At 48.4% G+C, this 71,514-nt stretch overlaps 1 long non-coding RNA gene across 2 annotated transcripts; it reads left to right on the top strand.

Moving 5' to 3' along the window:
- The first annotated feature begins 21,885 nt into the window (after positions 1-21,885).
- Positions 21,886-58,915, top strand: LOC129145793 (uncharacterized). Of its 2 annotated transcripts, none has more exons than XR_008551856.1 (3): positions 21,886-22,079; positions 23,221-23,387; positions 58,489-58,915. It is a non-coding gene; the product is annotated as an uncharacterized LOC129145793 (long non-coding RNA). The 2 variants fall into 2 exon arrangements; XR_008551857.1 differs by lacking the exon at positions 58,489-58,915 and adding an exon at positions 30,988-31,052.
- The last annotated feature ends 12,599 nt before the right edge of the window (positions 58,916-71,514 follow it).

The following is a 71,514-nucleotide window of genomic DNA, read 5'->3' as shown; positions in this document are numbered from 1 at the left end:
GGCTATTGGTATAAAGATGAAAAATTAATGTAGTAAAACATTTTCTTTAGAAAGTTTTTTTTCTTTTGACTTTTAAAAGAAACTAAAACATTTTCAAAGCCTTAAAACTATTGTGGGTCCTAGGTTATGTGACTGCGTGCCTGATAGCTAAGTTGGCTCTGTACAAAGGGAAAACCGAGGCACAGGAGGAAGCTGAAATTCAAAGAGGTAAGTCACTAGTTTGGGGACACACAAAGGAACTGAGGAAAAAAACAAACCAAGGTCCTGTGTGTGTGTGTGTGTGTGTTTTGGAGGTGGGGTGGGGTGTTGTCAGATTTCCCCAGAAAAGTGTTGGCAGCTGGGCCTCTGGGGCTTGCCCCTGCCCAAAGTGTCCAGTCTTCACATTCTGCTAGAATGGGCTGCAGGCTGGCTTGTGTCCAGTGTCTGTGTAGACACTTTCTCCCCTTCTCCAAGAACCCACTTCAGAGGCCTCCCATTCTTGGGAACCTCCTGCTGCAGCCTTCACTGTTCATTGGCAGCCTTGGGCCAAAAGCCATGTTCACGACCCACCGGACCATGCCTTGGCCACTGTAGGTGGCACTGGGGCTTCCTGCAGCTGGACCACCTCCCCAGGTTCAGGAAAGATGCTGTCAGCACAGGGTTTTATTATTGCTGTAATTAATTTTTAATGCCTCTATATAGGCTGTTTCCTCTTTTTTAAATAGAAATCACATAAGTTTTAGATGTGGATCATTATCTATCAATATCTGTGTATACTACCTTAAGTGCACCACTAAAAATCCAGTTCTAGCCTTCACCGTACACCTGACCCCCATAAAGATCTTGAAACAGTCCACAGCAGGCAGTGGGAAAGTGGCTCCTTCTCACCAACCTTCTGGTCACACCAGGGTGAAAGTCTCAGTGGGCACTAGTGTGTCTTTAACCCTTCTCTCAGGCTTGCTACCCCCTGGGAGTGGGGAGGGTGGTGGTGATTTTTCTTCCTTTTTATGGTTCCTTTTTATTTGTGGCATCCAAGGTTGATTTCCCATTGAAGATGGAGATAAAAAGCAGAAAAATCCCCCCAAACAAGGCTCCTTAATATTTATTTAAATAAATGAGGGGGGTCAATTTCGAGAAAGATACCAAGTAGAGCATCTCAAGGAGGAAGTGTGGATAGGGCAGAGATCACACTGGAGGCCACAAATACCTCTTTGTTAATTTTATTTAAATGCTCAGAGGGTGCAGTGACTTGCCTGAGCTCACACAGCAACTCTGACAGAAAATGCTCACGCTCAGGTCTTTGTGACTCAAAAACCCATTTTGGGCCTCCCTGGTGGCGCAACGGTTGAGCGCAGGGCTGCAAAGCTGCCCGCAGCCTCTGCAGCGCCGGTTCGATCCCCGGCCATTGGCGAGGGTCCCACAAGGCGCGCAGACCTCTCCTGCAGCACCCACTGCTCCCCTCAGCAGTGTACTTCGGTCCTTCTGGCTGTTCTGCTCCCCGCTCTGGCTCTGGTGAATTCTCTCACCCTCCCGCGCTTTTGACTGTACCCAGTGCTTGTATAAATAAATAAATAAATAAATCTTTAAAAAAAAAAACAAAAAACTAAAACCTACCCATTTAATTCAGGGGTCGTTCACATTTTGGTATGGGATGGGGTAGAGGGCAGGACCCCCTTGGTGGACTGTTTTCCCAAAAAAGCTTGTATGAATATGTGGGTATGGTTTTCCTATAATTTCCAAATTTCTAGGGTTTGTTGAGTTAGAGTCCAAGTCCTATTTGGCATACACTCTAAGCGTCCTGCATCCTCCCCATGTATGATGACAGCTGCCTCTCTTGCCTGGGACTCCATCCCTCTCCGGATTTCATTCATAGAGCCCCATCTAGCAGTAGGCCCTTCTCTTTAAGGACCAACATGGATGCATAGGTTGGGGTTAGGTGGTCGGAGGGACTTGAGACCTGGTCATGGGTCTACAAGGTGCCGGAGGGCAGTGCAGGGAGGCTGGCCCCCCTAAGTGGAAGGAAGTGGGTTCTGCAGCCAGAGCTGTTCCAGCGGGGCTTCCCGGTGAGGGATTGATCTCTCCATCACTGGAAGTATGCAAGCAGTGGCTGGGGACTTGTGGTGAGAATTCTCTTCTTGGGAGTGAGAGTAACTCAAAGCTCCTCCTTCCTTAATAAGCACATTCCCAGATGAATGAACACATCTTGGACACTGGGATCGGGCAGGGGTGGGCTGGGGGCTCACCTCTAGCCTGTTCATCTGCCTCCACGCCTTACCTTGGCAACTCTTATCTCCTCACCTGGCTTGATTTTCCTTGCTAACACTATTTCTATTGTGCTTATTTTTATTTTATTTTTTTTAAAATTTTGATTGAAGTGATATTGGTTTAAAACACACAGGTTTCCGGCGTCCAATCTTATACATCAATACCTGTTCAGTCTATATTATGTTTACCTCCAAAGTCTAGTTTCATTGTCTCTTCTACAATGGGCTCTTCTTACCTGATTTGCTGCTCCCCTGCCCCCCATTTCCTTCCATTAATTTGTTCTTATAGCTGAAGAGTTTGTTTGGTTTTATCTTGTTTGTTCATTAGTTTTGTTTCTTGGTTGGCTACGTATGAGTGAGATCATGTGATGTTTGTCTTTTTGCATCTGACTTATTACTCTCTAGCTTCATCCATGTTGTTACAAATGGAAGGATTTCACTTTTTATTTTCTTTTTATAGCTAAATAGTATTCCATTGCGTTTATACACACCAAATCTTCTTTATCCACTCATCTGCTGATGCCAACTCTTGGCTATCATGTGTAATGCTCCAATGGAATTATTCTGTATGCTGTTCTAGTTGTTTATACCATATAGCAAACTACCCCATAACTTAGTGGCTTAAAACAACAATTACTGACTCATCAGTCTGCCATTTGGGTAGGTTCAGCAGGCACAGTTTCTCTGCTTGGACTGGGGACTGGAAGATTCACTTTCGGGATCACTCACTATCAAGGCCAATGAGTTGGCTGTTGCCTGGAAACTTTTCTCCCTTTCCATATGGGTCTGTCTCTCTGTGCACTGCTTGGGCCTCCTCACAACGTGGAGGCTGGGCCCCAGGAATGAGTCTCCTCAGAGCACACAGTGGGCTTTTATCCTGCCTTGGAAGTGATAGCCACACTTCAACCTAGTCTGTTGGTCAGGCCTTCACAATTTTCTGCCCAGTTTCCAGGAAAAGAGGATATAGTTTCCGCCAGTTGAGCATGGAGGACAGGAGATATTGTGGAGGCCATCTTGGGAAAATATAATCACCTGCACGTTTATTTGCTTCTTTGATTACTGTCTGTCCTGTAAGCATAAGGCCCTTGTCTTCCTGCAGTATCCCTTGCTTCTGGAAAGCTACTGGCAAAGAGTAGGTGCTTAATCTGTGGTTGTTGAATATATCAGTGCTGAGACGAATAAAAAAAAAAAAAAAACAGGCAGAGATAGAGATAGGGAAGCCAGAGGGAAAGAGAGAAAAAAGAGAAAAGAGCCAGACCTGGAGAGGGACACTTGGTGAGACAAGGTCAGGGCCTGGCAGAGGGACAGACACCTGGCATCCAGCTGGCCCAAAGGCGGGGAGCCTTGGGGGTTTCCGGCTAGCCTTGTGGGGAGGTGGGAATGTGACAGATCCAGGGGTCTGCAGCCTCTGAGCTGAAGTGGTACCTACCCAGGAAGGGTCTCAGTTGAGGCAAACAAAGGCTGTGTCCATTTTGGACTGGCAGGACAACGAGGGACCCCGGCCAGCTGGGATGTGATTGGCGGTGGTGGCGGGTGCAGGCAGCCTCCTTCCACAGCAATTTCCCTATGGCCAGAGCCACCGCAGCCAAGAGTAATGAAACAGAGGAATGTCGGTGACATTTTTCTAAAGAGGAAAAATGTGGAGTTTCGAGTCAAACTGAAAGACTTATTGGGTTCGCAGCAAGGCTAGAGCTCACTTTTGAGAACAAACTGCTAGATAAGGGGCACAATTGAGTCCCCGGTAATGTTCACTTCTGCCCGTCGCGACGCCTGCTGACACTGTTTTGACTACATTGTTCGTATTGATTTTCCTCCAATTCCTCAGGAACGGAGACTCGGACATCTCTGGGGATCATCACCGGGAGGCTGAGCAGGTTCTGCTCGCAGTGGGGCCAAGGAAGCCAGGCCACCAGGGGCTGCTGGGCCTCAGCACAGCCCAGCACCCTGGGGGATTATTGATAACAATCCCCAGCAGATTGATCCAGCATTTTCCATTTTCCCACTGAGAAGTTTTTCTCCCCTTTCTTGGGCAGCCATCCCACCTGGCTCAGAGCTAGAGGGGCTTGCTCGAGGGGATTCAATCAGCCATGAGCTGAGGCCCAGGGCAGGCCAGCTCTCCCTTCCCAGGCCACTGTACCTGGAATGAGACCTGGCTAGCGGAGGTCTTAGGTTATGTGAGCACACTCTGACCAGCTTTCAGAATCTGCATTCAATGCCCTGGCGCCCCTCTTCTGCCACACAGGCCCATTCAGTGGACCTTCATTTCACATGTCATTTGGCCAACATGATTGTTGCCTTCTTTGCTTTTATTCTGGGGCATCTGCTGTGTGTTTACCTGTGGGCAGTTGGTGTCTTCCACTTAACACAGTCCTAGCCAAGCTCATCACCACCTCCCCTTCCCTGCTCCCTCACTTCTGGGATCATTTGCCAGATTAACAGCAGGGCCACCTCTGTCTTTCCTGAAGGTGTCTTTGACTCCTCACTCTCCCTCACACTCAGACTCAACCATCCCCAAGGCCTCTCCACCCCGCACTGCCATTACTCCACCTGGGCATCCATCTTTGTTCTCCCAGACCATTCTCATTCCTGTAGCCCGTCTTTCACAAAGCAGCCACTCTACAATATATCACTGCCTGCTTCAAATCCTTCTGCTAGCTTCTCAGGGAAGCCAGCAACCTATAGAGGGTCTTGACACTGCACATCCACCTGCTAGTCCCACCCACCCCACCGACCCCTCCCACCACACCAGCCCCACACACCATCACCAGCCCCCTCCCTTTCTACATCCTTGGTCCCTCACCTGTCCAAGTGCCACCCTCACTAGCAAAGCACTTTCAACTTCCCAAGTATTTTCCTCTTTCTCTCAATTCGCACATGCTGTGTTTTCTGCCTGGAAAGTCACAACTTGTTGAAGTGATTTGCTTTCCTGTCCATCTTCTGCCCCAGGCTCTGAACTCCTTGGAGACAGACCCATTTTTGCATCCTGGGCACCCATCACACACCTGAGCACATCCCCGGGGGCATGATCACTGAAGGAATGGATGACTCCAGCTAGTTGGGCAACCAAGTCCTCAGAGAAGTGTTCTCAAGCACTGGGGACTTGTCCAGGCACATAGTGGGTCCCAGGAGTCTGAGGACCCAGCCTCAGTATCAAGGGATCTGTGCAGAAATTGTTTTAGGGCCTGGGGATAAAGTAGGGCTCAGGATAAAGTGGGGCTCATTACCTGGGATCTGGAAGCATGTGATTGATCAAAGGGAATTCACAGGCAAAGGTGGCTTGAGTCTTGTTTGGGGGACAGGTACAGGAATCTGGCCTGAGAAAGGCACCCCCTGGAAGGTGTAATGGCTTGTGCAAAGTCCGAGAAGCATGGCAAGGAGATGGCCCCATCTGTAGGGAGGGAGCTATATCACCTGCCCTGAGGCTTGTCTGAAGCCAAGACCTAGGCGCTATCAAAAGGTCAGACTCAGAGAGTGAAAGACTTCTAGAAACACCAAATCCAATTTTCCATTTGCTCATGGGGAAACTGAGGCCAGGGGTGGGGGGGTTTGCCCACAGTCATATAGCAGAAATAGGGTTGAAATCCCAGACTCCTGACTTGAGTCCAGATCCTTTCATTCTGGAATGGGCTTGTGATGTGTTCTGAGGGGAAAATGGGAGGTTCTTCATCTACAAAGAAGCATTTGGACCAACAGCAAATGCCAGTTCTTAAACCTGTTCAGATCACTTCCATTTTACTTGCAGGGTGGGGGCCATAGAAGCGTGACTGCAATTTCCTCAGAGGAAATGAGCTGCCATCCATGGGGAGAAATGTCTGGGGCTGACCCCAGAGATTGGACAGGTAGGAAAGGGAAGCAAAGAGAAGCAAACCTAGAAAAGATCACTTCTTCCAGCAGCTGCCCCAGCCCACTGGGCCAGTCAGGCTGTCCATGGCCAGGGATAACTAGAGGACTCCAGCTTGGGAAAGTGCTTGCTTTCTGTTCTCATTCCAGTTCTTTTAAGAAGGACCAGGTATGGCCATTACCTGGCTGGTTCCTCAAATGAGCTTCTGGTGCAGTAATAATAATAATAATAAAAAACACTATCATCACCAAAATCTCCTCTAAGTCTGGCATTGCACATGGTCAGTCCTACTTCACTGAACCCTCAGGAGTAAAGAACCCAAGATTCTTCCCAATTCACAGATGAGGAAATTGAGGTTCAGTTGTCTGGATTCAAACCCAGTTCTGCTGGCTTCAAAGCTCTGGGGTATTAAATGCTGAGTGTCACAGGTAGTCGCAGGGCCAGGCTCACTGTCCTACTAGCAGGCACACATTAGAACTGACCAGTCCCAGTCTGTATTGGCATCTCAGTTCCATGTTGACAAGGAATCTTCCCCTCCAGATGCATGTCTGGTGAGAAGGCAATTCTGTCCTGCGGTGCCCCGTACAGAACATCCCAGGGATGTCTTCCTGGAATCTCCCTACTGTGGGCTAGGATGCTGTGCATCTGCCTTGCAGTTCAGGCCCATGATGGTTTGCAGGGTGTTTGCTTAATGTCTGCACCTCTTGTTAGATTTGAAACTCATGATGACTGCAACTGCATCTCTAGCACTTGCCATTAATGCTTATGTGTATGTGTGTGTGCCATTAACGAGCACATACACACACATATATATACACACATACCCACCAAAGTCAGACAAGATATGTAATAAAAAAGCCAGACTATGTAATAAGTGAATCATATGCAGGAAAATGCTTCGAAGGGGTTATTATTTATTATGTTTTTCCCAAGAAAGTAGTGTTTATTATAGAAATACTAGAAACTCAACACAAGTATTTAAAAAATATCGCTGCTTTCTCAGGAGCAATTATTACTATTTGGTAAATAACTTTTCATAGTTTTAAAACTCTATGTAGGGATGTCTCATTGCTAAACCTCAGGGGGCACCTTTTGAGTTGTAATCTGAATGACTGTAGTTGTGCAGTGCTCAGCCTAAGCAACCGTGTATGGCAACACTGAGCACGTACATGCCCATCGGTGTTAATTCTTTTTTTTTTTTTTTTTTTTTAAAGATTTATTTATTTATTTATACAAGCACTGGGTACAGTCAGAAGCACGGGAGGGTGAGAGGATTCACCAGAGCCAGAGCAGGGAGGAGAACCGGCAGACTGATGAAATACACTGCTGAGGGGAGCAGCGGGCGGCAAGAGAGTCTGTGCGCCATGTGGGACCCTCGCTGGCAGCTGGGGATTGAACTGGCGCTGCAGAGGCTGGGGGCAGCTTCGCAACCCAGTGCTCAACCACTGCGCCACCGGGGAGGCCCTAAACATACCTTTTTAACTTACAGTAATAAAATTTATTAAAATAATCTTATGTTTAGATATGTGCCATGCTAGATACCTTATTACTACAAGTCAGATAATTGATTTAAAAAGTTAGCAAACAGTCAACAAAGGGTGTAAACATCAAATATTTTGTTTTACTGAGATATTTACTAAACTTTTAAAGCAATTTTACAAGACTTCTCTTTGGCTCCCTTATTTTTCTGCTTTAGATTAAAAGTTTCATTTTCTCATCATATGTAGGAAGTTCTAGGGAATTAACTCAGGCTTTTTTTTTTTTATCCATCCTCTTCTAAAAATCTTTCTTAAGGGAAGTGTGACTTGGTTAGAGGTGAATAAATCTTATCACACATTTTATTAATGTGTGAGGTTTTATTTCCTTTATTTTCTTTTTTCTGTATTTGTTCAAGGAAAATGATACAAAGTCTTACCTACTTTAACATTTTTAGGTTATTTTAAATTTATGTTCATGAGCTACTGGTCTCTTAGTTTTTTTTTTTTTTTTTTTTTTAAATATTAAATTTTATTTTTATATTCCCCCATACAATTGCAAACGCCCCATTCTGACCCCAATCCTTCCCCTCCCGCCCCCCACCCCCCAAAAAGTGTCTCTGGTTCATAGTTTTTTGTTGATTTTGATTTTCACTTTCTTATATTCATTTTCCTGGTCCCTTATTTAAGTTTTCTAGATTCCTGCTATGAGTGAGACCATCCGGTATTTTTCTTTTTCTTTTTGGCTTATTTCGCTGAGCATGATCCCTTCCAGTGCCATCCATGTTGCTGCAAATTGCATGTGTTTATCTTTTTTGAATGCTGAGTAATATTCCATGGTATATATGTACCACATCTTCTTGATCCAGTCATCTATTTTTGGGCATTTGGGTTGTTTCCAAAGCTTAGCTATTGTAAACAGTGCTGCTATAAACATAGGAGTGCAGGTGCTCTTTGGAATTGATGTTTCTGTGTCCTTTGGGTAAATACCTAGGAGTGGAATTGCTGGATCATATGGAAGCTCTATGTTTAGTAGGTCCAGAAATCTCCACACAGCTCTCCATAGTGGTTGGACCAGTTTGCACTCCCACCAACAGTGCACAAGAGTTCCTTTTTCTCCACATCCTCGCCAACATTTGTTGTTGCTAGTTTTTTTAATATGTGCCATTCTCACTGGTGTGAGATGGTATCTCATGGTAGTTTTGATTTGCATTTCCCTGATTACAAGTGATGTTGAACATTTTTTCATATGTCTGTTGGCCATTTGCATTTCCTCTTCAGAGAAGTTTCTTTTTAGCTCTTCTGCCCATTTTTTGACTGGATTATTTTCTTTGTTGTTGCTGAGTCTCATCAGCTCTTTGCAGATTTTTGTGATCAGTCCTTTATCATTAGTGTTGGGTGCAAAAATGTTCTCCCAGTTGGTGGGGTTTCTCTTTGTTTTTGTTATTGTCTCTTTTGCTGTGCAGAAGCTCTTTAATTTGATGTAGTCCCAGCTGTTTATCTTTCTCTTCACTATCACTGCTTTGGGTGATGTGTCTGTAAAGATGTCTTTGATGTGCAAATCCCGTAGTGTTTCGCCTATATTTCCTTCTATGTATTTTATGGTTTCAGGTCTTATGTCTAGTTCTTTAATCCATTTTGAGTTGATTTTTGTGTATGGTGTGAGGTAGTGGTCAAGCTTCATTCTTTTGCATGTAGCGACCCAGTTTTCCCAGCACCATTTATTGAACAAACTTTCTTTGCTCCAATGCATAGTCTTTGCTCCTTTGTCAAAGATTAGTTGACCATAAATCTGTGGGTTTATTTCTGGATTTTCTATTCGATTCCATTGGTCTGTATGTCTGTTCTTGTTCCAATACCATGCAGTTTTGATGATTATGGCTTTGTAGTATAGTTTGAAGTCTGGGAGTGTGATGCCTCCATTTCCTTCTTTTTTTTTCAGTAGAGCTTTGGCTATTCGGGGTTTTTGGTGATTCCATATGAATTTCATCAATAATTGTTCTATTTCTTTGAAGAATGCCATTGAGATTTTGATTGGAATAGCATTGAATCTGTATATTGCTTTTGGTAGGATGGCCATTTTAATAATGTTTATTCTTCCAATCCATGAGCAGGGGATGTCTTTCCATTTCTTTGTGTCTTCTTCTATTTCTTTTAACAGTGTTTTATAGTTTTCTTTGTATAGGTCCTTTACCTCTTTTGTTAGATTTATTCCCAAATATTTGATTTTTTTTGTTTCGATAATAAAAGGGGTGGTTTTTTTGATTTCTTCTTCTTCAGATTTATTGTTTGTGTATAGGAAGGCTACTGACTTTTGCGTGTTGATTTTGTATCCTGCCACTTTACTGAACTGATTGATGAGTTGAATTAGTTTTTCTGTGGAGATTTTGGGGTTCTCTATGTATATTATCATATCATCTGCAAATAGTGATAGTTTGACTTCTTCTTTTCCTATTTGGATTCCTTGGATGTCTTTCTCTTGTCTTATTGCTCTGGCTAGGACTTCCAGTATTATATTGAAAAGCAGTGGTGAGAGTGGACATCCTTGTCTTGTTCCAGATCTTAATGGAATTGCTTTCAGCTTTTCACCATTGAGAATGATACTGGCTGTTGGCTTGTCATAGATGGCCTTTATGATGTTGAGGTATGTTCCTTGTATCCCAAGAATTTCAAGGGCTTTTATCATGAATGGGTGTTGCACTTTGTCGAAAGCTTTCTCAGCATCTATTGATATTATCATATGGTTTTTATATTTCTTTTTGTTGATGTGTTGGATAACGTTGATTGATTTTCGGATGTTAAACCATCCTTGTGCCCCTGGAATGAATCCAACTTGGTCGTGGTGAATTATCTTATGGATACATTGTTGGATTCTGATAGCTAAAATTTTATTGAGGATTTTTGCATCAGTGTTCATTAGGGAGATTGGCCTATAGTTTTCCTTTTTTGTGTTGTCCTTATTCGGTTTTGGTATTAGTGTAATGTTGGCTTCATAGAACGTGTTTGGTATTGTCCCTTCCTTCTCAATTTTTTGGAAGAGTTTGTGAAGGATAGGCACTAATTCGTCTCTGAATGTTTGGTAGAATTCATTTGTAAATCCATCAGGTCCTGGGCTTTTGTTTTTGGGGAGGTTTTTAATTACCATTTCAATTTCGCTGCTTGTAATTGGTCTGTTTAGGTGTTCTATTTCTTCTTTATCTAGCTTTGGGTGATTGTAGAGTTGTAGGAATTTGTCCATCTCCTCTAGATTGTTGAACTTGTTTCCATATAACTGTTCATAGTAGTTACTGATTATTCTTTTGATTTCTGCTGTGTCCGTTGTGATTTCTCCTCTTTCATTTATGATTCTGTGTATTTGTGCTTTCTCCCTTTTTTCCTTTGTGAGCCTGGCTAGGGGTTTGTCTATTTTATTTATTTTTTCAAAGAACCAGCTCTTGGTTTCATTGATCTTTTGGATTGTTTTTTTAGTTTCAATTTCATTTATTTCTGCTTTGGTTTTTATTATTTCTTTTCTTCTACTGGTTCTGGGGTTTTTTTGTTGTTCTTTTTCTAGATCTTTGAGCTTCGAGATTAGGTTGTTTCTTTGAGTTCTTTCTTGTTTTTTGATGTGAGCTTCTATTGCTATATATTTTCCTCTTATTACTGCTTTTGCTGCATCCCATACATTTAGGATATTGGTGTCCTCCTTGTCATTCAATTCAAAGAATTTTTTAATTTCTTCTTTGATCTCCTCGTTAGTCCAGTGGTCTTCCAGTAGTGTGGCTTTTAATCTCCATGAGGTAGGATAGTTCCTTGCCTTCTTTTTATGATTTATTTCTAGTTTGATGCCTTCGTGGTCAGAAAAGATGGTTGGTATGATTTCAATCTTGGTGTATCTGTTGATGTTTGTCTTGTGCCCCAGTATGTGATGGATCCTGGAGAATGATCCGTGTGCGCTTGAGAAAAATGTGTACTCCGTTTTTTTGGGTTTAGTGTTCTATAGATGTCTGTTAAGCCCAAATGCTCTAGGTCCTTATTTAGAGCTTTAGTTTTTTTACTTATTTTTTGTCTTGTTGATCTATCCATTGTTGATAGTGGTGTGTTGAAGTCTCCCACTACGTATGTGTTTTCTCTGATGTCTGTTTTCAGAGAGGACAACAGTTGTCTGATATATTTTGGTGCTCTTTCGTTTGGTGAGTATATGTTAATGAGTGTTATTTCTTCTTGAAGTATTGTCCCCTTAATCATAATGTAGTGACCATTGGGGTCTCTTTTTATTTTTTTGAGTTTGAAGTCTGTTTTATCTGATATAAGTATAGCTGTTCCTGCTTTCTTTTTTGGCCCATTTGCTTGTAGGATTGTTTTCCATCCTTTGACTTTGAGCCTATTTTTATCTTTTGTAGCTAAATGTGTTTCCTGGAGACAGCCAAAGGTTGGGTTTTGTTTCTTAATCCAGGCTGCAACTCTGTGTCTTTTTATTGAAGAGTTTAGTCCATTTACATTTAGAGTTAATATTGATATGTTAGCATCTGTATTTGCCATTATGTTTGTCTTTCCTTTGATTTTATTTATTTATTCTTTTAATAACTTTTTTTTTTTTTGGTCTTCTTTCGTTGTTATTCGTCCCTCTGAGGTTCTGGCTTTAGGATTCCTTGTAGTATTTTTTGGAGTGGGGGTTTAGTCGCAATGAAATTCCGGAGTTTCTCTTTGTCTGGGAAGGTCCATATTCTTTCTTCATGGAGGAAAGAGAGCTTTGCGGGATAGAGTATTCTTGGTTGGCATCTGTTTTCTTGGAGTCTGTTGACTATGTCCCTCCACTCTCTCCTTGCCCGTAGTGTTTCTTCAGAGAAGTCTGATGTCAGCCTGATTGGTTTTCCTTTGAATGTTATCTGTTTCTTCCCTCTTGTCAGCTTCATTATTTTTTCCTTGTCCTGGATTCTTGGGAGCTTTACTATTATGTGTCTTGCTGTGTTTTTCCTTTCGTCGTGGAAGTTTGGTGTTCTTCTTGCTTCTTGTATATCAATTTTCAGCTCCTTCTTCTCATTTGGGAAGTTCTCTTCAATTATATCCATGAATATTTTCTCTGTTCCTACATCTCTCTCCTCTCCTTCTGGAATTCCTATAACTCTTATATTTCCTTTCCTCATGGAGTCAGATAGTTCCCGAAGTCTTTCTTCATTCTTTTTCCTTCGTACTTCTCTTTCCTTTTCTGTTTTGGTTCTTTTTATTTCTGTGTCTTCAAGATTACTTATTCGTTCTTCCATTTCATCTATTCTGCTTTCATTGCTTTTCCCAGAGTTCTTTAGTTCCTCCATTAATTCTTTGATCTCCTGCATTTCTCTTACTTCCCTCTTTAGGGACTCAATTTCCTTCTTCTGATCTATCACTTTTTTAATCATGGCAATTTTAAATTCTCTTTCTGGAAGGCTCAGAAGTTCTTCCAAGTTGCTGTCGTTGCAATCTGGGGAGTGGTTTTCTTTTTGTGGTGTGCTTCTTTCCTGAGGAGTTTTTAGGTTGCGTGTGGTTCTTCTACTCCCTACTGTCTGTTTTCTAATTTGTCGTATGCGTTGGGACACTGTGTTGCTCGGACTGACTGACATCTTGGGTGAACTTCTCCACTCCCCTCTGGCTCTTCCAGGAGCCATCTCTGTCTTCTGGGGGAGCTTTCTGCTGGTTTTAGGCAGTTTTTACTGAAGAAATGTCCCTGTTCTCAAATGGCGAAGCGGGATGCAGTCCCTGCGCCTCCGGTTTCAGGCACACTCTTCTGCGCACCCGGTCTGCCCCGGACGTGGGTGCCTGCTCCCTCTGTGGGCTCAGACTGCTGGTCGGTAGGGGCCTGGCGTGGAATAACTTCCCGGCTGGCCACTGGGTCCTCCAGAAACCTTCTGCCCTTTTCAAGCAGTCTTAAGAAATGTCCGGCAGCCCGGGCTGTGTGCGCGTCTCCCGGGGTCTTTGTTCTTCTCTAATGGCGCCCGGAGCCGTTCGCTCACCGCCGCGGCGGATCCTGCAGGGTTCGCCTCAGCTCCCGTTCACGGGGTGTGGTGGCTGCAATAGTTCCTTTCCACTCACAGTCCCGCTTGCTGCGTCGTTTGTTCTTGTGGGCCGTTTTGGTTTGTTGTTTCCTCCTCTCTGCCGGTCGGAGAATGCCGCCTCTGTGGGCGGGGGAGGGGAGCTGGGTTCTGCGCTTCCCTCCCTTCTAGTCCTCTTTTATGGCCACTTTCTTCTTCGGGCAGTTCGCTGGCGTCACCCGTTTATCTTCCGTGTCCCACTTCTCACTGGGACCTGCCGCTTTTCCTCCCTATTCACTTTTTTTAATGGGAGATCTTACTCGCAGCGTCTCCTCGCCGCCATGTTGCTCCGCCCCCCCAAAACTGGTCTCTTAGTTTTAAGATGACCTCTTATGTTCCACTTTGGTGTCAGGATTCTCTCTCTTATGTCCCCACCTCTCTGCTTGGGGCTGTTGGGAGCAATCAGCTGGTACCTGAGCAGTGGGCTGATTCCGGTGTTAATTCTTAATAGAAATGACACAAAGCTACATATATTGTCTGAAAAGTGACATTTCTCACGTAAAGAACACTGATCATCCTTCAGGTTAACATTATCTCATTTTTGAATATTTATGAAATGATTTAAGTTTTTAGGTTGTCTTTAATTTTATTGCATTGAAACAATATCACGATGCACATGCTCTTTGAGCATTTGTTCATTTAAATTCTTGGGATCAAATTCTAGGAATTCCAGGCAAGAGTATATTTGATATTTAAGTCATTTGATGCAAGCTACCAAGTTGTTCTCTAGGAAATTTCCACCAATAGTGCAGGAAAGAAAAGACCTACTGTAAGTTTGATAAAATGGAGGGAGGGAAAAAGAGAGCAGGGGGATGAGGTATTTGATCTGCTAGGGGAACTGTAGAGAAGGCTTTCACTTTAGGAGGTGAAGAGAGGAGCAGTGTGTGGTGAGAGCTTAGTCTCCAAGCCTGTGGTAGTAAAGCCACAGCATCCCAGCTTCTACCTTAAGTGTCTACCCTGATTCCCCATGTTTGACTTTCAGCAAGTTGGTTTCCTCTCTGCTGCCTAGTTTCTGTCCCTGTAATCTGGCAAGATTGGACTAAATTCAGTTGTTAAATGAGATTATCCCATGATTGATTGTTAATGTCTGCCCTATGTTGAGATTGCCAAGTTGTCTGGTTTTGGCATGAAGAGTGCTATGAGCAATTAGTAATGTCTGCCATGGGTATGGGAAGTGGGATGATGGCACTGTTGCCATGTATTTTCTATTCCAGGACTAGACACTCTTAGAAACAATTAAAGCTCTGAAAAGGCAGGAAAGTTTTCCTGATACCTCTTCCTCATGGTTCTCTAGATTTTGAGGAATGTTTCAGGGATTTAACCAAGTGCTCCCATTCTGGTCTGTCTCGTTCTGGGTGTATTGCAGTAGAGCTAAGAGGCAAATGACATCCAATTTCTGTTTCTCGACCTTAATCTGCATCTCATGACATCGTCTTCAGTCTGCAAAGGGAGGATTGGGGATTTCCTGTGATTTCAGTATTCCATTCAGTTTTTATCATTTTAAGGTTCATGCGTTTCTAATTGTTATGAATACCATGGCAAAATTAATAGTTCTATGGTTGGTTTATTACATTTAGTAAAATTATGTGCATGCAGTGTTTGCCAAGTGAAGACGCGGCAGGCTCCTTAATCATGTAAAGATGATAATTTAGTTGTTACACTTGTTGAAATGATGGGATTAATTTTTAAAAAGTTTGCAAACTGGAGGAGAAATGTAAAACATTAATTTAGTTAGACAAGCAAGCCGACAACTGACAAATCCTTTCAGCCAAACCTGGTAATGGAGATGCTACGGACCCAGCAGGGAGGAAATTCATCAAGCAGGCACAGACACTTTCAAAAAATTGGAGTATGATGATGGAGGCTGCTGTGTGACTTTTGGGGAGGTCCTTACCTTCTCTGGGTCTTCATTCTTCTTCTGTAAATGGGACTAGATGTATGGCTTTTGAATCATGCAGAAACCCTGCATTTCAGAAAAATGTCTTGGGTGCTAAATGAGGGCTTGATGGATGAGGTTACAGTGGAGTGGGCATTAGTTTGGGGGAGCCTGTTTAGATTCCTTTCTGGGGGGCTAGCACTCTGATTTTATCTTGGGGAATTCCCCTTTCCTCATTCTCACTAGTTCATGACTCACAGCTGGCCAATCAGAACTGGTGAACTTCATGGAATGAATCTCTCTCTCCTTTGGTGTGACTGAGCCAGGGAGATGGGAGATGAGAACTTCAGGGACCATTCAGATCATGATTTGGAAAAAGCTTGTCTGGAGATGAAATCAATGTAAAGGGAAGTGGAACCCAAATAGAAAACAGATTCCTAGTGGCATCTTTTCAACTCCTGAATCCAGCTTTATCTGATGCCCTGGACTTTCCAGGTATATGAGACTATGATTCCTTTTTTGCTTTAGCAATTTTGAGTTGCATTTCTATAACTTAGCACCCAAAGAATCTCATGGAATGTAGTCTCTTATCCCACTTCAACAGGAGTCAACCTACATTTACATATTTGTACTGCAGAACTTCATTTTAAAATTTTGTTTGCATGAGGAATCTGTTATGAAAAAGTGGGACTAGGACAACATGATTCCTAACGGTCCTTTTAGTTGTGATAGTCTCTGTCTCCATGGGTGATGACATGGGCCTGTGTGTCCACAGTCGTAGGAACCAGATGTGGGCACACTCAGAAGAAAGAGGCAGATTCTAGGTCAATTTCACTGAGAAGATACAACTTGAAGTGGATCTTCAAGGATTAGCAGGAGTTCACCAGAAAAAAGGAGGATGCAGGTGGCATTTCAGTCAGAGGGAACAGCATGTGTAGATAGCCTGGAGGCTAGAGCCTAGAAGACCTTTGGGGAAGACTTGACTGTCTGCTGTGGCTAAAGTAAGGGGTTTACTGGTGGTGGCAGAGTTCTTGAGAAATGAGATGGCAAAGGTGGGACCCACTGCAAAGCACCTCAGCATGAGGAACTGGTCTGTGGCTGGCAGTAGTGCACTGCTATGCTAAGTTTTTGACCAGAAGAGGAGCTAGACCTCTAGAGGGCTGCTTGCTGGGAACAGGACAGACTGTGGAAGGGAGAGCAGTCTCTATGGGCAGCTAGGCCTGAGACGTCTATTCCTTCCTTATGAGACAGGAGTTGAGGAAGACCAAACATTCAGCTCTGGAGGGATCCCCGGTCCCCACAGCCTGCATTCCACAGCTGGCCGGGCCTTGCCATTCCCAGCCCTGGAATCTGAGCACTATTTTGAGGAGGGGGCCCTGGGAGGCTGCTTGGTGGAAATGGGGAGGATGGGGAAGGAATTTTTGACTCTGCTGGCTCCATTTCGCTGGCTGTGATTTACAGGGATGTTGCCCTGGTTCCCAGAGGAAGCCAAGCTTTTCCCACAGCATTGGGGACTTTGTGTGGATCTAAGACTATTATGAAAATTCTTACAAGTTTTGAGGGGGGTCTCAACTTCACCATATGAGTCACATTACATTATACTCCAGAAGCTTTTACCACACTGTTCCATCTTCCTGGGTCACATGCTTTCCAGCTTTTTCTTGCCCAAGAGTAATAGTAACAATAACAGCAGGAGAACCAGCAACCACAATAATAACCACGAACATATATTGCAGGCCTACTACGTGCAGGCACAGAGCTAAGTGCTTTATGTGCACCTTTTCACTCAGTCTTCTCAAAAATATGAATAGGTAGAGATTTTATTATCCTGACTTTGCAGTTAAGAAGGCCCAGAGAGATGAAATAATTTGCCTAAGTTTGGTCACAGGGAAAGGAGGAGGTAGGATTTGAACCCAGGGCGATCTGGGATGGGATGGGCCTTGGATTGGGGGGAGGTTTGGTGGGAAACTGTGGTCAAGAATCTAGGAAGGAGGAAGAGTGAGAGGATGGACAGATAAGAGACATGAGAGGAGAGGAAGAGGAGGAGGAAGAGAGAGAAATGGAATCACATCTTGGCAGCCCTGATTGGGAGAGTTGGTGGGGAAGAAGCAGAATCATTTACAAAATGTTTTTGAGGTTCCAGGTAAAGATAGGGGTAGAAAAGGGAAGACAGGGGGCTTTGTGTTAGGAGAAGTGTGAGCAGGTGACCTACTGCCATGAGAGATGGTGTGCAGGGAGCTGGAACTCCTGTGGACCCAGTGGGGGAGGAGGTGGAGGCTTGATGCTTGACACCCAAACCTCCTCAAGGTCAGTCCCTGGCTGCTCCAGCGTCTGTGCTCTATGATCAGTATTATCAGCCAGAGAGGGGCCGTAGAATTACATGTGCTCAGGTTCGTTTTATATGCTCACCTTGACAGCAGTGAAGCTTTAAATGCTGAGAAGCTGCAAGGCAGAGAAATTGGGTTGTTGGGGGAGGTGGGGGTTACAGCATTTTAAAAAACATTTATTTGCGTGTCACCATGGGCACCGTGGTCTGGGAACCGGGCATAGCCAAACACGTTTTGCCTTCAGCTCTGTTCATTCATCTCCATACTGAGTGTCTGAGCTCACTGGGAGGCACTCTCCAAATATCCAGGTTGGCCTTTGGGATCCTTTGGACTTGAGGGGTGGGGGTATATGTCAAATGATCAACTGACCAACCCTACCTGATAAGCATAGACATTCAGGGTGACTCATGAATAGCCCTGTGACCTAAGCACTAACATTGGCCCCGTTTCATAGATGAGGAAACTGAGGCACAGAGAGGACAGGTTGACTCAGCCTGATCAGAATGTGGGTCAGTCTCTAGAGCTTGTCCATTTTGCTTTCCCAGGGTCCACATTTCCTATGGTGGTAGGTGTTATTGGTTTGGTTCAGAAAGAACCTCTCAGTCCCCTGGCTACCCGTGCCATTTGTGGGTCCTCACTATGGGTGCAATTGAAGTCTGAGAGTTTGAATGTCGCTGCCTCCCAGTAACCTCATTTAGAATTTGCCTGCAGACCCAGCCTCTTGCCCAATGGGAACTACAATCCACTGATAAGATGAGGTGAGAGGGGGAAGCAGAAGGAAGAAGGAAAAAAGGTGGGAAAGACTGGCACTCAATGCAAAGGAAGAGCAAGTGGAATTACATTCATGAAGGACAAATCATCATCATCATCATCATCATCATCAACATCATCATCTATTCTCTGAGCACTGTGCAGGCAGCAGACCTCAGACTGAGCTTCTCATGAAATATTTTACTAAATTCAGACAGCAGCCCTAGGAGGCGGGTGTTGTTATGATTCCCATTTTACAGATGGGGAAACAGAGGTTTAAGCTGCTGAAGAGAAGGGCCTGGGATTGTGGCCCATCTTACACATCACCCTAATCTCCTCCAGGGTATGGGTCAGGAGCCCACAGAGGCAGGGGCGTGGCTGACATGGCCCTTGGGCTGTCCTGTCTGCAGGCCTCTGTGCAATGCTGGGCAATACTGGCCCAGAGCTGAGTGTGTGGGGTACAGCAAATCTCCAGCAGCAAATCTCCCCTTTTCCTGAGGGAACTTGGGTTCCAGGGATGCAGCATAGATTCAAAGTGAGCTGCCCCAGTAGGAGCCATCCCCAAGGAGAGGCATCCCCTCCAGATCTGAGCTAGTTTCTATAGTAGTGAGGACAGTGGCTGCAGGAACAGGGGGCAGGGGCCGTGTTCTCACTCTGTGCCCTGCCAGAGCTGGGCCCTTGCTGCATTCTCTTATCTAATCCATAACATTCCAGTGAGGTGAAGCCAATACCCCATTTTACAGAATGAGACTAAGGCTCAGAGAGTTCAAATGACCTGTCCAAAGTTGCACAGCAGGGGGCAACTGGGTGGAGTAAGACACAGGGGACTCTTCTGCCTCCCTCTTACTGGAGGTTGACTGTTGATCCACCCTCCCCAAGAGCTGCCTCTTAGGGATCTTGTTGCAGGGCTCCTGCCCCAGGTCCGACACGCACAGCGAGAGTGTGACTAGCTCAGGCTGCACTTACATAACATGCCCGCGCCCAGCCAGACCCCAATCAAATGCGGGTGATTTATGCTATAACAAGCCACTGTGTGTGTTTAATCCCGAGGCTGTGATGACCGCAGCTTCAGCCTGATTTATGAGGCTGTTGGATTTTTATATGAAAATCACTACCTGAAAATATCCTGGTCCTCCTAGTTTTGATGGCATCGGGCTATTTGCTAGAGGGGCACTGAGACAAAAGGGCCTCTAGGGGTGGTGAGGGAGATTGCCTGGGATGGCAGGCGATGTACAATGGGGAGGCCCACACCCCTCTGGGGACACATGTATGTATATGCCCTCACAGCACATGTTCACACCACACACACACACACACTACAGGCATGTACACATGTGCATGAGGGAATTCACTGTCATGCATGTGTGCTCATGCTTACACCCAGCTTCAAAACACTCACACATGTATACGCATGTGCACACACACTCATGGTGACCATGGACTACCTAGCCTTAGTGCATATGCACGTTTGAACAAACACACACAAACACACATATATCCAGCAAACTTGAACCCACACACTCACAGGTGCTCATACCTATGCTCACACACACATGCTCCTCTGATACATGTACACAATCACACACATGTAATATTCATGTCACACATACTGACCCTGGCTTTGGTCAGTCAATCATAGCTGTCCTGATTCTTCCTCTTCTTAGCTGTGTGACAGTGGGTAGATGTTTAACTCTCTGAGCTTCCATCTTTCCATCTATTCAAAATGTGACCCGAGGGCCTCCCTGGTGGCCTAGGGGTTAAGTCTCAGTGCTATCACCCCTATGGCCAGTGTTTGATCCCCGGTCAAGGAGCTAACCCATATGGCGCAGCAGACCTCTCCTGTCTTCGCCTGCTGCTTCTCCCCTCAGCAGTGTATTTCAGTAGATCTGCCTGTTCTACTCCCCACTCTGTCTCTGGTGAATCCCCCTCTCTGAACTTCTGGCCTGTACCCCGGTTATTCTACACACACATATGCACAAATAAATCAATCAAAAGGTGATCTTGGAGCTGGCTCTTAGAGTGACTATATAATTAAGGGAGGCAGCATCAATGAAGAGCCTGGGGTCTAATAGGGCTCAGGAAATGGTGACTCTTAGAACCAATGGTCCGATCTCTATGAGCCAGGACTGGATGGTTCCACTGCTTTCTGTTTTGCTGTTCAGGCCTCATCAGGTCCGTCTTCTGTGTCTCCATATATACCTCGCACTCAAGCTATCTTGATTTATTTATAGTTTCCTGAGCCTGGTAGGACTTTCAGGCCACCAGGCTTGCTTAGAGAGCCCTTCCCTTACATCTCTGTGAAAAACTCTTATGCATTCTGTAAAACCCAACCTAGGTGTCATCTCTACAAGGAGGACCTCCATGAACCCTCCACTCCTCTCCATAAATCCCTGCCAGTGCCTGTCTCTCCCTGTCAATCTCCAGTGATTGGTATATGATAATTATCCAGTCACACTCATTCATAAGAGATTAGCAAATGAATCTCTTATCGGGATAACGCTCTTTTAAGTTATATGACCAATGGCAACTGTAATGGTTGATATCAGCTGCCTCGTGATGGGTCCTGTGCTAAATATATTATCTTCACTGTCTCATTAAATACCCCCACCAAGTCCATGAGGTAGGAACTCCGATCATCCTATCTTATGGAGAAGCAAGCGAGGCAAGAAGAGGTGAGGTGGGAGGCCAGCCGGGTCACTGACAGAGGAGCTGAGTCTGATACTTGCTGGACTACAGTGCTCGAGTCTTAGCTACATCCCATGGGGGATGCATAGACGAATGACTGAATGAATAAATGAGTGAGTGACAAGTTGTACCAGTGATGAATCAAGTAAACTGGCAAGTGCAGCAAGCAATGGTTACCTTCCCTTGTCACCCACCCATGAATTGGCCCAGTACAAGCCCTTCAATGCCACCAACCCCAAGACAGAGGCTGCAGCCCCCTCCCTGGCCAGGTGGCCCAAGAATCCCTGGACAGCTTGATTTCCTGACAGCCCCTGACTTTCAGCTCCTTGCATTTGTCTAGGCACAGTGAAGTCCAGGTCATGGGTGTGTGTGGGACTGAACTCTGGAGGCACATTTGTCTGGGTTGCTTGTGAGCGGGGACAAACCTGACGTCACCCCAGTGCCCACCCTTCCTGCAGCTGATGGACAGAAACCTATCTGCAGTGGGTTAAACCCCTTTGGCCCTGGCTGCATCCTCCCCTGACCTGCAGCAAGAGGGAAGTAGGTCAGCGGGAGCCTCCCGCCCTCCACTGTGACATTGGCCTATAATTCATATGGGGGAGGCTCGGGGTTTATTTTGACTACAGAGTTGTAAGCTCCAGGATTCGGGTCTGTGAGTGCTGTCCTGACAGATAAATTGGTTGGAATTCAATTGTCTGTGACAAGAGGGCTAGCTTCCTCGATTGCTGTCTGCCTGGGACTGCGAGGAGCTTGGGAGGCCAGAGCTTGCTTGAGAACTGCTTCTGCTAGTTCCCTGCCATGGAGCCTCCCACCTCCAGCAAGAGATGGGGAGTAGGTGAGGAATGGAGCCTCTTGGGGAGAACGTGATACTTGGTGACTTGGCGGCTATCTTGCTGTGTGACCTTGGGTAAATCTTGTTCCCACCGTGGGCTCAGACTTCCCTATTTTAAAATGTGAGAGCTCATAGTCTCTCCTCTAGCCTTCTTTCCTCCCTCTGTGCCCCTTCCCTGCCTGCCTCCCTCCTTTCTCCTGTCCTTATAGACCTTTGTGAAATTCCTCTGTACACTGTACTGGGTGCTAAGAGTACGGTAAGACTTGCAGGGCCTAGTCCTCAAGGTAAGCACTCATTCATTCATTGATTCCACAAATATTTATTCAGCACCAGCTTTGTGCCTGGAGCTGGAAACAGCAGGGAACTGGGAAGATAGGGCCCTTGCCCTCCTGGAGCTCCTGGTTCAGGGGAGACATTAATCAAATCGACCCATCAATGCATTCACGATTCCACATCATGCTGGGTGGTTAGAAAGTAAAATCTTAAAGAGAAAGGACTGGGATAAAAGAAAAGCAGGGAGGCCCATCCAGAGGGGGTGATCTGGGAAGCTTGCACAGGAGGAAGTATTTGGGTTGAGTGGCCATGGGTGAGTTTGGGCTGAGGAGCTTCTCAGTGGAGGGGACGGCTTGCACCCAGGCTGGGACTATCTCTCCATGAGGGTGTCCTGGCTGTTCCAGAAGGAGTTTGCCTCCTCGGCCACCCCAGTCTGTCTCCTGCTTAGTCCATCTGAGAAGACTATACACTTTGGCTTGGTAGAAAGAGTCAACCATTCTTTTCAGCTTCCTCCTTGAGCTCACTATCCCCCTGTCATATTACAGAATAAGACAAATATTTGAAGAAGCAAGACAGATATCACAGGAAGTAAAAAGTAGGCTTAGGGTGTGGTGAGATGGTCTGGGGAAGGCCTCTGCAGGACTGCTCGGCAGGGGATGAAGAGGCCGGGGCCTGCCTGAATGGGGTGATACGCCCACCAGGGCCTGGTTTCTGCATCTGTAGAACGGGGAGCACTGCTGATTGGGTGCCCTTTCACCTGCAATCACCTGCTTGCTGAGTAGGGCGAAAGGTTCCTGGCATAGGTGACTTCTAGAAACAATGAGGGAGGATTTTCAGCTGTGCTTCACACAAGCTTTTATTTGAACCCCAGATGTGACTCTCTCAGGCTGGTTGACCGAGCTGCTCTAAGGCCCTGTTTATCTCCAAGCCCCAGATTACCTCACCCATGAAATGCCAACCATGAAGGGGCATGGTCAAGATGAAGCAAAAGGACACAGCATTTGCCAAAGGATTGTTTGCATTTCTGCAGTGAGTGAGGTAGGAGATGAGCAAAGTTTCTGTTTTTCATATATGTGTTATTTTGGTCCATATCAGACACAAATCTAATGGGTGCCTCCGACCAGTGGTTTCATGCATGCTATTGCTTCAAATGAGACTGAGGTTGAAATAAATGAATCAATGAGGAAAACAGACGAGTAGTAGAAAGGGGATTTTGGAGGGGCAGAAATGGAGAGAGGACAAAATTATAAAGTACCTCGCATCCTCCAGGGGCCTCCAGGATGGGCTCTGGCTGTGAAGGGATGATGATGTGATGTGATGATGGTGATAGTGATGGTGACAATGATGACGGCTTTAGTTGCTGACATGACCCTCTCAGGTGTTACTGCTGGTTCCTTTGACTAATTTGTTGTGTGACCATAGGCAAGGCCCTTATCCTCTCTGGATTAGGACTCACCCACTTGGTGATCTCAGTGGACAATGATGCCCTGCAAAGGCCTACAGTCCCTGGGCCTGTGCATTTTACCAAGGTTCGAGTGACAAGGCCTTGTTGAGGCCACCTCTATCTCTAAGCTCTTGGGAACCTTCTAGTATAAACAGGCAGGCAGAGTCTAACAACAGAATTAAAACTTGGCAGGGCCTGGCCCCTGCCTCACACCCAGAGGTGACACAGGCACAGTAGTGCTCCTGTCAAAACTGGGTGATTTTTGTACCTGCCCCAAAGGCCATGTTTGTTCTTTTTTCGCTTTGGGAAGCAGGGAGGTCAGGAGGATACTGGGAAGAGGGTGTTTGCTGAGGCAAGTAAATATCAGGTGAGTGGTGGTAAAGGCCACCGGCTGGGGCTGGATGGAGGGCACCCTCCAGCTGGGCCAAAGGTGGCTGCTTCAACTCTTGGGCCTCTACTCCAGAAAGTATGTTTAAGCAGAGAAACAGTTAAGATAGGAGAGGCAACCATTAAACTGCTCTGCCCAAACCAAAGTCATGTCTTACCGCCCTTTTCAAGAAGCAGGGATAGAGAGGAAGCAGGTCAGATTTAAGGGTCAGAGTCTTGGATTCAAATCCTATCTCAGTAGCTATGTGATTGTGGGGTACAGTATCCTGCCACGCTGAACCTCAGTTTCCTCTTCTGTAAACTGGAGTGAACCAAACGCAGCTGAGAGACTAGAAGGGGAGCCAGCCTTGGGTGGCGGTGCTAAGAGCAATGCCCAGGGCTTGTGAGTCAACTCGTGAAGCCCATCCCTTGCTTGGGTAAACAGTAGGCACTTACTAGTGTCAGCTCGTGCCTTGTCTTGAAGCTTGAGATCTCTCTCTCTCTCAGGGATCTTCAAAAAGAGGCCATGATGTCATATAGCTGCAGGAAAGGGTAGCCCATGCAGAAGGAAGGGTATGTGCGAAGGTCTTTTGGTTCAGTTCCTTTATACACTACCCATGTAGGTAATTTCATTATACCTGCATCAACGTCATGTCACCGACGTGTTTCTTTAGTGCTGACAGTTTTATTTCCTTTATTTCTTTTTCCTTGACTTCCTCCACCCCTCCCCCTCACCTCAGACCACCCTCCCAACCAGGTCACCCAAGTTAGCAACCTAATCTTAATTCTCTTCTAATTGCCACATGTGCATGTCATAATCAGACATGCACAAATCCATATGATTGATACTCCTTTTATAGCACCTGGTTCATATTGCAAACACTTTTCTCCACCTTGCTTTTCCCTCAAATGCTCCCTGGGAAGCTCTTGAGCTGGTTGGTACAGTTCTTCTCCTCTCTCCTGGACTGTGTAATATGCTGTGGCATGGAAGCAGCCCTGTGCATTTTGTGACTGCGGGCATTAGTCTGATTTTGTCTTTTTCATCTTTTTGCCACTAGAAATAATGCTGCAGGAAAACATTCTTGAGTCCACGGTCTTAAGTGCTAGGCGTTTGTTTCTGTGGGAGAAATTCCCAGGAGGGGGATTTGCCGGGCCCAGAGGTAGAGTTTACATTTTCAGGGATGTAGCACGATTGCTTTTCTAAAAGACTGTAGCACTTTACATCTCCAGCAGTGATGACGGAGAAGGTGTTTTTTCCCCAGTTTAGTGGGGGTCACTGCTTCTAGCATCTGGGGGTCCAGGATTTAGGTTCTCCAGAGCCCTCTCTGCCTTCAGAAGCGGGAATGGGTTAGAGAGATGTGAAATGCATGATTTTTTTTTTATTGGTATCTGCTGGATTGTGAACTCCATAAAGGTAGAGTTTGGTCTATCTTGTTCATCTTTGGATGCACATCATTGGTTGCCTGACAGTGGGGTGGGTGGATGGTGAAATAGGGGAGGATTGGTGGATGAGCGGATGGATAGATGGATGGACGAATGAATGGATGGACATATGGAAGGAAGGAAGGATGGATGGATGGATAGATGAATGGATGGATAAATTTTGATAACAAGTCATGAGATTTGGGGTTCCCACAACCAGTTCTGAATATGAGCAATGTAAAAATTCAGTAAGTTATCAATTCCTCCCTTCACATTGAGAAATTTGCAGGGAGGCAGGAAATGTGTGTCTGAGAGGCGAATGTGTGAGCAGTTGTGGACACATGGACAGAACATTTGGTTCACCCAGTCCCGCCAATGCTGACTTGAGGGTCTTGGATAGAACACCGAGCAGCTGCACTCCCAATACCTCCACTGCCTGGAGCCCACATTCCATGGGGGAGGGAGGTCTGCGGAAGGCTAGAGCTGAGGTTCCCTGTGGCGGGCCTGGCTATGTGAGGAGCTGCTGGAAAGATGTTTCTTCTTAAGATCTGAGAAATAACCAATATTTACTTACTGAGCCCCAGAAACCATGCCTTATACCTCATCATGCCCACAACAACCCCATGGGCAGCTACTGCTGTTTCACAATGTATACAGGGGCTCAGAGAGGTTGGTTTGCGGTCACACATTGAGGAAGTGAGGAGCTGATCAAACCTCAGCCATTGCTTTTGTCCACTGCTCTTTGCTGTTTTTCTGAAGTCCCTCAATGGTCTCCCACATTCCCAGGAGTAATTTAAACTCCTCCATTCCATTTGGGCCTTAACCTACCTACTGGGCAGCCCCAGGTGACCTCCTTCAGAGGGCCAGGCTGCTGTGACCTCTCACAGGAACCAGGAAGGGGGCCTGTGGTTGTGGAATGAGAAGAGCCATGGTCTTGCTCTGGCTCCGCTACTTCCCAGCCTTAAGGGCCCCCCTGCAGGCTGGGTTTATGTCTGTCCTGGCACGGAGGCTGTGAGGAGCCTCCAGGTTGCTGCATTCTTGCAAGGGCTATAATTATTCCTGACTTGATTCAGAGAGGGCCTCTCGCCCTGCAGGAGTTAGAACCTGGCTCTGTGAAGCTTTCAGGTCACCTTTCCGATGGCCCCATTGGGCAGAGCAGTGAGACCACAGTCCCCCCCAGTTCTCTCCCAGGCTTTCTCCTGGACCATGCACTCACCCCTCCTTGCTTCTTCCTGCTCCTTATCTTGGGTAAGACTACACCGAGATCCGCCCCCAATCCTGACTGCCTTTGGCTTTGGCTGACTCTTGCAGTTGAGGACCTTCAGCTTAAACACCAAAGCAGGAATGTGCTTTCCGTGTTCATCCTACACTCATTCACTCAGTCTATCATTTTATAAGTGCTCATTAATGATATACTCTGGGCCAAGTACTACGCTAGGAACTAGGATCATGGCAATAAAAAATCCTCAGATAATTCTGATGGAACTTATATTGTCAACAAAAATGAAAACGTTATAAACAGAACCTGGGCATTTTTCAACGTTTATTCAGTGTGGTCCAAAGCCTGAATGAATGTGTAGGGGCCGATTCAGCTCGATAGTGAACAGATTTGTGCGTACACGCGATGGGGAATGAGCTCCCTGTCACCGGAGGTTGCAAACAGATCCTGGACAACCCGAGGACGTGGCTCCTGGCATCTGGGAAGGGGCTGGGCCCCTCCCGGCCGCGGGGATCCGTGACTGCAGCCTGGACCCTGGCCAGGATCCCCTCCCATGGAATCGCCCCAAGCCTGGTGGCCCTGTGCCCGTTTGTGCTCAGGCTTCCCCGCTCCCAGCGTCACACTGGTTTCTGGCTCCTCAAACTTGTCAGGTTCTGCCAGGCACCCCTCATCCTCAGGGTAGGAGGGGCCCCTCCCTGCGTGCCTCCTCCTGGGCCCGTCCTGTTTATGAGGCTGTTGTGCGGGGTTGCTGGGACGACGCTGGATCTGCGCCCCACTCCAAGCCCACCGACTTTTTCCCTCTCCACACTGTTTGGACCCAGCAGCTGCTCCTGTCTCCTGTCTGGGCGGGTCCCTTGGGTGGAACCCCATCGATGTGAGTGTTTGCAAGCACCTCGAGCCCAGAAGAGCTCTGGGATTTTCCTTTCAGCTCTTGCCGAGGACCTTCTTCCTGGCTGTGCAGTATGGAGTAAAACCCAGGTTCTGCAGCCCAGATGTCTGGGTTCGAATCTTGTCCCCATCCGCTGCCATCTTCATTGTCCCCCTGGAGAAGCTTGGCATGGGGCCCCTGGGGCCTCTCTGCGGCTATCTGAACTATGACAAAGCCTTTGCCTCTCTGAGGGATTCTCCATGGGCTTGGGCCATGAGGAAGTCCTCCCTGGATGAGGGAACAGAGCCTAGGGTGCCTCGCCCACATTTCCACCCTCGTGGGTGATTCCTGGGGGAAGGAGGTGCATCCACAGTGACTTGTGGGCTCCTTGATTCCCTAAGATGCTCTCGACATCCCTGCCGTCCCCTTCTTGTCATCTAGTCCTACTCCTGACGTGGGGCTGGTGTCCAGGACGCCTTGTCCTCCAAAGACCCTCTCTCTCCTGGCCCCTGGGGGACCAGTGTCCCCTCGCCCTGCCTTCAACAGGACTGGAGATTTACAAAGAGCCCTGAAATGGGAGGTGGGGTACCATTTGGCTTTCACTGGGTCACATCCCTTCGCCCCTTCTCTGAGCCTTTGTTTCCTGCCCAAGGTTTAGATTAGGTAAAATCTATGCTTTTAGAGAATTCTTTTTCTTTTATTTGCATCGACATTCTTCCTCTGAATGAAATCTTAGACGGAACAGCATAGTCAAAAGTGGGGGCAGACCAGGACACGGGTGGGGATCTAGAAAATTCCTCCGAAGAGACAAAAGCAGGGTAAAGGGATGGCAAGGAAAGAAAGGAACCAACAAGATTTTGGGTCACCTCCCTAGACCCCTTGTCCTATCAAAACCCGCCTTGCCCTCACCCCTTTCCCTCAGGTTCCTGTTCCTTGTTTACAGCAGCCTGCGTGGCTGGCTTTACCAAGGCAGATGGCTTTGTGTTGGACCAGGGGCTTCCCAGAGACTTTGAGGGGAGAGTACAAGGGTGAGCCCACGAAGAGCTGGGGCCCGGCAGCTCTGAGGGGTGGGTGGGTCTGTGGCGGAGACACGAGCAGTTCCTTCCCAGCACCGCGCAGCACGTTTTGTTTATATCAGGAGGTTTTCTGACTTCACAATGAGAGTATTTTGGGAAAAACTGTCTCCTCTACATCTGGATTGGGGTAGGGACCAGCTGTTGCTCTTGTCTCTGCATTGACGTTGTTGTCACGCGTGGGGACGGGCGGCCAAGTGCTGGGGCGGGGGCCGGAGTGTTTGGCATTCTCTCTCCAGCTGCTCCCCTGCGTCCTCTGGTCTCCTTGGAAGACTCTGGCCTAGGCATCAGGCCCCAGTGGCTCAGGCCCAAGGGTTTGGATCCTGGCTCCCATTCATTCACTGTGGGGTGTTCGGTGAGTGATACATCCTAGTGAACCCCAGATTCTCATCTATAAGATGGGGGCAGGTGTATGAGATTGTGCTGCAAGACATTTGGGGCTCAACGGCAGGGTGGGCACTTTGTCTCCTCTGTCCTTTGGGTTTCTGCTCACAGTGCACATGGCCACACATGCACACTTCCCCTAAACACACACACACACACACACACACACACACACACATGCACTCAATCCGATTCAGCCCAATGAGTGTAGTTTGAGCAGGTCTTGCTAGGCAACTGTTCCAACTCTGAGAAAGGAAGACTTCTTGGAGGAGGTGTCTTTGAGCCATACTGCTTAGTCCTGTGCTGCTAGAATGGAACCCCCAGCTGAGCTGTCCTCCAGGGAGCCTGCCTCAGGGAGCAAACAGGACACTGGCTGCGTGCTCGCGATGTGCTCACATCATGTGCTGCTGGCTGTGATGTGTACACGTGTGCTCTCTCTCACACACAGGATTCCACAAGGTTGATAGGATTATCCTTACTGTACAGAGGAGAAGAACTGAAGCTCAGCTCTCATGGCCAAAATCAAAGAGCTGGGGTGGGGGCCTCCTGGGTGGCATAGGGGTTATATCTCAGTGGTATCACGCTCTCACAACTGTGGCCTGAGTTTGATCCCTGGCCAGGGAGCTGATCCAACTGGTGCAGCAGACCTCTCCTGCCTTGCCTGCTACTCCCCTCAGCAGTGCATTTCAGTAGATCTGTCTGTTCTGCTCCCCACTCTGTCTCTGGTGAATCCTCTCACTACCCCCATGCCTCTGGCTTATACCCCAGTTCTACTATGCATAAATAAATAAGTAAATTTAAAAAATCAAAGAACTGGGGAGCTAGAGTTGCATTCGGAGTGCCAAGTTCATGGTCTGATTTGCGGGAACCCTCAAAGTGTGAAGGTGTTAAGTAAGTGCTCAATAAACAGTTGTGGAAAGTATGAAGCTTTTGTAAGTGTTCAATAAGATAAAACATTTAAATGGGCTATTGCACAATAGCTGCTTAATAATTGATCATATCACTTGATGTGCTCGTAACAGTGTCCAGAAAATAATACACTTAATAGTCATATGGAATATTACTATAAGCTATTTATGCTGATTTAAGATCTGCAATAACAAACATTATGCTGGGCATCTGTTACATGCCAGATGCCATGTCTGGTGCTTTATAGGTCTCATTCTCATTAAATCTCCCCTCACAACCCAAGGAGGGAGCACTCCATCACCCCATTTCACCGAGGACAAAACTAAGGTTCACAAATGCCAAGACATGTTCTCAATTTTGCAGCTAAGAAAGGGGGAAGATTTGAACCGCGTTCCTCTGTAGAATATCCAGGGGCTGTATTTCCAACCTTGGTCCCTCCTGGGTCATCTGGATGGTTTTGCCTCCTCCAAATAAAGTTTACGTTAATTTGCTTAACAAAGATCTCACCTTCAGCCTCAACAACAACATCCATGACTTCTTAGGTTGGAAGCAGTGATATTTTTAATACTTATTAAAATAAATATTTGGGAATTACCCCAAAAAAGTTGTTTTTCCCCCATCCCCATCTCTTAGCCACTGGAGTGTTAAACTGCATTTATTAAACTCTATGTGGGACTTAATAATTCAGTTCAAGGATCTTATTTCATAAGGAGCCACAGAGAAGTTCAGTGATTTGCACAAGACCAACAGCAAGCACAATTTGGGTCTTCTAAATCACAGGCTGGGGGCACCACCTGCCCCTCAAACAACTGTGCATATCAGAAGGGGCAAAGTTCCCTTGGGCACCTGGTGACACTGTAATGTGACCAGGCCTGGCTTCATGGCTGCCGTCGCCACTGCTATTAGTCCCCGGAGGCACCTTTTCAGGCTTACCTTCTTGTTCCCTCTTTCAGGTTGAGGGAAGTGAGGATCTGAGGGCTAAAGCAATTCTCCAGAGGACACACAGCAAGTAGGGGCTGAAGCTGGGATTTGAACTCCAGGTCTGGATATTGCATAATGCAGTTAAGGATTCATGGGCCCAGGGGAAGGCTGCTAAGGACTGGGGAGGGAGATGCAGTGGACATGGGGCAGCTGGGGCCCTTCAGTTTTGGGATCGACCAACTTCCTTTGCTTCCCAGTCTGAAACGTAGATACTGCTGTACCTTCCTGCTTTCTGGAATAGATTTAGGTTGTAGGGGCCTTGCTGAAGTTGACGTGCTGCATATTTTTAACCGGGAGAAGAATGTCCTGGCCCTTCCGAGCCTCCCGCCAGCCAGCCTACCTCCTTGGGACCTGGAATGCAGCTTGCTTCCTGCCTTCAGTAGCCTCTCATTTTCTCTCCAGCCCAGCAGCCCCGTCTTCTCAAATCGAGACGGCAAAAGGTCTTGGGAATTTTCGTAAAACTCCTAAATCTGGCTGCAAGCCAAAAGGAAACAGCTCTGAAAGGGTTGACACTGTCTGGGAGATGATAGAAATATGGCATTCCTGCGGCAGGCAATTCCTGAATTTACGGGGGGCGGCAGGCAGGCCCTCAAGCAACCGGGCTGGTCCTCATGGCTGCATCTTCCCCGTATCCAGAGACACAGCAGGCAAGAAAGTGAGAGGAATAATCAGGGCAGTTGTGAGCTTTTGTTGGGGGCTTGTGTTAGCTGGTCTTCATGCATTACTTCTGCAAAACCTCCCCAGCTGGATGAGGCTTTGTTATTACCAACTGCCCATCTTCCACATGAAGAAACTGAAGCTCAGAGAAGTGTAGTGACTGGCCTGAGGTCACACAGCCAAGAAGTGGTGGTTGAAATTTGAATCACCATCATGTACATCTAGAAGCACACACACACACAGGTGTACATACACAACCACACACAGACATAATATATACATGTACACATGCCCTTTTATGTATGTACATGCACACACACACAAATAACGTGTTCTCATGGTACACATGGGCCCACACAGACATGGACACAACACACATGTTGCTCACACAAGACAATAGACTCGAGTACAAATGCATGCATTCACGTGCACATCTATGTTCACATATGTGCACACATGCACTAACTCACATACACATCCTGAGACCTGAAACCAAAGCATTCACCTGGCTCCCTGGAGCAGGGCCAGGACTCTGTCCTTTGGATCCTGGGAGCATCAGCTTCCTTCCGCAACGCCCTCCTTTTCTCCCCCAGATGTTTGCTATGGTTCCCTCCAGCTGTCCAGATGTGCTTGACGCCCCAGGATGTCTCAGAGACGCAGAGGTTGAGGAGGTTGCCAGATGTCTCCATGACACCGCGTCCAGTCCCAGGCCAAGAAGAGCCAGGTATTTGAAGGGAACAACGGCCTTGCAAGATCGCCTCGCTCTCATCAGGCAGGGGCAGTGGACCCGAGCGACTGAGTTTTGTGTTGCAAGTAGGAGCCCAAAGGCTGAATCCAGCTGGAAACCACTGCGGGACGGAGGGCGGGTCCTCGGCCTTCTCAGTCTCCACTTCTACATCTCTGCCTCAAGGACCATATGGCCCGCTTAGGTCACAAGTTCTGCTGGGGACTGTTGACACTTTGAAGGATCTCCCAGAACTCTTAGTTCCCCATATGCAGATGGGAAAACTGAGGCCTGTGATCATCGGTGACAACACTGGGCTTGGAAACCAGCATCTATAATCTTAATTGAGCAGTTTTTTGTGTTTAACTAAACCAGCTCTCTCAGCGGTGGTGCGTTACAGAACACAGAAACGAAAAGCTGGCTCTGTCTCCTTGCTAATAGTTCTGCTCTAACATCTCCTTTCTGTCCCAAGACATTGTTTCTTTGGGATTACTGGTCAGCAAGGTAGACTTTCTCTGAGACGCATCCTCTAGGCCCCATACTAACCCTCAATGATGCTTGCCTCTCCCAGACCCCAGGTTTTGTTCCGTTTCATGCCAGTTTCTTCGATCCAGTTTGGGACTTCACAGGCTTGGGATCAAGGACAAGGATATCAGTGCTGGGCACAGGCATGTCTGTAAGTCCCTCTTCTCTCAAGAGGCAGTGTACCAGCATCAGGAGTGAGAGGGATGTGAACACCAGTCTGGGAAAAGCCTCTCACCAGCTGGGTGACCTCGGTCATAATGCTTTATTTCTCTGAGCCTTGGTTTCCTTGTCTGTAAAATGGGCGACTACATGTTGTGAGACTTCAAAGAAGATGGCAGATGTGCGATGCTCAGCCAGGCTGGCTCTTGGCTGGCATTTGGGGTCCTGCATGTTAAGCCAGTTTACAGTGGGTCCAAAGGGACACTCTCCAGGCAGCCCAGCTTCAGAAGGTGCATGGCCAGGTCAGAGACAGGGCACCAATTCACAACTTGGCTCTGGCCTCAGGTGATGAGTAATGTCGTTTTTTCCAGACTGTCCCTCTGGAACAGGCCTGAGGTTCTCTTCAGACACTCTACTTGCTTTTCCTCATTCTCAGACAAAAATCCCAGTAACTCGTTCCTGTGCTCCTTACTCAGACTCAGACCTATAAAAAGCTGACCGGGGCTGTTATTTTAAGGGCTGTTACTGTGTTTTCCTCCGAGGGTCTCTGCTGGAACTGGTCTCTGGTTCCCATGGCTGGTGGCAGAGTTCTGAGACGGCTTTTTAGGGCAAGGTATAGACAGGGTTAAATTTACGCTCCAAGAGGGTAGCCCTGCTTCCTGGACCCCACGCCTGGCCCTGCCTCTTTCCCTCCTCCTCCTTCAGCAGCCTGTGCACCAACTGTGCGTTCCCTAGGCCTCCCAGAGAACCTTTACAGACGAGGAAGCCACAGCTCAGAGACAGACTGCACTTTTCCTGAGGCCACATAGCACAAGAGTGACTACTTCTCCTTGTCTCCCAGCTCTGAACCCTCTTCCTGGCTGCCTGGCTTCTGCTGCCTTGTCTCCCATCATCAAACTGTGGCTCCTCTTCCTCTTCTTGTATTCTTTTCCCTCCTTCTTCCCTGTCTCTTCCCATTTGTCCCTCTCTTCTGGCCCTTTCTCTGCAAGTCTTCTGACCGCACCTCTTTTCCTGTCGTGATTTGAAGGCAGGAGAGTGAGATGACATTTAGCAGCATTGTTGAGTTTTCCCATGTCTGAAGCCGTGAGCTGAGTCTATCCCCTGTACAAGTCCTCGACAAACCTAGGAGGTGGCATGGTCTTGCTTTACCTCACAGGTCAGGACGAGGGCATCTGTGGGGGAAGTTACCTGCAAACTAGAACTGGGATCTGAGTTGAGGTCTGACTGACACAAGAGACCCCACCTTTAATCTTCATGTTGTGTGAGATTCCCACAATAACACCCCCCACTTTAAAAATGCGTTTAAAATGAAGGTTTAAACTTATAGACTATCAGGTATACAAAGTCTACAAAGGGCAGCTCAACCTGGTGACATCCCACTGCCCACACAAAGCAGAGCGTGTTCCCAACACTCTGGGGAGCCCTTTTTGCCCCCCTCCCAGTCAACACCCAGAGCCACAGCCTTAGCTGAAATGCTAATCTGTTTATTTTTTAAGATTTATTTTTATTTATTTATGCATATAAGAACTGGGGTGTAGGCCAGAGGTGTGTGGTGAGAGGACTCACCAGAGAGAGAGTGGGGAGCAAAACAGGTGGATCGACTGAAATCCACTGCTTGGGGGAACAGTGGGCAAGACAGGAGAGGTCTGCTGCGCCGTGTGGGTTAGCTGCCTGGCCGGGAATTGAACTCATGCTGCAGTGGCTGTTTATAGTTTAACAGCACGGAGACTTTAACCCCTGTGCTACCAGGGAGGCCCCCTAATCTAAACTTTGGTGACTCTAGTCATATCTGGATTGGAATCCCCATGGTGTTATCTTGAACAAGTTGCTTCACCTCTCTGAGCCTCAGTTTCCTAATCCATAAAATGGAGCTGCTTCCACTCTCTCCACTATCTCACAGAATAGTGGGGTTTACTGTCAATACTAGGAATACACCAGGGCCTCGACTCTCCCTATTTCCAAATACCCTGAGGCTGGTGCTGCTGGTCTGGAGCCCCAGCCCCTCTTGAGTTCCAAGCCCGCAGGCCTGATGATACCCCTGGAGTCAGGCCTGCTTCTCTGGGGAAATGAAGCACAGCAGCCCCGACCTCAGCTGTTTGGCTGACCTCTGGACCACAGCCTGCAAGAGGCTAACTCCCTCCCCACCACCCCATGCCCCCCTTGGTAGGCGAGGCTGCACCAGCACCCATTCATGTTATTTTGTATTATAAAATGACTGCCGTCGCCATGGCAACATAAAAGGAGCCGATCTCATTACTGGGGCCTGGACACATTATTTTCTCCAAGGAATTTCTTCTTTTCATTATTTCCCTCCAAAGGTCAGTTATCCTCTCAGGCGGGGCGGGGGGCAGAGGGGGGGTCCACGAAAGGTGAGCTGGATTCATGGCAGAATTCCCCTGGCGGAATTTACAATCATTTTGCCTTTTTCCCCTGCTCTAACACTGTTGGAGAGATTTTCTGCAGCAGAGAGTGGTTCTCTTTAACCCCTGAAGCCCCGGAATGCAGGCTGCAGATGGGACTGTCACTGCAGGGGGCCCTGGGGTCCCCATCATCTCTGTGCCTCCTCCAGACGGTCACCTGACTCTGCCCAACTGGACGTCCTCAGGGTAGGGGAGTCTGGGGTTTGTCACATTTGTCATGGAGGATTGGGGGCTTAAAGACAATTTGCTTTTTCTTAGTCCTCTTCCGGGGAAAAACACTCCTTCAAAAGTCAATACAAGCAATATTAGCAATAAATTACACTGACGCCTGGAACGCAGTGTGGTGCAGTGATTGAGAATTTGGTTCTACAGGCAGGCCAGGTATCTGAGGTGAGGTGTGAGGTGAGGATGGAGTAGTATGACCGTCTGGAGGAGGCAGAGATGGTGGGGACCCCAAGCTCTGCCCCAGGCTCTGCCCCTTTCAGGCTGTGTGGCCTTGAGGAGGTTGCTCCATCTCTCTGAGACATATGTTTCAAACAATCCTCATACTGGTATCTGTCTCACAGGTGTGAGGTGAGGATGCAGTGAGATGTATATCGACTCCCAAGCATAGTACACAGCACACAGGAAGCATATTATTTCTCTTTATACAGACTTAAGTGCCCGTTACGATGTGTAACAGTTATCACCCAAAGAGTGAGGAGCTTTTAACAGTCACCATATTTATTATCTTTCGTAATTTCTGTGGCTCAGGACTTGGGGGGTAGCTGGGTGGGGTGGTTCTGGCTCAGGATTTCTCTTGCTATTGCAGTGAGATGTTTAGGGTTAGAGTCATCTGAAGCCTTGCTGGGGCCTGAAGATTTAAGGCCAGGATGGCTCAATCATAGCTGGCTGGTGTGCGGTGGCCTCAGTCCCTCTGGGTCTCCATGTGGGTCTCTCAGGGTATCTTGAACATCTTCCCGACTTGGTAGCTGGCCTCCCCAGATGAGTGACGCAAGAGAGCAAGGTAGAAATTATGATGGCACTTATGACCTAGCCTCAGAAACTCCATACCACATCCACCACAGTCCATTGGTCCTACACTTGAGCTCTTATTCAGTGCTGGAGGGGACCGCAACAAGGTGTGCATAACAGAAGTCAAGGAGGTTGGAGCCATCTTGGAGGCTGCCTACCCATACTTCCTCCTTTGCAAAGACGATCTCTTTTGTGTGAGATGCATGTTGGTTTGAGTCTGATTCCCATTTTACAGAGGAGGAAATTGAGGATCAGAAAGGAAAGTGACTGGCCCACGGCTTGACGACTACCCAGTCTGATTCCAGTCCTAGGTTTTCTCTCTCCTGCTGCTCCGCACAGACCCAGTCTCTATGCTGGTTGGAATCTGCTGTTCTGATTGGAAGGAGATACGCTGGGAAGAGAACACTCCGGGCAACCTGAGTCTGTCTTGCAGCTGGTCGGGGCAAAGCAGTGCACAGACACTCAACAAGTGAAGCTAGTCAAAACACTCCCCCTGACGAAGCCAGTGGAATAAGTGTGTTTGTAAAACTGACGGCATTTTTGTTGACAGGCAAATGTCTATATTACATGGCAACAAATGGCTGGAAGATGCAAAAACGCAGTCAATCATCAGGGACTTTTTTTTTCCTCTTCAACAAGGAAAAGCTCTCTCTTTACCAAACAGAATGAGTGATGTTTGCAGATCTTTCTCCCTGATCTAGCAAGTTCCCCGGGTGCAGTGCGGAGGCTCAGGGGCAGCCCAAGTCCATTTGAACCAGACAGGGAAATGTCTGTTCAGTAAGGGGGAGTGACAGATCTCAGTAAGAAGAGGCCCTCTCCTTGAGGGGAGAGTGAAAGCCTGGTTGGCGAGGGGTTTCTAGGCACCAGAAAGTCAGTTTGGCTCTGAATTTCTGACTGTTGGAGAAATGCACCATTCCTTGAACTCTACTGTGCTAGAACTTAGCATCACTGGTAAGAATGCAGGTACTCAAGTCTCAGGCCTGGAGATTTTGAGAGCAGTAGGGACTGCAGTCTCACACATTGTACAGTCCTCCATGGAGACAGAGAGCTGGCCAGCAGGTGTTTCGGCTTTTAAACCCTCAGGGCCCCTTGGTTCTGCCCCTTCCCAGCAGCCGTCTCACTCAGGACATCAGGGGTAGGGTTCAGACCAGGGCATTCTGCTGCAGAAGCCTCCTGGACCACAGTGGGACAGAGCCACACTCTGGCATTCCTGTACCAGCACCCTGGTTTCAGGGTGCAAGGGGTACAGGGCACAGCTGTGCTGGTCTGCCCCTTCAGCAGGAGTGAGGGCATAGCACAGGGTGTCAAACAAAACGAATCCAAGCTTCGACACCCTCCCAGGAAGCATGCCCACTTCCAGGGCCCTCACTTTCCTCTCTCTGATTCCAAAGAGCTGTTTGTGGCATCATCAGTATCACCATCTTCCTCCCCTCCTTCCGCAGTTATCCTGTATGTGGAAAATATTAATTAAGCAGCTATAGGGATGGAATGTGCAGTGGTTAAGGGTATAATCTCTGGGTTCGGATTGTCTGGGCTTGAACCACTAGATGTGTGGCCTTGGGCAAGTCCCTTTACTGCCCTGAGCTTCATTTTCTTCCTCTCTACTGCCAGAGGGTTATTCTAAGGAGTCAATAAGATTTAGGAATTTCTTCTATCATAATTAATAATGAAGTGAATCTGGAAGAATTTAGAATTCAGGAAGGAAAATTGCTTTTCTTAGTGGAACTCCTGTTCTGGCTTGCAGATGAAGGACCGAGAACAGGCATGGGAATTCTCGTATGTGTTTTGCCATCAGAAGACCGTCAGGAGAATGCCTAGCACATATTTACAGCTGAGAAGGGGTCGAGGCACATGAACAGATTATTTCATGAGGTGTGGGTCTGAACCCACGCTCTTGAACCCCAGCTCCCCTGGAATCCCATGACCTTAGGTAGCTTGGAGCTGCAGGTTGCTAAGAACTTTTGGTGCGTGGATCTTGCAAACCCTCCCCTTCCCCCCACTTAATATTCCAGCCAGGCCCATTTGTCTGAGAAGTTCCATTCATTAGGCAGATGTATCAATAATGCAGATATGTCTTTCAGGTAATTTTTTGTTTTTTTTAATGGCTGCTGAACATTTGTTCTCATTAAGACCCCGGGCACCATGAGCGTCAGACTGGAGCATTCAGCTTACGCAAAACACCGCGAGTGCTAGAATTTGCTTCTTTTTGATTTAGTCTCTTGCTAGCTTGAAGGACTGGATTTTATAACAGGTCAATTTCAGACCATTTGATATTGATATATGAAGATCCTTAGGGATTATTGAATGCATTTTTCATCCAGCTGTGATAGTATCATATAAGGAAAATGGGATTGACTGTTAAGTACAAATTGAAAAAGACATGGTCATTTAAGATAACTCCTTATCTGTATACAAGGAAATAGTATCAGGGAAATAGACCACCAGTTGACAGAAATAAATTTCACCTTGGGTTCCCCCTCCAACCGCCTCCTCGACTGCTGTTCATACTCGCCTGGGATTATTCAATTATTCTGAGAGCCTTTTCCTGGGGCCCCTGGTAAAGGATGCATCATGGGGAGAAGAGAATTCTCTATTGCTTTATTCTGGAAGGAAGGCTTGGATAGGAGGGACTGGGACCATTAATGGAGCAAGCTTTGGGGGATGTGGGATGGGGCACATCAGCCTGGAACATGGTAGGTCGCCTGGGAGCAGGTGGAGAGCTGCTCACAGCCATTCTACACCTTTCTTTTCATCCACCACACTGGCTCACATGACCTCAGCTGTCACCATGAACAGTGAGTGGTCTTGGCTAGGCAGGGCTCCTCTCAGCTGATAGCCAGTCTTGGAAAGTATTGGGCTGTTGGAAAAGTCACGATATATTTTTTCTATGCAAAAATACGTCATGACTTTTCTGACAACCCAATAATATGGCCACGAGGGCCTGTGGCCTGGCTGACAGGTTGGGGATTTCTATTCTCGGGAAGTAGACCACTCTTTGAGGCTTACTCGTCTTTGACAATAGTTTACCTGAAGGTTTGGAGCGAATTATCCACACTGTGAGATTGGTGTTCTCTCCCGTGTTGTGGTTGAGAGGATGGGGGACTGGATCTGGCCAACGTAGGTTCTGCTTGATTCCAAAGCCTGTACCATCTCCTGAGCTTTACATGAGCAAAGTGGGTTTGAAGTCCACTCTGAACATTCCTCTTTGCTGATCAGTGGGGTGGTAAGAACTTGTGTCTGGCCCCCTAGAGAGGTATCTGTTTCGGCTTCTCTAATTCTTGGAGGGCGGAGGAAAAGGGCATTGCTTCTACTTCCTCCTTGGATGCCTCCTGAAGGGAGATCATCTGCAAGGTGGGGCTGTGGGTCCTCCAGACCTGTGGACTCCTGAGGATGACAAATCTTGGGGTGGGGGGCCTGCCTTGGCCCTCTGGCGCCAGGCTCCCTGCTCCAGCCTGGCCCCTCTCAGCTCCCCCTTGGGAGTCAACATCAGAAATTTCCCGATTCCACAGAAGAAAGAAATTTTAGAGCCTCAAAGGCAGTCATTTATCTGGGACCTGAAAGTAAGTCCCTCCCCTCCCTCAGGCATCCTGAAGACCTACTATGTGCCAGGTAGGCTACCTCCAGGAGAGGAGTTCTGATTTTGTTACAGCCATAATTTTGTTACAACCCTCCGCACCATCACCCCCATTTTATAGCTGAAGAAATAGACTCAGAGACAGGAGGTAACTTGGACAAATCACACAGATAAAAATTTAAATCTGGGTTTGACTCCAAAAGAATTCTTCCATCCATCCATTCATCCATCTGTGCATCCATTCATCCTCCATCTATTTTCTCTTCCCTCCCCCCTCCAATGTTGATCAAGTACATGCCAAGCAATAACCATCCTTATCATTATGAGCGATGTCTAAGGATCAGAAGGAACCCAGGGCTATTCTCAGGGTCACCACACCCAGGGCTAACCATTCGTCGCCACGAGTGAACACTTGGACCATGCTGGAGGTTTAGTGAAAGCTTGTCAGGAGGAGGCAGGAGCAACAGCTACAGGTGTGCCCCACCCAGCACGGGAAATGGGCATCAGAGCCTCCCCCTGGAAGATGGTGTGTGTGTGGGTTGGGGAAAAGCTTGTCCCCCCAAAACCCACAGGCAAACTCTCTCAACCAGCCTATAATTCCAACCCACCTGTCAATACGCCTGGGACACCGAGCCAATTCTTGAAGCCCCATGAATCAAAGTGCTCAATTCTCTGGTACTAAGAAAAAGCAGCCTCTCTCCAAGACCTGACTAAATCAACCAGAAGTCTGTAGAGATCCTTAGGTTTCCTCTCTCTCTCTCTCTCTCTCTCTCTCTCTCTCTCTCTCTCTCTCTCTCTCCCTGCCCCACGCAGGGTTTGAACTGCCAGCTGAAAGGGTGCCATGCTCTCTGAGGGCTGAAGGCTCCCTGGGTGAGAGCTGCCACAGCCCTGGGTTCGAGTCCTGCTGATGCATTTGGACAAGGCTCTGCATCTTTGAACCTGAATAAGATTATTTCCAGCAGGGGCTGATAAAAAGACCCTGTTTGTCTGTAGGCCCCCAAAGCTCCAGTTCCATTCACCTCTAGAAGGGGAGGGCAGGTGTGCAGGTAGCTGTAACTCATCATCATAGCGATACAAGAATATTAGGAAAAGCAATTCTGTATTTGTTTCCCTTTGTGCCGTAGCCAACACTACAAACTCTGTGGCTCAAAACAACAGAAACATATTGTTTCACACAGTTAAGGAGGCCAGAAATCCCAGATCAAGGGACCACACTTCCTCTGAAGTGTCTAGGGGAGGGTCCTTCTTGCCTCTTCTAGATTTGGTGGCTCCAGGTGTTTCCTGGCTGTGACCACATCACTCCAGCCCCCACCTCTGTCTTCAGGTAGTCTTGTTCTTGAGGGCTCCCTGTCCAGTGCCAGCATTAGTGATGTCATGCTCCCTGGATCGCTAAAGACACTGGGAATCGCTATGCAATCCCATCGCACAGAGAGGGAGTAAGGCCCAACACAGGTCAGAGCCTCAACTCAGTGCCCCCAGGGCCCCCAGGGGCCTCATGACTGGAGATGGGGCTGTGGGAAAGGCAGGGGTGCTGGCTGCACTGGAAAGCCTGCTTAGAAAGACTTTCAAGAGTAAGCGCCACTGAGCTGGGCTGACTCCGAGGAGACAGAGATGCGCTCTGGGTGAGGGTGTGACTGGAGTGACCCCCACATTTTACAGGTGGGGTAACTGAGATGCTCCAGGGGAAGCAAGATGGCCAGGATCCCACAGTGAGGTCATATGGAATCAGGACAAGAACCCAGTTGTCTCTGACCCCAGGGCTTTCGAGGACTGGGGTTCTCTCTGTGTGAGTCTTAGTTGCCCAGCACAGAACTGGAAAGTCCAGATGAAACATTTGTTTGCTTACATGGTCGGTGGGTGGGCAGGAGACAGTGGGGAAGGCCCGGGAAAGGCCCTGGGCCTGGGAGGGGCCTTGTTCCCCAGGGGAGAGGGACAAAGGAGGGAGAGCTGAGTGGAGAGGCCCCCGTGACTGTCTTGGCAGAGCACCATCATTCCTCCCCTGGGGCAGCAACTCACAGAGCTCCAGACTTCCACCCTTGACTCCTGCCAGCCTGCATTCAGCGCTAGCAGCTGGCCGGCTCCTACAACATGAGTTGCCTTGGGACACGTTTGGGGTATGCCCTCAAAGTTCTCATCTCTCCCAGGGTGAAGGTCAAGGTTCCCTGTGACCCTCGTGTCCCCAGCCTGACTCCAGCTCAGCACACTGGCCTCCTTGCTGGCCCTCTCCATTCTCAGGCACTGCAGTTCTGTTCCCGTCTACTTGGACTGTTCTCGCTAGAGCTGCATCTTCCTCATCCCCTTTCTGATCTTGTGCCATCTTCACTGCACTGCTCCTCGGAGCACCCTTTTTTAAATTGCTACCTGCCCCAAGCAATTCCCCTCACCCTTCCCTGCTTTATTTTGCTCCATAGCACCTTTTGCCTCAGCTGTAGGATCCATCTATTTATTGTTCGCATCCCCCAAACTCAAATAGAAATTTTCTGGAAGCAGTGAGGTTTATCTGTTGTGTTCACAGCTTAATATTCACTGCCAGCTTGGCATCCAGTAGGGCCTCAATAAATCTTCCCGGAGTGAGCAAAAATGTGTCAGTAATAATTTGGGGGTTTTGTTTGTTACCAAGAGTCATGCAGGAGAGTAGTTTAGGGGCAGGCCTGGGGTTAGGTGATATTAGGTCAAATTCTAGCTGTGCGACATACCAGCCGTGTGACCTTGGGCAAGTGGCTCGCTCCTTTATGACTCCAGGCTCCCACCTGTGCTGCGGGGACACTCAGTGTGAGGTACCTGCCCTCGACGACAGTGTGAGCAGAGCACAAACCACATGGGGAGAGCACATGCTCAGTCAATGATAGATTTTATTATTGCCAATGAATCAGATTCTTGGAATTTTAATAAACTGCTAGGAAGATCTTCTGGCCTGTCTTTGTCTTGCAGGTGGAGAAACTGAGGCACATTCTTTTGGTTAGAAGGGTTGACACTTTGTTTTTCCATCTAAATGAAGAGTCTGGGCATCCTGAATTCTTCAACCTCTAGGATAAAACTGAAGCTCCCAGCCAAGACCAACACAGGGGCAGACTAGGCTGTGAGAAATGGGCAAACCCTAGACTGGAAATGCAGCCTTCCCCTCAGGAGGGGCTGCTCAGGGGCCGAGAATGACCAGATACTCCTTGAAAGGCCCAAGACCTGGGTGACAGGGCCTAAGGTGACAGGTGTCCAGAGAGGCCGCCGGGCTCTAGTCAGGGACATGGAGCCCTTGCCAGGTGTGTCGGCAGAGGGAACTGAATGCCAGGAACTCTTTCCGGGTGTGGTGTGAGAGCTGGAAGCATAAGCAGGGAAGTGGGCAACCCAGAGATGAGTGATTACAGGAAGTCACTGTCCCCTACTCTGGGGGCTGGGGTACACGGGGAGGAGGAAGGACTGTCAGAGGTCCAAAGCCAGGGCCATCTGGAGGAGCCACGGAAGGGCGGCAGCCATGGCCAGAGGAGCCACAGAAGAAGCCAGAGATAGGGGCACGTACACAGACCTCTCCTCTCTTCCCACTGGCCTCTCCTTGCCTGGCCCTACCTGGAAGTGGGTGGGCAAGGTTGCTGGGGAACTCTGGTCACAGAAGCCCGTCTATGTGGCTAGAGCCTGGGGCCAGAGTGGGAAGGAAAGGGCAGGCAGGGGGGGGAAAGTGGCACAGTCAGGAATTGGCAACATCTTGGGATTCTCTGAGTCCCCATGGGGGGACCCCAAGCCCCAAAATATGTGACTAATTCCACGTGGGTTGATACACCCAGACAGTGGGATAGCCCACAGGGTAGCCTCAGGACTGAGCTAGGGACACCTGGGAGGCCCAGGCCACTGGCATAGCAGGCTGGACGAATAGGTGGGTGAGTTGGAACTACCAGAGCTGTGTCACCTCACTGAAAGTTTCCAGGGACAGTCTCCCCACTCTTTCCCTGCTGTCTTAGTGTCTTTCCACTGCAGCAGTGGTATGTTTTAAAGCATCGGCAAATTAGCTCTTCCTGTGCCCTGTTCTGGGAGCTCCCCCACTCTGCAAGTCCTACCACAGACCCTGTGTGAGGTGGGTCAGCAGGATTGGGCTGGAGCAGTGTGACAGGTGGGGTGCTAAGGTATGGGAGGGGGACAGGACTGTGCTCATCCATGTGGATGGACTTTCTGCCAACTGCAGGCTGTGGCAGGGGCCTGGCATGGCTGGGCTCAACCTCATCGGGAGCAGAGACCGAGCCTAGCGCTCCCAGATCACACTGTGGCCTCTGACCTGAGCTTGGCATGTCTTGGCCACTCCCCTCACCAGTCCCAAGTGGTGAGCTGCCACACCAGCTCAAGGGACAGTTTCTGGCTTTTTGGAGACAGAACCGGTGAGGTGAGCATGCCCGCTGCTGACAACTCTTAAAATCTGCCAATTCCAGGACTGGGGGGCACTTCAGGCGCCCCACAGTCCATGAGTTTCCAAATGGCATGGACCCCATGGAATATAAAGGGGAAGATGCAGACCAGGACCCCAAATCAACAATAACCCCTCCAAATTCACCAGGACACACCTCTTGTTCTTTGTAACATTCTATTTGTAAAATGGGCCCTGGATTTTTAATTTTTTAATTAACGCCCTGATGTAGAGATAATTGCCGATTCACATTGGAGTTGTAAAACTATCAGGGGTCCGAGGTACCCTTTATCCAGTTCCCCCCAATGGTGACGTCATGCAAAACCACAGCACGTTAAGGCCTAGAGGTTGACCCGGTGCAGTCGAGACCCAGAGCAGACTCTACCTGGGCTCCTCCATTATCTTTTGTGGCCACACCACTCCCTTCCTTCCCCCTCCCTGCCTTCAGCCCTGACAACCCCCCACCTCTTCTCCGGATCCAGAATTCTGCCATTTTAACAATAGGCTAGTAGGTGTGGTCATACAGTATGTAACTTTTGGGGGGCTTGCCTTTTTGACCCAATGTCCTTCTCTAGAGAGTTCTCTGGGTTGTGTATCCATAGTCGGATCCTCGCTGCTGCTCTGCGGTGTGGATGGTTTGCTTAGCCATTCCTCTGTGCAGGACTATTAGGAACAATGCTGCTAGAAATGTTCATGCATTTTTGTGCAAACGCAGGCTCCATTTCCCTGGGACATGTGCCCAGGAGTGCAGTGACTGGGGTGCACGGCTGAGAGTTTCCTTTCTGAAGAAAGTGCTGACCTGTTGTCCCCCTTGGAGAGTGAGAGTGGTTCAGCTTCTCTTGTGCTCACCATCATTTGGTGTTGTCTCAACATTTTATTTTTGCATTCTGATAGGGGAGTAGTGATCTCTCCTTGTGGTTCTAATTTGCATTTCTGCACTGGGTAATCACCTCTTGCTCTGTTCTTTAGAAAAATGTTTTGAACCCCAGTGGGGTCCTGCTGGCCCATTCACAGCTGACGAAACTGAGCCCCAGGATTGAGAGGGACTGGCCCCTTCAGGCTTCACTCTGACTTCTGGTCATGTGCTTGTTGGAGGGAGGATAGAAAATAAAAACTCTTTAAAAAGATACTTTCCCTTGGTGGTGCTGAAACCACTATTTTGATACTTGAACTGATGTGCGTGAGCTTTCTGGGGTCTGTCTGGTCACTATGTGTCCACGCTCATTTGGAGAGCTGGCTTTAAGGTGTCTATAAGGGATGAGGTGTCACAGCTGAGCTTTGCTGGAAGCCATCAGGCCACACCACGTGACACACTCTCTTGATAGACCTCGGTAGGGTCCTGAGTGTGCTGGTGAGGTCCTGTCCACGGGGCTGCTTGCACAGAGGAGGCACACCCCACGGTATGGGCATGTCCCTAACCCACCCTGAGAGACAATCATGGCCCCAAAGGAGGTTTGAGGGTAGAGCTGGGCAGGTGGAGCCACAGGCCAGGACTTAAGCCCCAGCCACCCGGCCCCCTGGGCCTCTGTTCCCCACCTGGCAACTCTCTGCTCCTCACAGAACTTCTTCTCCCCATCTTGGCCTCCCAGATCTGTTGTGTGTCTTATTTGATCTCATTTTATTTTTGGAGAAGGGCTGCATCCAGGAGACCCGGGAGGGGGAACACAGCATCTGTGCAGGAAGGGCGGCTGCAAAGAGACAACACAAATTTTTTTTAAGGCATGGTAATAAATGCTATTCAAAAGAGAGAGAGAGAGAGAGAGAGAGAGAGAGAGAGAGAGAGAGAGAAAGAAGAAGAAAAACCCACCCCACAATCTCTGAAAAACACAGCCCATTGAAATGACAAGCCGAAAATCATTTGCTAAGCGCCGAAACCGTTCCCTTTGTCACCCAAATCCTTCTGTTGACAGTTACCTTTCAATCCCGCCATCGTGCAGAAAGGGCTGATTTTTATTCAGCGTTCTATTCACCCTGCGTATTAATGAAAAGGGGGGAGAAAAAAAACTTGTAAGAATGGTGTTTAATAGGCTGATAGACAAGCCGTCTGGATTCCCCGCCCCAGCCCCTCTTATCAGTGGCCCACAGTGGGGCCGACGCGGTCTCCCTGTCCCAGCTCAACTTGGCGCGCCTGCCCGGTCTCAGCCCCTGCGATGGAAACCTTGGGATTGATGGATTGATTTGTATTATTTTTTTTTAAAGGCCTGATGTTCTCTCCTTCCCAGGAGAGGAGACAGACCCAGGACCTGACTTAACCCCATGGTTCATTCATGCACCAACACAGCATTTACTGAGGGCCTACTGTGTGCTGGGGGCTGTCCTGGGTGCTCGGGTTAAGCATAGACAAGGCAGACAATGTCCCCATCCAGGGATTTCACCCCAGCTGGGTCAGGGGTCAGAAAGGGTCATTGTGGGCTCTGCTGATAAGCAGAACACTGGGCCCCCATCATTTTCTCTATTTGCCTCCAAGGCAGAGGGGTCTGGGAGCCATCCGGTCCCATCGTCACATCAGTGGTCTGTGCTTTGATGTTAAAGCAAGGAGGCTGCTCTGGGTTTTACACTCTGCTCTTGTCCTGTGGGAGATGGGCCTGGACCACGTGGTCTCCCCAGTCAGTTCTGTTTAGAGGCTGCAGGGATCATGGGGTTGAGCTAAAGGTGGGGGCTCAGCCTGGGTTCAAGTCTTGCCTCTGCCATTCACTTCATAAGGGCCTTGGAAAGCCCCTTTCACCTAGATTGCCCTATGTGGATGTTGACCTCCCCACAGTGGAGTGGCTGGGAGGATATTACAGATGCAGTGTTGGTGCCCGTCACTCCCATACCCATGTTGAAGCTCTAACCTCCAGGGTGATGGTATTTGGGACCTTTGGGGGTGATCCGGTCACGAGGGCAAGGCTGTGGTCTAATGGGATTAGAGGTTTTCAAAGAAACGAAGCCAGCAAATGCTGCTCCCTGCTCCTCCCATCATGTGAGAACAGCCACAAGGCTGCCATCCACAAGTCAGGAAGAAGCCCTCACAAGAGCCTGGCCATGCTCGCACCCTCGTCTTGGACTTCCAGCCCCCAGAACCGCGAGGAAATGAGATTGTTTTGGTTCGAGCACATGGGTATTTTGATTGATGGTATTTTGTTATGATAGCCTGACAGACTAAGACAGAGGATCAAGTGTAGTTCTGCAGTCAAAGTCAGCTCAGTCCCCAACCCCCTTCTCCTCTTTGCCCTTCCTCCCCCCAACTTCTCTCCGTTTCTTCCATTTTTCATGGATTCTGGAATTCCAGGAGGGCTCCTGTGCTGGGGAGGGATGAAGACAGAGCTCAGGAAAGCAGAGAGAAGTCTGATTTAAAGGATGCATGTGTGACAATGAAACCAGCTTCCTGGCTGGGTGGTGAGTTTCCTGTCATCACCGGGCTATAAGCGGAAGTGGGCTGGCGACTCAGCCAGGATGTTTTAGTGATGTCAGAGTGGACCATCTGGGCTGGAGGGACCTGTACCTGTCTGCCAGCTACCTTGCCTTGAGTGATAACCAGGTGTGCACTTGCCAGGCTTGTTTTGTCCCCCAGGTGCCAGTCTGCTTCATTCTGCCTCTAGCAATCAGGCCCATGCCTAGGAGGTACCCCCGGACCCTCCCCTCCCTCCACCTATGCTCAGTCCTTTGGGTGTTTCTGCCAAATCTGCTTTTAGAACATCCCAAGCCACCAACTCTCACCTCCAAGCACACCCCTCTTACCTCCCTTCTGCAGTGGCCCTTTAGCTGGCTGCTTCTTCTCCCCTGGAACGCTCAGTCCTTCCTCTCCACAGAGCAGAGGGGTACCTTGAATCCCAATGTGAATCCCAGTCTGCTCAGATCTTTCCAATAGCTCCTATCACAAAGCCCTCATTCTTGACTGGCTCCTGTTGCAGCATCTTCTGCCTGTCCCCACACTATATGCTTCATCCCCCCGCCCACCCCACTATAACTTTGGCTAGCAACTGTTGTTCCCTTTGCACTGGCTGTTCCTCCAGCCTGGTCACTGTTCCCCCAGGCTTCTCAGAGCTGCCCCTCTGTCCATCCAGGTTTCTGTTTTAACTCCACCTCCTCCAAGAGGTTTTCCCTGACACTGACCCCCAACTTAACCTAGCACTGCCTAACCCCTTTCCCAGCTCTATTTTTCTCATCATGCACTCATCACCATGTATACTATATCATACACCATTCAATCACGGTCTGCCTCCCACAGTGGCCTGTAGCGCCTGAGAGGAAGAGCTATGCCCACCTGGCTCTCATGATGTTCCCAGATGCACATATTGGATCTAAAGTGATCTTGAAGCCTTTAAAAGGGGCTGTTCCTAGGCCTTATGCTAGTTCTATGTCCACTTACCTGGGATTCAGAGCCACAGGATTATAGCATATGCTGGGCAATGGTGATGAGTAACAGTCACCTCCCATCCTCATCATACATGGAGTTACTCAAAAAACATTTATTGTCATGTGCTAGGCATATGTAAATATTTGGGACCCAGCTACAAAATAAATGGGTGTGGGGCTGACATTTTAATTTAAGATAAGACAAAGTAAATTAATATAAATACTGATACCAAAGACTGAATTATGAGAAGGGCCATTTTCAAGGGGGCAGTCAGGGAGGACTTCTTGGAGGAGGCAACAATAGCTACAGGCTTAATGAAGTGCTGCACTATCAATGGACAGATTAGAGAACTGATGAGATAAAGGAAGTTGATGCTAGAGGACAAAGGGTCTTGCAGGCTCAGACACGGCAGGGAGCCTGGAATGTTTTAAGGAAAGGACTTAGCATGTGTTAAGTTCAAATGTGTGCCCAAGGAATGATGAATAGATGAAAGAATGAGTGAGTTGGTGAATGGGCACCCCTCACATCATGGCCCAATGGGGTTCAGTGTCCTACCCTTTTTCATCCATTCCCCCAAGTCAGTGCCTTCTGGCAGCCAACCCCCTATGAAAGGCACTGCCTCCCTCACAGGGGACCTGCCACCTTCTCATTAGGTCTTAGCGCACAGCCAGGATGAGTTCAGCATTTTGGGGGATCTAAATAGATGATCCTCCCAGTACACAATGAGGTACCCATTCTATGCCCCAGCCTCCTTGGGATGGAGCAATAACCCAGATAGTCATTTGTGTTTTGGGTTCCCATCAGCCCCCTCTTCTACTGTGATCGCTGACGATGCGGATTTTAATATATTCACATTGGCAGAGCTATTTACATTCAGATGCAATTATGAGGCAAGACAAGGCCTCCTCAGAGCAGCCTCCAGGAATGGGGGGTGGTGGGGGGTGGGGGGCTGGGGGGAAGATTTGCTACATTCTTGGAGGCTATTTAGGGGAGGCTCTGAGGCTGGGCAGAATGGTCTAGGCTAGGCTGAGCCCTATACTAGGGGAAATGTCCAGGCCATTGCAGCACGCACCCTCCCCCATCTGACTCATTTTATTTATCGGTGGGTGGGGGGGTGGATAGAAGAGTTGGCACTGATGGAAATGAGGTCATGACAGTGCTTTCTCCATCCCTACTATGTGTTAGGCACTGAAGTTGTTCTGGGTCTTGCATTCTCATGGGGAAGAGACAAGAACAAGTTAACTACTAAATAAACAAGATTATAGCACATCAGAATGAGTGCAACAAGGAAAACCATGTAGGTAGAACGATACTCTTGGGTAGTGTTTCTCTAAGTACAGTTGTCAGGGAGGATGGGGGCAGTTGCTGTGCCCAGCCCTTCACTCCTCCCTGTTGCCTCGCCCCTTAGCAATTGCCTTCACAGTGCACTCCATCAAGAAGTGAAGGCTATTTCCCGCCCTTGGAACCTGGGCTTGGCTATGTGACTTGCTTTGGCCACTAGAAAGTAGTGTAAGTGGTCTAGGGGAAGTTGTAAAGGGAGAGGGGATTTCTGAGTGAAGTGGGGACTTCCTGTGTTCTGTGTCAATGCCCTGGGCCCACCTCTGGTTTCAGGACGGCCATGTGGACGGTTCTAGGCAGAATGACTACCCCTCACCTGAGCTCCGGCATCGCCCTGTTGTCTGCCTGACACTGAGGGGGGTGCCCTCGGTAGAGGACAGCATCATGGATAAGAGCTCCAATCTCCCATCCTTTGGAGGAACAGTCCTGAGGCATATTTTATGTCATTCCTCAGAAAGTCCCAGTAGGATGGAGATCTAGCTGCGCCCCTCGTAACCTCTGATAGTACCCTCTTTCCTGCCCATCCCTCCTTCTCTGATTTACTCTCTGCTCTTTCTGCGACTCCAGTAAAACTACCTGCCCCCAAGTCCTTGTCTCATGAGCTGCTTTCTCGGGGACCTGAAAAAAAAAAAAAAGACCAGAGATGCTTGGTCAGGTGGAGGAGCCCCACACAGAAGCTGCAGGGGATGTCCCGTCCCGAGTCAGGGGGTGTGTGGCACTTTCTCCCCAACATGACTTCTGTTCCGCAAACACTGAAGGAAGAAGGGTGAACTCGAAGGAGGAGGCTGACCTGCAGCACGGCACTTTATGAAGTCCTTGCCCTGCCGTTGGTCTCTAGTTGGTCATTAACCTGGTAACATCAACCAGGAAGGCACAGTCCTCTCCATCGACAGGAGAGGGCAGGGAAGCTCAGAAAGGACTTGTGGGCTGTTCAGGGACCCAAGGAGAAATGCCTGGGCCAAGCTTATGTTCCCTCAGGCAAAGTGGCTCCTGCTGTCTTCATAGACTCCATTGCAAGGCTGACCAGTGCTCACCCCAGTGGTCCAGCCTCTCTCTCCTGCCTCACCTATTCTGTCCTCCTGGGAGTCTTGCTGTCTCTCTGACAGCCTGTCTTCTGGAAAAAAATTAATTCAGTTTTTGAATCAGTATTATACACAGATGGATCAAAATTCACAGGACAGAGAGGTATGCACTGGAAACTTCCCCTTCACGCCATCCTCCGGCTTCCCAAGATCCTTTCTCACAGGGAAACCCTAGACCCAATTTGCATGAGCCCATGCAGTGACAGTTTAAGCAAATGTAAGCAAACCCTTTAAAAGGCTGTCCACCTGCTACCTCTTACACAAACTCTACTAGGCTTAATCCATCTTTTTTCACTATAACAGGGAACACTTCCATATTTGACAACAAAGTGCTTGCTTAATCACTTTACATAGCTGCATAGTATTCTATCATGTGGATGTACTCTCATTAATTTGTCTAGTCCCCTATTATCCAGATTGTTTCTAGCATTTTGCCATTAATTAAGTACTTCATTGAATTACCTTATATGTCTATCTGCATGTGTGTGGGAAACTCTATAACAAATTCCTAGACCAGAAAGTGGCTTATTTGTTATATTGCCATTTTGATCTAATTATTGCTCATAGAGGACACCAATGGACACACTCTTCCCAGTAGAATATGTGACCTGTCTTACCACAATTTTTAAGACTAGGCGTAACCGTCACCTCCTGCAGGAAGCCTTCCTAGACCTTCTAGCTGGCTCAAGAGCCTCATCTGGGCCCCTGCCTCAGCAGGGTATAGTTTCCCCACCCCCATCCACCATCTATTTCCTTTTCTGTCCCCTAGGAGCTCCCTGAGCTCTAAAACCAAACCTTGCTTATCAAGGAGGCTTCAGACCTACTCAGACTTTAGCAGAGGTTTAGGGCTGAGTAAACACCAGTTTGTTTTCTTCAGGTCCCAAGGGTGGAGGTCCCCAGGGTGGGCAGCCTCTACTTACACCTTGCCCCTACCTTGGGGAGAGGGCCTCAGCCTCTGCTCCTGACACCTGCAGGCCGTTCCTTGTGCCGGCAGTGAGCCCCTTCGCCCAGCCGACAAGGCCTCCACCCTCTCCCTTGAACAAATAATAATTGTTAGAAAAAGGCCTGTGGATAAATTATTATTGTGACCCTCATTCCAGTGCAAAAAACTTTTGCTAGCTGCCAAGTGAAAAGTCAAAATTTGCATTTAAATAGAAAATGTTAGGCGAGCTGAACAGGGAGGCCAATGCCCCCAGAGGCCTCTGGGGTGAGGGAGCGCCTGTCACCACCCCTCCCGGGAACCCAACTGGCAACAGGGGAGCCTCAGGAGCCTGAGCTGAATTGATCTCTTCTCTGGTTCACGGGCCCCTTGGAGCCTACAATTTCCAGTCCCTTCCATGGTTCTGTAAAGGCCCTGTGGTACAGCCATATGAGCCTCTTCGATGTTCAATGTCCTTCATTTAATACATTTTTTTTGAAGATTTATTTATTTATTTATACAAGCACCAGAAGCACAGGAGGGTGAGAGGATTCACCAGAGCCAGAGCGGGGAACAGAACAGGCAGACAGACGAAATACACTGCTGAGGGGAGCAGCAGGCACGGCAGGAGAGGTCTGCGCACCATGTGGGACCCTCGCCGGCATCCGGGGATCGAACCAGCACTGCAGAGACTGTGGGCAGCTTTGCAGCCCAGTGCTCAACTGCTGTGCCACCAGGGGAGGCCCCATTTAATACATCTTGAACTAGGGACTCGCTCCTCTCCACCACTATGAGCTGATAATCACAAACATTAAGGTAGAAACATCACAGTTCATGTCAAGTGGAATATTTAGAGCATGGTTTCAGAACTAGACAGACTGAGAGCTTGGTTTTTGGCTACTTGCTAAGTCACTTAGTCTTTCTGAGACTCAATTTCCCTTTTTGTCAAAGACAGATAATAATACTTTCCTAGAATTATGGGTGTTATGTGATTATTATAATTTCTGATAATGAATAAATATAGTTATTTCTATTTGTTCAACTCATCATGCTGGAATTCTACTCTGGTACCCTTGACAAGTGTTTGAACACCTCCCATGGCAGGGAGCTTATGTCTACATGGAGGTGCATTTGCCTGCACCTCCATTGCACAATCTGGCTTCCTTCTCAGGATGGTGGAACAACTTAGGTGGTGTCTTGTTATATTTCTGACACTGTTTTCTGGGGAAACCCCAAATTTCACTTGCGAGTCTGCCCAAATGCCCAAGAGGTTGGAAACTGATAGCAACTTCCTCGTACCGAATGAGAAGCTTATATATTTTTTATTTTTTTAAAGATTCATTTATTTATGCATATAAGAACTGGGGTATAAGCCAGAGGTGCAGGGGGTGAGATAATTAATCAGAGAGAATGGGGAGCAGAACAGGCAGACTGACTGAAACACACTGCTGAGGGGAGCAGCGTACACAAGTCAGGAGAGATCTGCTGTGCCATGTGGGCAGCTCCCTGGCTGGGATCAAACTCATGCTGCAGTAGCTGGCAATAGCTTGATAGCACTGTCTTTAACCCCTGCGCCACCAGGGAGGCCCCGAATGGGAAGTTTAAAAACAGAGTGACAAATGATGTGCAGAGAGGAGTCCAGATTCAGAGAGACTTGGCTCTGATCTCATTTCTGCGGGTCATCTGGGATAATCCAGCTTCCCTGAGCCTCAGTTTCCACCCTGTAAAATGGGGGGTGGTTGCCCATCACATAGGGCTGTCCTGAGGCTGGACTGAAGTCACTCATGCCAGGGCCCAACAGTTGTTGTCAGTGAAAGCCCATTGAGCTTTGCAGCTTAAAGGCCATTTGAATATGTTTTGCTCAAGGTAGAAATAAGGACTTCCTATTCAATTCAGCAATTGTGTCTTGAGCTCTCACTCTGCCCGGGGCACCAGCACGATGCCTTTCTTAGCTGTGACTGAGTCCATCTCTGAGGGGGCAGGATCCCCATTTGCGTTGCAATCACACTGCCTAGCATATAGTAGATACTTAATAAAATGTTGGTGTCTGGATAGATGAATAAATAACTGCTTTGTTCTTAGCTCCTAGGACAGTGCCTGGCATATAGTAGGTACTCAATCAACACTTGGTTGGCTGGAGGAGGGGATTGTGCATGGGAAAAGAGTGCCCAGAGTTCTGACTAGCTTTATCAGAAGAAATACTTGGCTCCACTTGCCTTCCCTGTGAGGCCTTCCTCCTCCGTTGACACATACGGACTGTTGCCCTTCTTTGTCTTTGTATTGTTGCAGGGGCCAGAATGGGGGGGCAGGGAAGGTCTTTGTACTTAAGAGCTTATGATGATGGTGAGAAACCGGATCTTGGTGGGAGAACTTTCACCTGTCAAGGGTGGTTGGTGGCCTGGCTGGAGGGTCCTTGAGTCTGTGGATGGAGAAGGGCTGAGCCTGGGAGATCGTGAGCATCTTTCTGGAGGAGGCTCAGGACAAGGTCAAAAGCAGACATTTGTCAAAAGAATTGGGGTGTGGAAGGAAGTTAAAACTTGGGTGAAACATGGACTGGGGAGATAGGGAGCCACAGTCTGGGGGTTGCCAGTGGTTGTGGGGTGGGGCTTGAATGTTGCACATGGTTTTGGCTTCATATACTGGAGCTGATATGAACCTTGGGAGAATTTCATATGAAACGTGGTTCATAGCAGTGTGCTCGTCAGACCTTTCTTATCTCCCAGCGCCCATCTCTTACCCTGGCCACTTTCTGCCTCTTTCCTCTCTTGTGCTTTGAGAGCTTCCGAGAAAATAAACTGTCATTTTCAGGTCTTCTGTTTTCTAAGAGGTGAGTGCAGGAAGCTGGCCCTTCACTTCTCTGGGGTCCCAGATGTGAACATGAATGTGTTATTTGCTTTATCACACACTCAGAGGGTTTACACGATCAACACAATTTAAGCCCGAGTCATGGAACCAGATAGGCCTTCTTATCCCACCTTACAACTGAGGAAACTGATTGCGCAGAGAGGTCAAGAAATCAGCCCAAGTTCACACAGCAGGAAGCCTTGGAGTAAGCAACACAGTGTGTGCCAGATCCTAAAACCTGTTCTTAAAAACACAAATGTAGACATAATACTTTTATGTATTTAAAATTGAAGTAGTGAAATAGTCAGTACACATAGTATTTGAAATAGATTCAGAGACAACCAGAAACGTTGAAGGGTGCTGCCTCTGGGGGGCAGTTAGGGAGTGAGCCAGGGTGGGGACCACTGCTTTGACTAAAATGTCTTTTAGCACCTTTAGACAGTTTTTTAATATGAAAACTCATGTCACTGCACTCCTTTTACAGAAAATAGGATTAATTTTAAAAGAACAACTGTCTATTTCACTATTCAAACCATCTTCCAGTTCCTTCAGTGGGAGAAGCCCCCAGGAGCTGCAGCCCTCGCCAGCAGCCTAGGGAGGTGTGCCCCGAGTACTAACGGTCATGTGGCACCCCCAGCTTGGTGGCACCCAACTTGTAGAGCAATCTGCAGCTGGAAGACACAGCGGCTGTGTCCCCATGTGTGCAGGAAACAGGGTGGCACCCAGGAGCAAGAGGACTTGGCTCTCAGCCACGGTGCTCCCCTGTGAAACTGTAGCCTCAGCCAACCCCACAGGGGACCCATGGGTGTCCCTGGGTGCAGAGACTGGGACCCACCCACACTTTGCCCCAGTGCCAACCCCTGACCTGGCGCAGAAGTCACTCAGCAGACCAATGCCTGCCCTTCAGGAGCCCCTGGTCGATGTCAGGGAGACAGCTGCTTATCCAGACAAATTTCCCTAATTATAGATGGTGGCCAATCCTCTTAGAAGATTCATTTTGCTGAGAGAATTGGTGACAGAGATGGCTTCCCTGAGGAAGTGATGTTTGTGTTGAGCTCTGAGGAGTGGAGGTGCATCAATCTGGCAGAGAGACTGGGAATGGGTTTCTAAGCTGAGGGAACAGCATGGGGAAGGGCTAAAAGAAGGAAAGAAGTGGACTGTCCAGGGCTGGCTGGCCCAGATGTCAGCATGGGCAGATGGGAGGGAGGGAGGTGGGGAGAGGGGGTGGTGGGAAGAGGGAGAAATGGGGAAGCAGGGAGAAGGGGTGTGGGGAGAGGGGAAATGGGGGAAAGGAGAAGGGATATAGGGAGGAGAGACCAGGGAGGAGGGATCCAGGGGGAGTGGGCATAGGGAGGAGGGATCCAGGGGGAGTGGGCACAGGGAGGAGGGATCCAGGGGGAGGGACGTAGGGAAGAGGGATCCAAGGAGGTGGGATCCAGGGAGGAGGGATCCAGGGAGGAGCCTGGGGCCCTGGTCCTGGCACTCTGTGCTGGAAGAGGGCCTGGGAGCTCTGGGGGCTGGACTGTCCTCTATGGGCAAAGGGGAAATCCCCCCAGGAGTGGGACAGAACTTGTGGGAAACACTCAGGGAGCTAAGTCCCATGGAAAGGTTCACGAGGTCTCTGCTGTCCTTACTAAAGTTACTTCCCACAGTTAGAATGCACCATTTAAGCTAATTCGTTGTGGAAGTGTTGCAGCGCCTGTATTTGATTGGATGCTGGTCGACTCAGAGTGGGTTAAGTAATGTCTGCTAAGACACATAAAAGTCATCCGAGGTTGGGTCAGGGGCAGCTGGTGCAGTTCTCAGAGGCCTGTATGACAGACATGCTGCGCTCCTGCAAGGTCCCTGCTCAGAAAGAGAAGGGCCTCCCTGGTGGCGCAAGGGGTTAAGACACAACCTATGAAGCAATCTGCAGCCACTGCAGCACGAGTTCAATCCCTGGCCAGGGAGGTGACCCACATGGCGCAGCAGACCTCTCCTGGCTTGCCTGCTGCTTCCTTCAGCAGTGTATTTCAGTACATCTGCCTATTCTGTTCCCCACTCTGTCTCTGGTGGATCCTCCCACCCTCCCACACCTCTGATCTGTACCCTGGTTCTTATATGCATAAATAAATAAATCTTAAAAAAAAAAAAAGACAGGGAAGGGGTTCTCTGATCTTCTCACCCTTATGAGAGCATTAAAATCACCCAGGGAACTCTTAAAAAAATCCAGCCTGGGGTCTGTTCCACATCATTTGTAGCCCACAGGGGAGGGAAGCAGAGCATGATTCTTTTTCTGAGGCTTCAGTTTTCTGAGGCTCAGTGAGGGTGGAGAACAGAGCCAGCTCTATCTCGGTGGCTTTTATTTAAATTTTATTTTACATATATTTTATATTGTTCTTCCTTTTTGTATCTTGGTGGCTCTAGCTGAAGGAATGACATCAGGCAATGTCTGGAGACATTTTTGGATAGTGCAAGTGGGGAGAGCAGTTGCTGGCATCTAATGGGTAGAGGCCAGGTATGCTGCTAAACACCTGCCAGTGGACAGGACAGTTCTTCCAACAAAGGATGATTTAGCCCCAGATGTCAATAGTGCTGAGGTTCAGAAATCCTGCTCTATTGTAATCCACCCACTTGACAGATAAGGACACTGAGGCACAGACAGGCTGATGGCATGGACCTGAGGTCACACAGGGAGTATGTGGACAATGGGACAAGCAGGACCCATGAACTTGTTTCTGGATTCTGTACCTGGTGTGTTTAGAGACCACTGGGCCAGATTCTCTAGGTCAAGTTGATTGAGTTGATTTTGGGGAATGTAGTTTGACCCACGCTGGGATTTTCCTGAGGATCTGGGGGACCGCACAACCTCTAGAATTTGCTCATTTTCCCCTGTGAAGACCCCAGACAATTTCCATCCCTTTAGAAGTTTTGACCTCAAAAGATGGTTGCAGAGAAAGCAAGGGAAGTCTGTTTTTATGTCACTGTTGGGATGGGCCTGAGGAAGTCTCCCCCCATACCTCTGGTCTTGGACCACCGAGGGTCTGTCCGTTTGTCTGTCTTTCCATCCGGTGGCTGTCATCTGAGCTGTGCAGGACTGACCAGGGGACCAGACTAATTACAGGCTCGGGAAGACCAAGCAGGGATTAGAGATGGCGGGCAGGCGGGTGTCTGGGGCCAGGATGGTACCTGATTAGTTAAATTGCCAGCACCTGCTTGCTTTTATTGCAAACATAAACACGGCCGTGCAGACAATTGCTTGCGAGCTAATGCTTTCCGTGTTTGCCACATCTGCAAGGTCTAGGGTCTGGCAGCGGGGAAGCTCAGGCCGGGGTAAAACAGGGAGGCAGAGGGGTTTGGGTGAAAAGGCACTGGATTAGGAATGGCGGGGAGGGAATTTACACTTGGTGAGGCAGCCCCTGTGGCAGACACCACAGGAGGCCTTTCTATTCCCATGCAAAGACATCTGACCCTCAAAGCCTCCCTGTGAAATATTATTACTTTTCTTATAGGGACTCAGAACAGTTGAAAAATATTCTACAAGTGATCCATCCAGGAGGCAGCTGATATGAGCTTTGAACTCGGGTCTTTCTGCCTCGTCTCCAGAGCTGCTGCTTTCTCCTTCCCCGGTGTATGGAGCCTGGGTTTCCCATTCTGTTTTATTCAACTCTGCCACTGCAGTGCCAGGAAACCGGCCATCATTTGCATGTGTGTTCAGGAATGGACAGCAGTTTCTGGCCCTCCGGGAATTTGCCAGGTGACCACTGGCTCCCTGTATGCTCCTCCCAGGCCTCAGTTTCTACATCTGTAGAATGGTCCCCCAGTCACCTGCTGCTCATGGGTCCCAGGAAAGAGATGTTGGGGTGTGGATGCTAGACCCTTGAACAGGTCTGAGCTCAAGTCCAGCACTGATTGCAATCACCCACGTTTGCCACAAGTTGCTCCCTTCCACAGTGTCGCGCTGCCCTGTGGCTGGGCCTGAAGGCGCTGGCAGGACCCACCGCAGCCGGCAGCAGTGATTCCGGCCAGCAACTGGCTGACAAGATGAACGCCGGGCCGTGGAAACCATTTCAAATTAACTCCGTCTCCATTACAGGCGCTTTTATTAAGATAAACTATTTGGGGGATGTTTACAGGCGAGAGCCCTCCGGTGCCGGCAGAAGGTCAGAGGGAAGTCGGCGGGACTGCACAATTGTCGTTCGAAGCTTCCACTTCTCCCGAATTCAAATGTGCGTCTCTCCCTCCAGTGACAGGAGCTTCAAGCCTGTGACACGCTTTGTCAGAATTTCATTTGTCCGAGCAGCTTTAGCCTCATTCTTGGCAGATGGGACGATAGGGGAGAGCATGCGTTTAAATTCCCTTCTGCGGTCCTTGGAAATGAAGTGGGGGTACTTCTCCAGCGCTGCATTTCACCTCGAGGAGGAAAACGTGAAATGTGCCCTAGAGTCTGGCAGAAGGGCAAATTTATATTCACGCATTCAATCCATCCATCATTCATTCGGCTGATCACTCATCTCCTTGTTTATCAATTCACTGGTCTATTAAATAATTTGCATCGTCTTTTATTCATTTTCCTAATCAATCACTTTGGATTTTTAATTGGAATCCCAATATCTCGTGTGTCCTTCTGTGCATTGGTGCCTCAGTTTCTACATCTGGCAAGTGGGGAGGAAGATATCATGCAGGGCAGGCCGTGAGCTACCGGGTGAATTTGTGTAAGCACTTGGCCATAGCCTTCAAGATGGGGCTGGTACTGTGAGGTCAGGTGGGGACCAAGTCCACTCCACAGAGGCTAGGGGCTGCTCTTGGGTGCATGAGTGTGTGAACAGGTGGGGCCGAGGCCAGGGCTTCTGCTTCCAGAGCCTGTGTTCATGCCCTGCTCTTCTGCTAAACCTTCGTACCTGTGGCCTGGGCCTATGGACCCAGCCCTGGGCCATAGGGTGGTGTTTGCTGAGTCTAGATCCAAACTCAAATTCCTGTGTCCCCTCAGATTTTTCCACAGTGGCTGCATTCTCTGGGACCCTCCAGTACAATCATAGGCCACCAGTGCACTCACTGCCATCTTTTCCAACAAGCAATGTCAAGCAAAGATCCTTCTGGGCCAGAAGGTCGCCTATCCCTACCATCTTGGGCAAGGCCTTCTCTTCTCTCTGGGCCTCAGCTTTCTCCCTTGCCCAGTGGTCTCCGAGCCTCCTTTGGATTCTGAAATTACTGAATGCTTTGTGTAGCAAGGATGTGTTAGTATGATTCAAAGACACCCTTTATGGAATGCTTTGGGGGCCACACATAGTTGACATTAACCAGTGATTGGATTCCGCCCTACCCCAAACACACACTTTTCTATCCTCAGGATCTTCCCTTCCATGGAGTCCTGGGTGCTTAGGGGTTCCTATCCCACCATTGAACTGCCCTCAGAACCTGGGGTTTTGCCCTAGATTCCTCCTTCTCTTCTCCAGACAAGTCATCAGTAAACTCCAAAGCCACATTCTCTAAGGATGACAAGCACCTCAATTTTTCCTGCATCAGGTTCCTTCTCTCAGCCTGGGGGGCCCTATCAAGTGGGATTGTTTCCCTTTTGCTGTGGATAACTAGAGTTGCTAACACAGTCTGGGCTCCAGGCGGGGTGAAGGCAGGATGCACTAAGATGGGCTGCAGCACACTTGAAAGATGGTACAGGTCAGAGTGGGTTGTGCTGGCAGGCAGGGGGTTAGATTCTCCCTGTTGAGTAGAGAGGGTGGGTTTGCCTTGAATTTGCCAGAAAGGTGGAGATTCCATAGGGTAGTCTCGGCAATGACCAAGTCAGTGCAAAGGAGAGAAAAGAACATTCCAACATATATACTTAGGAGGCTGGGAAGGAAGGGAGATCACGTTCGATTCTGAGTTTGCAGCCTGAGCAGGTCTCTGAGGCCCCAGAGAGAGGTTGTGGGATCCAGATGTGGACCGGGAAAGCAGGAGGGGGGTGGGGAGGCCAGGCAGGGGGTTGGGGGAGGTCTGTTCACAATTAGCCTTGATTTTGTGTGATGACATTGAAATTGTGGGCAAACATGAAAGCAGAGTTGTGAGGACATGTCTGTCCGAGCGGCCCGGGGATTAATCCGACGTGAAGGACACAGGCCGAGGGCTGGCACCACATGGAAGCATTTTGTGTGGGTTTTGATGTCCCGCCAGCTGAAGGGGGCTTCACCACTCAGGCTGAACGGGCCCTCCCCCCCCTCCCAGCCCCTTCAGGACTGGCGAGAGGTTAAGTCTCGAGCACCAGAAGGTTCTGCCTCCTGCATTGAGGCCCTCTGGTCTGCCCAGACCTGAAACCAACATGGCGACCCTGTATGTCCATGCAAAGCCCGGCATTGGGGAACCCTGTCAAAGGCAGTGATGGTGGGGACTTCAGGAGGTGTAGAGTGTGAGCTGTTTTCAATATTTCTGATGCTGAAATGGCTGGGATAACCCACACATCGGGGCCGGGCAGGTAGGCACCAGCTTTCTATCAGGATTCTGCTCAGATGGGCCTTGGTTTGGAATCTTGGAACTTTATAGATGAGGACATTTGGGGCCAGGAGGGCATGTGGGGAGTCTCAGAATCACCGACAAAAGACTCAGGTTCAGGGGGAAGCTTTTTTTGAGCTAAATCCAGGAAGAATGATCATTTTGGCATCTTCATCTGACATCTCACGTCTTTTTGACACCTATGGTGAATGTTAGGACAATGTTAGAGAGAAAGGTGTGCTCCCAGGTACAGTACCGGGCACCACTCCTTGCCCTTGGATGCCCTTGGGCAAGGATGCTCACCTCTGTTGGGCCTCAGTTTCCTCATCTGTGAAATGGGTTGAGTAACAGAGAATAATACCCTCCTTCCTACGATGGTTGTGGGGATCAGATACCCTAATGTTTATAAAATGTTAGTATCTAATAAATATCCAACACATAGTCGACACAGTATCCAGTCTAGTTGGAGGAAGTAAGCAGTCAATCATAGCTGGTGTGATTATCAATGTTACTGATATTCTGTTTATTAGTATTCTGAAAGGGTTTTGTGAATGGTGCAGCGTGTTACAGAACGTGTCTGTTGCTGAAATCAGGGCAAGGATTCCTCCCCGTCAGTTCAGGCCTCCCCCTCCAGACACTCAGCTCCAGCCCTTCAGCCCCGCTGTTCGTGACCCGGGGCCCCATCACGTGGCTGCGGGCGGCCTGCCAGGCATCTCCAGCCGTCTGGAAGCCCGGAGCCCCACTGATAGAGCAGAGGAGCGTATTTCACGCAGTCCCTGTGACCCCTGGAGGTCCTTGGGGAGACAGGAAGGAAGGGGCTCTGTTTTGGTGGGGGAGGGGTCAGGAGAGGCTCTTTGGTAGAGAAAAGAAGTTGATGAAATTTCAGGATGTACGGAGGTCAGCCTCCAGCCGCCTTGTCTAGGTTAGAGAAAAGTGATCGCCACCCCAAACACGCTTCTTAATGAAGCACAGCCTGTGCTTACAAGCTTTTCTCTTCCTGCCTTTTCCCTCTAAGAGGAAATTCTCAATCCTGAACACAAATGACCACAGAATTATATTTACATGTATTTATATTTGATAGTCACAGGTATTTAGAGAGCTGGGAGCCTGGGAGAAAGAGATGAAGGTTTCTTCTACAGGGAAGGAACGTGTGATAACTGAGCCTCCGACAGTATGGTAAAAGCAGGTGAAAAGACGTGAATAATGGTCGAACTTGTCTTACCTGGTGTTCGGTCTTTAAATCAACACAGAACCAAGTTTGTTCTGGGCAGTAGAATTAAATTGTTCAAAGCAATATACCTGATTTTCAAAGGAGATGTGAATGGGAAGAGAAGGACTGGAATGTCAGCTTCACTTGGTTGGTAGTGGGTGTTGGAGGTGGGTGTTGTTGGCTTGGGGCACAGGGCCTAGGGGTGAGTTCTAGGGGGCTCATTGCCCCACCAAATCAAATGATGAAACTTGCCCACTCTGGCTTGCTATAGGGAAGAATGCATGAGAGGATGTTAACAAGGCTACACCCGGGGGTAAATCAGAGGAGGGCAAGAAAGCCAGGCAGCATGGCCTTTTCCAGCAGGATGAGGCCCTGGGCCTTCTACAAAGAAGAGAAGTGAAGTGGGTCTCAGTGTCCTGCCTACTAGCAAGCCTGGCCCAGGTCCTGCCCCAAATCTAAGCAACCCACTGTGCCTCCTCTGTCCTGGTGGGGGACACAAGCTGAAGAATGGTGTCCAGGGAGTGTACAGCCCTCTTCCCCAGCATAATTTTTCAGATACATGGTCACCTTGCCCGGAGACCCTGTAGAAAAGGGAGGGCCTGCTGCCCGAAGGCATGGAGGCATTTCCCAGGGGGGAGGGTGGTGCGGGCTATCTGTGGCCCCAAATAGGTACACACCCAGCCACAACAGTAGGTGCAGCACTGAGAGCACAGCCTGGCAGGGCCCAGTGGGCACCTGGAGCTTGAAGCTAGGCCCCGTAGCCTCAGGAGCCCACAGGGACGGAGGCAGCGTGCAGAAGCCTCAATCCTATTAAGCTATTAGCTTGGGCATTCTGGGTCTGCACTTGGGGCTACTTGACAAAACGCAGCCTCGGAGCGAGCCCTGATCCCTTTAACCAGAGGGAATTGAGCTTGCCCTTCAAGCATCTTCTCTGTTATTACCAGCTTAGTGCTGCTGAAGAACCAACAGCAATAAATACGCCGCCAATTTGCTCTCTGAATGTTCTTATTTGCAGCATGCCATGCAGAAAAAAATATTAATAAAAAACAAACTCCTGGCTCCTAATAGGCTGATGAGGGCCTCTTTCGCGGGGCACCATTTGCCTCCTTCTCAGACCTCTATCCTATTTCTTTGTAAAGCAGATATCATCTGAATTAGGGGGCTGCTGGTAACACTCTCTTGGGGCTCTGACTTAAGATGGCTTGGGAGAAGGGGGGTGCCCTGTGGAGGTCCGTGGAATTGAGAACCCTTCAGGGGGTGGGGAAGAGGCAGGAGAAAGAGGGGAAACACACTGGCTGAATGGGGAGAGTCTGCGACTCAGAGAAGTGTCCTTAGGTGAGAAGCGGATCCTGGAGTCTGGGATGACAGGAAAGCCACGACTGTTCTCTGGGGCTCAGTATCCACATCTACAAAATGGGTTGATTTGATGACCTTTTCCAGCTTTAATACTCAGCATGAGCCAACTTGTTCTTTATTCTTCCTAGTCTTTGAGAGCCTAGTCTAGCAACGACTTGAGGGCCTGGAGACTATTCTTTTGTCTGGTTTGCAAAGATCCTTGAGACTCCAGAATTCTGTTGTCCCCTTGTTCTCTGATTTGCAGGCCCCAAGCACCTATGAGTATGAAGTTGTAGTCAGAACAACAGAAGCTAGCATCAGTGCGGTCGGTGGGGCTGGCTTCATCCGTTTTCCACCTGTGCAGTCAGTCCCACAGGGCTCCATGCTAAGTGTCATGTTCTGCTGGCACTCACTTGCAAGTTATAATTTTGGAGCAAGGGAACTTGCATTTTCATTGTGCACTGGGCCCTGCAAATTATGTAGCCAGCCCTGGCTACATAAGAGAAGCCGTTGAGTTTGGGCTTGGTTGAAATGCTGCCTTGGCCCCTTTCCAATGGTGCGACTATGATAATTCTCAGTCTCTCATGGTGCCTCCATGGCCTCATCTGTCAAATGGAACATTGAGAGCATGGCTGTGACTGGGGAGCCAGCCCTATGTTGAGCCCCCTGGAGAGACTGGAAGGGAAGGCAAGGCTTGGGGGTGGGGTGCAGTCAAAGTGTGGAAGCACTTGTTCCCACCATTGAACAAAAGGATCGGAGAGGCTGAGAGGTGAGCCAGAGATGATTTTTGCAAGAGCCAGGACTTACGCTTCTGTTGTGGCCTGAACCATGGGGCTGCACTGCCTTCTTTCTGATTGAACTTTAGCAATGGAAAGCCTCAAACACGTGGAAGCTGAAAGATCAGTAGAAAGACCCCCCTAGCCCCCCAGGACCCAGCACCTGCCTCAACATTGATCTGCCCACCTTCATCATGCTCACCTTGCTTCCCAGTTTGGACTCTGAAAATAAGCTGGTTATTTGAACGATTGCTCTGTTGGTCAGGTGGGTGATCCTGAAGCATTTCATGATCTTCAAACTCAAGGAGGTGACACTGGGGACATGCTGGCGGTCAGAGAATCTATATGGATATGTGACAGCCAGATGAGTTTTTTTCCCTGCCTAAATCAGACTCTGATTCAGCGCTGGTGACTCTCTCAAGGGTCTATGTCAATGACTACAAAGTTTCAGTGCCCTCTCAGGAATCTGGAAACTGCTCAGTGGATGGTGACTTTTATCATAAAACACCTACTATGTGCCATCCCATGCTGGGATGTTCCACACTGAGCCCACACCAGAGGGAGGGTCTGAGATGAGATTTAGCACAGGCCATGGCATGGAGTTTGTTCAGCAGTTGCAAACCCAGAACGTCAAGTTTAATAAAGAAAGATACTTCTGGGAGCAGCTGTTTAGTGATCAGTGTGCTTGGATACCCCAAATCCTTTCACCCAGTGGGCCCCTTGCTCTTGTCACCTGGCTGGAACTCCTTTATGAACAAAGTCTTCCTTTAGTTAATCTCAGCAGCAAAGACACCCCGCCCCCCTTCCTTCTGCTCCACCCACAAGGCGTTGCCACTAGGAAAAGAGGACTTTGAAGAGCTGGCCATGCTCCTCTTTGGATAAGAATCATCAATGGCTCCCCAGTGCCTTAAGGTAAGTGCCGACCCCTGCGGGTGGTCTGCAAGACCCTCCATGGACCAGCCCCTCTAGGCTGTGGCCACATCCCCCACTTGCGTTGTCCTGGTCCTCTCTGCTCCAGAATCCTAGAAATTCCTCCCACTATTGCAGTAGACCCTGCTTTAGGGTCCTCCGGCACACCTTTCCTGCTCCCTTCCCCCACTGGTTCTTATTAGTCCTTAACAACGGCTTCTCCTAGGAAGCCTCATCTGACCTCCACATTAATTCTTGTGCTTTACATTCCAGAATTCTCTGCACTTATCCTTTGAAGTACACTGCAAACTTGAACTTATTTAACTGGTCATTTGAGATATTTTGTTTGCTATTTCCCCACCAAGTAAGAGGTGTCACATGGGTCTGTTATTTGCAGTGTGCCCAGGATGGGCACATCATATGTATACAGCATGTGTCTACAGATGAATGAGTTGGCTCAGCTTAGGGCCAAAAATCTATCCCACTTTCCCCTGCTCTGTAGCTCATGAAATGTTCTGAAACTCAGAAGTGCAAGATCTTAAAGGGCATCTCATCTAGTCCCCCTATGTTCAGCTGGGTAAACTGAGGCGCAGAGAAGCAAGGTGACACACAAGTTTGGTAGATGGGCATATCCTTCCCCATCATTTAGTCACAGCTCATACCTTAAAATATCATTGAAATAAAGTTATTTTTATTTAACTTTAACTTTTCCCTGTAATTATACAACCACTATAGGATCATTATAGAAACCTTGAAAAAATACAACAGCTTGGTCTAAAATAAAAATCTAAACCTAAACACTCTTATAATTTAAACAAATCAGCCCATAAATCCTTTAAGCTGCCAGATTAGCAGCTCTAAGCAAGATTCATTTTTGCCTCAAAGAGAAAACTCTCCCCATTTCTACCATCCAAGGACAAACACTGTATTTTGGAGAACTTTTGGTCTTTTTTTCTACATACTGTCTGTGGCTAACATTTTTATTCTAGTCTATTGACAGCAAGTCTCCTTGAAGGTAGAATCTACCTACCGTATCTATGAAACTCTCATAGGGCTAGGACAGAGATTTGCATACAGTAAGTGGTCAGCAACTATCTTTTGATTAGTTGAAAGACTTTAAGGGAGAGCAGACATGCAATCATTAAAGACTTTTGGAAGGAGGCAACTTTTGATTTGGACCTTGGGGGAGCTTCCCTGGGCCTAGGGAGGGTGGGTATGCCTCCTGGCAACTTCTAGGCAGGGCTGGTTCTGAATTTCACCAGTACTGGCTACTCCCTTCTCTCAGTGTGTGCACATGTGTTTTCTCTTTGAGGTAACAGAAGATGCTTGAGGGGGGCAGCTGGGTTCCAGCCCAATCACAGCTGGGCTGGCAGGGTCAAGTTCTAGGGCATGGCAGTGTTTAGAAAGAGAAGGGACACTGGCCTAGGGGTCAGGGAGACCTGGATGTGAATTCTGGCTTTGCTCACACTGGCTGTGCAGGTCTGTCTTGATGAGCATGATACCTATCACAGTGTGAAGTCCTAAACTTGGGAGGGTCCCCATCTTGGTCTAATGCTCTTCTATTGCCATCTTGCAAATCTTGATCGTTTTGAACATGGGACCATTTCAAACCAGGCCCTGTAAGCCATGTAGCTGAGACCTCGGATATGTGGCAGCGAGACCTCGGATAAGTCACTTAACCCTCTGGGACTTCACATCCTGATTGGAAAAGGGAGGAGCTGGTTGTCTCAACCTCATAGCATCATTGCTACCACGAAGATGATAATCTTACATTTATAATTAATTACCATCACTTGCACGTACTGAGGCGTGCTTGTCCTTGGCCCTGAGCTAAGTGCTTGAGGGATCTCATTAATTCTCCCAGTCATCCTGTCCATTTTATAGATGAGGAAACTCATCTATAAATATTTGGTAAATTCCTTTGCGGAAAGTCAGTGGGGGAGTTGTGAAGGTATTGGGGTTCCCCTTGGTGCCCAGCTGGGGCCCTGCCTGCTCACAGGGCTTCCAGCATGCAGTGGAGAGGCTATATTAGGTGAGTGTCCTCCAGTTGGCCTTCCAGGGTCACAGGAGTGAGCGAGTAAATTTCTGCAGCTTAACTGTCTCCTAGTCTTTCTTTTCTGAGCCTGGAGCATAAAAGCCTCAGATTTTCAACAGCCTGTGGGAGAACAAACTGTCTCTAAGGAGGAAGGCTTTGTTTCTCCCACCCCCTTCACCAGCCCCTGAACCCCCCAGCCCCTGCCCCCCATCTCCCCAACCGGCGCGCCAAGACCTGAACGATTTCAGCTGCTTTGGCAAGAGCCTCAGTGAGATCATGGGCTGATCCTGTGTGTGTTTTGTGGGGGTGGGGCTGGGGGCAAGGAGGAGGAGTGTGGGGTTGGGGGTACAGGGCATGCTCCCTGGAGAATCTCGAAGGAACACCTGAGGCAGGTGTTTGTGGCTGTCCTTATGCTGTGCCCTGAAATTCAAGGGGTGCTGTCTACCTCATCAGCTGGCAGGGACAGAATGAGAAGGCCCATTCCCAGGCCTGCGGGTAGAGAGTGGGGCACTGGGCAGAATGTGGTGTGGACTTAGCCAGTAAGTTGCTGTGTGACATTCGTGACATTCAAGGTACTCCCCTCTTTAAGCCTCAGTTTTCTCTTTATAAAATGGGGGCATCTCTCTGTGTCTTCATGCTGCTGGTATGAAGAGCAAAGAGGAAAATGAAGAAAGCATCAGTGGAGGAACAGCTCCCACCCCCTGCCTTCTGCTTCCTGGCCTCTGCGTTGACTCTCCGTTTAGCCTGGGTGCCACCCCCAGGTCTCCAGAAGGCCGATGCCCCCACCCTCTCGCATCTTTGCTCAGATGTCACCTTGGCATTGAAACCTTCCTCCTCTCCCTATTTTTTTTCAAACGGCACCTATCACTTCCTAATGTCTAATCTATTAAAAAAAAAAAAAAACTTACCAGGATGTAATTGTAGCACATTTAGAAAAGCATCTGTACCTTAAGTGTAGCTTGGTGCACTTTGGCAGAGTGAACACACTCCTGTAACCAGTCCCTAGATGAAGAAACGGATCATCCCAGCCCCCAGATCCTCCTCCACACCCCCTTCCTGCCAAGCTGTAATACTTACATATTTATCGTTGGTGTGGATTCCCCCTCCCTGCTGGAGAGTCAGGTCCAGGAGGACAGGGATCCATTTGCTTATTTTGTTCAGACTTAGAATGGTGCCTAGTGGCACATTGTTTATAAAGTTTTGAGAGAATAAATGATCTGGTTAGGCCTAACAGGAGCCCTATGGGCACGTGCTATTTTTGCCCCCACTTTATAGAAGAGCAAACTGAGGCCCACAGAGGTGAAGGAAGGAGTGAATTGCCAACTGTAGGCTTCTGTGTCATTCGTGGGACTGTGACCAGCCTCCTCCTACACAGTCCAGAACAATTCTGGAAGGTGGTTCCTGGGACATGATGCCAAGGGGTCCCTTGGAGGCCTTCATTCCCTGCAGAAGTGGGGGCCACTAGCATTTCAGACAGGCTGGATGGGAGATGCAGAGAGAGCCCTCTGTCATGTGGGAGCAGGACACACTCTAGAAGTGGGGTACCAGATTACTCCAACCTAACCCTGCAAATTCAGAAGAGGCTCCTGAGGCCTGGGCCCTGGTAGAGAAGGGAGAGGACATGAGAAATCAGGGGTAGGGAGTGGGGTTGTCAGCTAGAATGGAATGTAGAGTGGTATGGCTAGAAAGCTAGTGCAGTCAGATTTAGGGGGAAACTAAGAGTGTTGGTTTGAACCAGAAGAAGATAAATGGAATGAAATCTTTTGGGTGAGGTTGACATGACATCTCCCACCCAGTAAGGGTGGCTGTGGCCATTCCTGTCCCAATGGCAGTGGTCACAAGGGGGGCTTCATTTATACTTGTAGAAAAAATGTGGGATGCGGCAGCTATAGTAGGGGGACAAAAGATCCAGGAGTTTCCCAAAAGGGACTTAGACAATCAGGGCCCACCACACAGCAGTCGAAAAAAATCTGTAGAGTGTTTTCGATAGACACTACCATTTCCCCAAGAGTTGGCCAGCAAGAAGTTTTTGTGTGGGTAACTTGGGTTTCCTCACGCTGATTGCTTGAGATGCCGCTTCAGTCTTCTTCCTGTTTCCAGATTCACCTCTGGAAACATTTCTTACATTGCTCCATTCCCCTAGCCCCATAGCCTCAATGGTGCCCTGTTATCTGTACTCAGGTTTTTAGTTTTAATGAGCAACAGAATCACCTGGGGTGCTTGTTAAGACATGCAGGATCCAAGTCCTGGGCATTTCTTGTGGCACTGAGACATAATTCACACACCACATGATTCACCCATTTAAAGTATACAGTTCAATAACCCTGAGTATATGCTCATCACGTAGTCAATTTTAGAACATTTTAACTACCCCCCAAAGAGACCCTGCTCTCTTTAACCACTACCCCAATGTCCTAGCTCTGTGAATCACTAACCTACTCTCTGTCTCTATAGATTTGCTTATTTTGGGCATTTCATATATGTGGAACCATACAATCAGTAGCATTTGTGTCTGGCTTCTTTCACTGAGCATGTTTTCAAGGTTCATTTATGTTGTAGCATGCACTTTGTTCTTTTTTAGGGCTGAATAATATTCCATTGTGTGGATGGACCACTTTTGTTTATGCATTCATTTGTTGATGGACATTTGGATTGTCTCCACTTTTGGGCTATGGTGAACGATGCAAATACAAATATATGGTTGAGTTCCTGCTTTAGTTTCTTTGGGGTATATCCTTTCTGCATTACACGGTAATGCCATGTTTTACGTTCAGAGGAGCTGGTCTCATCTAACATTTTGACTTTAATAGGTCTGGAGTAGGCATGAAGAATCCCAATACAAACATTCTTACTTTGCACACAGACTGAAAAATAACCTTCTTATCTGGCTTTCAACTCTTTCTGTGATACAACCCTAAGCTACTATCCCAGCATCTATGTATTGCTCCAACCAGTGGTGCAATGTTCACGGCCCCATCTCTGCACCTTTTTCTCATAACCACTTCTCCCACTTTGAAACGCCTTTCCCTACATGTCACTTCCCTATAAAAAGATCACACCAAAGGTCACATTTCCTAAAAGGTCCTTGTCAACCTTCCCAGGCTCTGAGGCACTGTCTCTGTTTTAACATTTACCACTCATTCTTTTCAATCCGTAATTTTTCAGGTACCTGCAGTTTCTAGCCTACTGGATTTTCTAGGGCCCTGGGCTGTGTCTTCTTTATCTTTGTATTCCCCCAGTCTTGAGACAGTGCCTGGTATGCAGGAAAGACCCGGTAAATGTCTGAAGTTCCCAAGGCACTGAACTTCCAGGACTGAGAATGGGTGTACGGGGCAGCCAGCTGGAAGCTCTGTCTCCATGGACCAGGTCCTTCCTGAGGGCAGGGCCATGCGTGTGCTCACAGGGTGCTGTCTTCCTAGTTTCTATCACCAAGTCTGGTGTGTAGTAGGTTTTCTATAAACACTCAGCAAGTCAGAGACCTTCAGGGAGAACCACAAGAACTTTGAGCAGGAGGCGGCGTTTAGAGTAAGAACCTAGCCTGGGAGTCAAGGACATGGGTTTGAATCCTGGCTTTGTCTCCAACTCTCACCCTTTGACCTTGGGCAAGCCCATTCCCCTTTCTGGGTCTCAGTTTCTCCATCTTCAGAATGGGAATACTGAGGCCATTTCCTTTTCGCTAAGCCTGAGGTTGTCTTTGCTATTGTCAGAAACTGGCCCTGGAAGAGGACACTGCACTGCCCATTCCTGTCTGTCCCAGAAGACATTCTGGGACAATTACAGCATTCTCCAT

This window comes from Talpa occidentalis, unplaced genomic scaffold (assembly GCF_014898055.3).
Source record: "Talpa occidentalis isolate TD23 unplaced genomic scaffold, MPIMG_talOcc4v2.1 talOcc4.14, whole genome shotgun sequence".
Taxonomy (NCBI): Eukaryota; Metazoa; Chordata; class Mammalia; order Eulipotyphla; family Talpidae; genus Talpa; species Talpa occidentalis.
This window is presented reverse-complemented; position numbering and strand designations above follow the sequence as displayed.